Source organism: Camelus bactrianus, chromosome 35 (genome assembly GCF_048773025.1).
Source record: "Camelus bactrianus isolate YW-2024 breed Bactrian camel chromosome 35, ASM4877302v1, whole genome shotgun sequence".
Taxonomy (NCBI): Eukaryota; Metazoa; Chordata; class Mammalia; order Artiodactyla; family Camelidae; genus Camelus; species Camelus bactrianus.
Window position 1 is genome coordinate 13,856,492 of NC_133573.1, and position 71,683 is coordinate 13,928,174.

General features: G+C 44.3%; 1 protein-coding gene and 3 long non-coding RNA genes across 7 annotated transcripts in view; 1 reads left to right on the forward strand and 3 right to left on the reverse strand.

The window, feature by feature from the left end:
* Positions 1-6,633: 6,633 nt before the first annotated feature.
* On the reverse strand, positions 6,634-13,909 carry LOC105071698 (lysozyme-like protein 1). Its single transcript, XM_010958400.3, has 4 exons — positions 13,768-13,909; positions 13,144-13,302; positions 7,653-7,731; positions 6,634-6,855 (listed from the first exon to the last, which is right to left on the reverse strand). Exons 1-4 carry the CDS (start codon positions 13,904-13,906, stop codon positions 6,786-6,788), a joined length of 447 nt encoding a protein of 148 aa, XP_010956702.1. The 5' UTR covers positions 13,907-13,909; the 3' UTR covers positions 6,634-6,785.
* Positions 13,910-17,439: 3,530 nt separating this feature from the next.
* LOC141576035 (uncharacterized) lies at positions 17,440-40,782 on the reverse strand. Its single transcript, XR_012504251.1, has 6 exons — positions 40,658-40,782; positions 40,191-40,295; positions 37,209-37,669; positions 31,568-31,705; positions 20,366-20,494; positions 17,440-18,996 (listed from the first exon to the last, which is right to left on the reverse strand). It is a non-coding gene; the product is annotated as an uncharacterized LOC141576035 (long non-coding RNA).
* LOC123617950 (uncharacterized) lies at positions 39,940-42,479 on the forward strand. Of its 2 annotated transcripts, none has more exons than XR_006726282.2 (3): positions 39,940-40,229; positions 40,551-40,870; positions 41,779-42,479. It is a non-coding gene; the product is annotated as an uncharacterized LOC123617950 (long non-coding RNA). The 2 variants fall into 2 exon arrangements; XR_012504112.1 differs by having other exon boundaries at positions 41,782-42,479.
* A 16,553-nt stretch (positions 42,480-59,032) lies between these two features.
* The window catches only part of LOC105071692 (uncharacterized), an 18,259-nt gene continuing 5,608 nt past the window's right edge, over positions 59,033-71,683 (reverse strand). The window contains exons 2-6 of one of the 3 annotated variants that reach the window (XR_006726156.2): positions 69,443-69,597; positions 65,807-67,036; positions 64,769-64,905; positions 60,497-63,006; positions 59,033-60,407 (exon numbers count right to left, since the gene is read on the reverse strand). This is a non-coding gene — a long non-coding RNA (uncharacterized LOC105071692). The remainder of the gene's footprint in view (positions 60,408-60,496; positions 63,007-64,768; positions 64,906-65,806; positions 67,037-69,442; positions 69,598-71,683) is intronic. The other 2 variants (XR_012504210.1, XR_835550.3) reach the window with 2 other exon arrangements.

Genomic DNA, 71,683 nt, shown 5'->3' on the forward strand with positions numbered 1-71,683 from the left:
GGCTCTGCCAGTCCGATGACCCTCTTTCGTTGCCATTCCTAACTGCCCCACTGACCTCTCTGTCTTCTTGTATTTCTCAGATAGATCTCTCTCTCTCTCTCTTTATTTACTTATGTCTCAGAAACATCTCCCACTAATTTTATCATCTTCCTTGACTAGAAAACTTCCAGGGCCAGGACCAAGGTGAGGCCTCAGCTCAGAATTTAAGGGGGTAGGCAAAAATTCTGTGACTGAGGGTATCAGTATTCAAAAGCACTGCTTTCTAAAAATCAAAATGAATGCAAAAAAGTCCCATAATGAATGAAAATACAAAAATTTAAAGATGATGTCAAAAATCACTCATAGTGCTGTGAAGAGCTGTATTAAAGCCTGAGGCCAAAGGAAAAGAATCAGTGGTATTGATCCTGCCTGTATTTAAAAATCTGACATTCTGTTCATCACAGGGTTTTATTTCCCCATTAGTTTAGTGCGTGAAGATATTGTTGACCTTGAAGGCTGTCGGGGCGCCCCTCACTTGCCTGGCCCCAGGCCCAGCCATGAGGCCTGCATCCAATCAGTGGGGACGGTGGGGTGGGGGCAGATCAAAGCTGTTGGCCGTGATGGGGATGGGTCAAGCCACAGGGGCGGGAGCTGGGACACAAGATACAGTGCTGTGGGTGGGAAGACAGAGATACTTTATATAAAAGTGGACAGAAATATCCCTTTCCTATCAGCTGGCACCAAAGTTTTCACTAAAGGAGAGACCAGACTTCACGTAAGATGACTCATTAATCTACTGCTTAAAGAGAAGGTAAAACTCTGAGCATCTGTTATTAGTAGCCAAGATGATTTGGAAAAAAAAGATGACCACTAGTTTGTTCAGAAAGAAAAGGAGGAAAAGCATCTTTGGGGGGAGCAGGAGTTGCTAGTGTCTGAGGTGTTTGCATTTGAAACCTATTCTTTCCCACTTCCTGAGCCTCCTAGTAAAGTCTATAGACATGTCTTACGTGAGCGGGTTTAATGCAAAACACGGGGTTGTGCAAATGAGGGAAAGGGATGCATTTTCTGTCAGGGACGAGGCAGCAAGGAAATGAGAGGCTCCTTCAATGGACCAGGAGCTCAGAGCCAGAGGGGTGCACGAGCATGAAACTCTTTGGGAATTCCCAGGAATCTCGCGGGAGGCTTTACACGTTCCAATAATTGTAAAGGGTTGACTCCATCTTCCCAGAAGCTTAAGAGGCCACACTGGATGTGTGGGTGGTGCCTTAGCACGGCTACACAGCATGACGGGGCAGCACCTGGATGTTACCGGCTTGTAGTTGTGTGGACTCTGGGCCCTGTGTGACTACGTAGCTGTTTCTTCTCCAGCCTAGCAGCCCCCTCGCCTTTCTCTCACTGTGAAGAAAAATCATCAAAAACCTAGAAATAAGACAAGTAGGTGCACAGCATGTCCTTTCAATGCCACATGGGGTCCAAAGCCCACTAAGGATTATCTAATGCACTTTCTTCAACTTAGTCTCCTGCTGCTTAGCATTCTTAGATTCGGAGAAGTCACAATATTAAGTTATAGATTTTTCTTTGGTGGAGATGCAAATAATTTCTATCAGGCTGGAAAAAAAAATGATCCAAAGAACATAGTTTATTTTCCCTAAGACCTTAATCAGTTTTGTATCTAACCCATTAATCGTACCCTTTCATTCCTTTTGTTAATTATCTATCGTTATATAGCTTTTAAAATCTCATTTAACTGGTCATAATGTCTTACTGGTTCCCTCATTTATTGAGCTGAATAAAATCTTCGACACGTGTTTATTTCATATTGCATGAAGAACTATGCGTTTACCTTTCTGAAAGTTGTACTTTAGGCTTCTCTGCACCTGTACATCAGCCCGTGGGTGGTTTTCCTCCCCTCCCTGCACAGAACACTTGGAGCTCTGAGCACTGGAATCGCTTGCCACTGCTTCACTGCAACATTTGCACAGCCTAGCTCTTGCTGCGTAGTAGTTGCTTGAATATTTGTTGACTGTTGTCTGATTTCTATCCCCCTTGCCCAGTCTGCTTTTTAAAAAACTTTATAGTTTTTTAATGAGATAACACTGGTTTATAAGATTATATGTTTCCTGTGTACAATATTATATTTCTACTTCTGTATACACTGCAGCGTGCTTACCACCCCCAAAAACTTATTTTCCATTTCACCTGTTTGCTTGGATGACTGGGTTCAGTGTCTCAGATCCAGGGATTGGCTCTAAGCCTTCTGAGGGCAATGGCTTCCTGAGGACCCAGGATGCAGCCAGGAAGTGGAGGGTATTTGATGCTCTTCTCCCAATGAGGAGACTTGGGTACAAAAAAGCCTTCCTCCAGCAGGATTTCTTTAAGTCTCTTGCTTGGGGTTCATGGCCCTGACCACACATAAGAATTAGCTGGGGAGTTAAAAATAGACCCACATCAGCATCTTCAGGGAGCTTGATTTAATGCAAGTGAGCCAGGCCTGGGCATCAGCATTTAAAAATCCTTTCAGTGATGCTTCTGTGCAGCTGGGGTGGAGGACCACCGCTCTGGCGCAGTCCCTAAGCCAGCCCACGGGGCCACGGGCTGTCCTTCCCCCTGGGGCCTCCTCCTCCTCCTCACAGGCGGGTCATTTGAGCTGTGTTCAAAGGCTCCCCCCCAAGCCCCAGGAGCTGTTTTTTATGCAGAGCATCCTGTGTTAGTCCTCCTGGTAGGGCCACAAGGAGCTCCAAAGTCCACAGGAAAATCCCAATTTCTGAAAGATTCTCATCTTATCAGCAATCTCCCTACTGCCAGGACAGAACAGTATTGTCTGAGGTTTTTCTTTCTTCTTCTTTTTTTGATTCTAAGTTTCTGGCAGCCACTAAAATGTCTCAGACGCAGGAGCTGCCTTGGATAGACGATCAGTGGAGTTGAAAACTGCAATTTTCAACAATTTTTGAAAAATCTCACTTTTCTAGTCTGTCCTCTGCTCCCACTGACAGGCCTCTGGACAGCCTGCAGATCTGATTTGCACAGTGCACTTCCCTGGACTCCGCCCCAGCCGATCTCCCCTTCTCCAGCCCATACCCCCTTCTCCAGCCCCTACAAGTTACTGTAGCACTGCTGAGAGTCTGGGTTTCTCCGCACGTGCCTCTGTCTGGCCTCACTGCCATCACAGCCTGGCAGCTTCAAAGCTCTCACCATCCTGCTTCCGTTTTCCCCGAGCCCTTGTGGCCTGACTCCACCTCGCGGGTCAAAAGTGCAGCCTCAGGAGCCTGCAGTGACCAGAGGCTCCACCTGCACCGCACCGCCTGCTTCCCCTCTCTCCCCTTCACCTCCTCCTCCAAAGCCAGTCCTTCCTCTGGAAAGATAAGGCTCCTAGTCCCTGCATCCCCTTCCCCTGATTCCTGTTTCCTTTTAGTCCCGACTAAGGCGGCCCTTTGTGAAGGGACGTGTGTAGGGTTTTGCACAAATATTTAATCTTTTCCAATCTGCCCTCTGCACTGCCTGTCAGTTCCCGGGGTTGAAACCGCTCTGTTTGCTTTAGCTAGTAACAGGATACTGTTTTGAAAAGTGATGCAGAAGTCCGATTACTTATGAATCCTGGCTTTATTCTGCATGAAGGCTTTTCAAGGCAACTATAGATTTATTTTTTTTTTTCCTTGCCAAGAATTATGTTGCCAGTGGGGGCGCGCTGGCGGGTGGGTGGGAGAACCTAGACTTCCACTTTTTACCCTGTAGCCTGGAAATCTCAGCGGCACGGATCTAGCAAAACCAACTCAGCCTTGGTTTCACGGGTGGTTTCTTTTGGGCAAGATCTTCCGCTTTCCCTCCAGGAAATGTCATTATTTCACACGAAATGTAGTTCATCTTATGGGAGTGTCTGAAGTCACCTGTTAGAAAACATCCTGGAGAAAGAAAAATGTAGAAATAGATGAACAGTCACCAGTTTTTATTAAAAAAGATGTTTTGTGCCACGTACTTCTGAGAGTGATGCTAATCCTGACCTCAACTGTCTACAGCCGGCGTTATTATCCCCATTTTACGGGACGTGAAACAGCATGGTAACAGCAAGGTTTGGGTTTTTCAGGGCAGTACCAACTTTAAGTCTTTTCTCTCGATGTGGGACCAAATGGCAAATCCTAATTGTTTGGAAAATGTGATCCAATAGTCTATGTCTAGTCCCTATTGAAGTCACCCCCAAAGCAGTCAAGGAGTCTGTGGAAACAAGAACCCCATAAAATTATGGATTGAGGGCTTTTCGTGAAGTTTGGAGGCGAGCGTAAGCAGCAAGAAAAGAAAGAGCCCTTTGCAAAAATTGGCCTGGAGTCCAAGCCTAAAAAGACTCCTGGTTAACCCAAATGTGCAATCACGGGGGAAAGAGGAAATGAATTCTGGGACAGGCCGCTAACTATGGCGCTGCTCTTATGCAGCGTATATATTTCAGAAAACATTAATTGGGGGAAGTCTTGTAGGAGAGCGAGTGAAAAGAGCAGGCTACAGAATTAAAACTCCGCAATTCCAATCCTTGGTCCAGGCCTCAGGGAGCTTCCATACTGGGTGAGACCACCAGTCCTGGGTAGTCCCTCGTGGAGCACACACCGTCCTTACATAGCACACAGTTAGGCCTGGGGAAGACCGCAGGGGGGACAGCGTTGGGGGTGGGAGGGCCACAGGGACCTCAGGCAGGTGGGGCTCTAGGGAAGCGGCACCATCTTCCAGGTTTGGGGACAACCAGGAGCACAGACACCCATAAAACGCTCTAGCCCTGGAAGGAGCACGCTTCCCTGCCTTTACTGTAAGGAGTCCTGGCTCCTGTGGCCCCCAAATGGCTCCTCATTAAAAATACGACTCCCAAATCAAGGGGGGCAGCAGATGAATGAGTGTAGTTCGCTGACCTCTGGTCTGGAGCATAAATCATTCTGCCCCTGGTCATCGACACACATTCCTTCCTCAGCTCATCTCTGCCGGAGAGAATGTTCCTGCTTCCTCCAGGCAGTTTTGATGAGCATTCTAATGGGGCCAAATAGAGACGAATTTGCAGCTCTTATCCCCAGTGCTCCCCACGTTACTCCAGCATCCATTTACATTAAATCTATTAAACACAAAAACCATGCTTATATCCTCATAACAAAACTGTTTCCAGACTTAGGCCTACAGATTGCATTAGCCTGGTCAGGAAACTGACCTGACTATCTAAAGGGCATTTCATTACATGGAACGTTGGGGCTGGGCAGCTTAGATCCCAAAGAGATATTCCCAGGATGCCCTCTGCTCCACACAGGGATGCTTCTCTCCAGGGCGGCTCTGCTCTCTGAGTTTTCTCTTGTTCATTCTCTGTCCTGCTGGGGTTAGAAGTGGGTGGGGCTGCCCTTCCGTAACGTTAGGTGGATGGAGCAGGGTCACGTTGAATGCCATCTGACCCGGAGAATGCACGTAACTGAGGTTTGTTAGGAAAACGGTTATGCTTGCAGGTAAGTCGCCCCCTTAGAAGAAGGTCCATCCTGGGCAGACTGATAGTTTTGCAATAGCACCTAAGCAGCCATAAACACTCCCTAGGGGCCAGCTGCCAGGGCCTTACTGTTGGCTCATTTCACATCCACTGGTTTCCCTTGCAGACATAGGCTTTAAAAAATCTGAACTGCTCCTTGCCAAAAGAATATAAACATTTTATATATGTCTAAACAGACAGAATCCTGTGACAATTTAATAGGCATTACAAAGCAAGGGAAAAAGCTTTTGAAACATCTGATGTAAGAATCAAAACATCATTCTTTCAGGACGCTGAAGAAATTCTGAAAATTTCAGAATCCATTAAGCGCTACTAAGTCAACAATCAGCACACAGAGACGTCCATAAGTATGCATTTTCATTATTATTATCCTGCCATTCATCTACCTGGCAGCCCCCATTCTCAGCCAAACCTCCTGCTTCATTAAAACCGATGGGACCATGTTTATGACCCAGGTGGGCATGGAACCCAGTGCCAGCCATTCAAAGACTAGGAGGAAAAATTTTAGCAAAACAAAAAATCCAAATCCAAAGAACGCTTTGAAGTCCCAGGGGAAGGAAAGCTGTCTGGCCCTCTAATTTGATTGATCTTTTTGCAAAACTCATCAGAGTTCTAAGCATGCAATCCTACTGCTTCCCTCCCCAGACGTTTGCTTTAGGATTTCTGCAAATAATCATTTGAGATTAAAAAAAACCTTGTCCTGGATAATTTTCCACAATCAAGGCCCTCAGAAATTCAAGAGGAAAATATTACTCCTATTCCTGAGTTATCTTCATTCAACAAAAGTGTATTAAAATAAGCAACTAGGATTTATATTCCCTTTTACAGTTTCCAAGACCTTTGGAAATAGTTTTTCAGTTTCTTATCACAACATTATCACCGCCTTACCAGGTTCACTGAGTGGACAGTGGGACATTAGGGTGTAGAGCTGTTTATGTGGGTTCTTCATTCTTTGGGGACTCAGCTCTGCCTGACTCTTGGGGCTCCCTCCCCTAGAATCTGTCCCCTTACTTCCCAGCTGGCTCCCTGTTAGTCCTCAACATTTTCTGTCTGGTCTACCATTGGGTTCCTGATGCCTCCTGAACCCAGTATAACCTTGTGCTATTACGACATCATTGCAACGGACTCAGGTCAAAGTCAAGACACTCAAATGGAAGTATTTATTTCCTAAAAAATTATAGCTTGGTTTTCCCTCTCCAGCTCTGAGAAGGAATATTAGGGAAAGGGAGGCAAGATGACACGACCGTTGTGACATTCTTACGAATCCTAGGGAGTCACGGCATGTCCTTGGAGCAATTCCAATTCATGAAACATTGCACCCCCTTTTCCACTCAGAGAGGTCTCTGCCCTCACAGTTTTTCTTCCAGCCTTGCCTAAGGAGGAGAGGGGAGCAGGAACATTAGAAAGGAGCATGAAAAGCCAAAGATCGAGAGGTTCAAACACCATAAGCAGTTGACCCAAATAATCAGTGGTGCCCAGGGTTTAGTTCACTTGAGATCTAAGACTCCATCCTTTTGCCTTATGAAGACGTTCCCTGGTTTCCTCCCGGTCCATACTAGCCTCAGCAACAAGTAAACAACTTTTATAAGGATGTAAAATAAGTTAGTTAAATGTCCACATCTCGGAAAAGTCAGGTTCCCCAGGCAGGTGACCTGATTGGCAGTGTTCACAAGAAACACAGCCGCAGAGATGCTGGTAAGCGCCAGCTGAGCATGTCTCATGCACAAACTAGGGAGGTTTCCAGTCAGTTTCTCTTGTAACCTCTCCCCACTGCTTGCTCTTGCTCCCCACCAAATGTTACCATAGCCCTCCAAACTCTTACCCAAATCTAGAGCATTCTCAAGGTTTTTTCCCCCTCTAGTGTACTGTGTTCATTGATGCTTTCCAAATCACATGAGAAAGCACCTCTCCACTGTTTGGAACACCCTAACGTGAAAAGCAATTGTAAGTGATCATGACTCCCTACCCACCTCTCCTCCCCATGCTGAGCCCTTCTATCAGGGTCACCGCACACCCGCACACCAGCGGCAGAGGCTACAGACAAGGCCACGTGAACATCGCTGGCCCACTCTGCAGAGGTGAGCTGGTCCACTTCCCCGCAGCTGTGATGCACGGACAGACTGCAGGTTTCGCCCATGTCTGCCTGAGTCTCCCAGGGAAAGGCTCTTACCAGTAGTTCATCCCTTCTGTCTCTTTAACAATTTTCTTGGCACAGACAATCGCATCTGTGAGGTCGTCAGTGATCAAGGCTGCAAAAGAGGGAGTGAAAGGCTAGCTGAGACTTCGCTGTTCAGCGGGGGCGGGGGGGGGGGACCCAAATCGGATTTTCTTCACTGCTCTTTGGAACAGGAGGGTTGGAAGAACTGTGAGCCACATCCTGATTTTTTGTTACGCTCCTTCACAAATCAAAGGATTGTTTTTGTTTCTAGACCATCCACATCTTAGAGTTTCAGACTCTGACATTTCAGAGGAATAGACCAGTCCTGAAGGGTTTCTGGAAATGTGTTTAGGGAAAAGGCAATAGAACAATGTTTTTTATGTGCTAAAGAAACGCACAAGTACAGTGTTTTTTATCCCTTGTGTTTGTAATTTGTTTAAATTAAAGTATAATTGATTTACAATGTTGTGTTAGTTTCAGGTGTACAGCAATGTGATTCGGTTTTGTGTGTGTGTGTGTGTGTATTCTTTTTCAGATTCTTTTCCATTATAGATTATTACAAGATATTGAATATAGTTCCCTGTGCTCTACAGTAGGTCCTTGTTATTTACCTATCTTTATATACAGTAGTTTGTATCTGTTAATCCCAAACTCCTAATTTATCCCTCCCTCCTCCACAGTGTTTTCTTTATTCTTGCTAATTTTACATGTAAGGCCTCTTTATAGGTAATTAGTAAACTTTTGTAGATTATAACTTTCTGGCTTGTGCATTAAATTTTTTTTTTTTTTTTTTTTGCCCAAGATGTTTTTCACATGCAGACATTTTTAAGTTTTGTGTCAAATACATCAATCTTTGCCTTTGTTGCTTTGTGGCTCTCAGATGTAACAAATCTTTCGACTGAAAATGTGTTCATTGATATCACTTCGCCCGAAATGGCCTCAAAATCCTTCTCAGCACAAACATGACAGAAAAGGCAAAGAAACAAAGCAAAAAGTCTAGCATCACTCCTGTTGCAGGTTGTGGAAGATATGGGCAGAAGCAGGACCAGGCAGGACAAGACCCGTCAGGTCGCTGTGATACAGACCCGTCGATCCACCATCTGGCCTGGAGCCTGGGGGCGAATGTCGCTCATCGGAGCTGCCCAGGTTGGACCCCTGTGGCCTGGTCTTCATACTCCTGGCTCACTCGGTCCCTGAGTGCGGGCTGCCACACAAGAGCAGAACCTTAGAAGAGTCAGTGCTTGACACTCCTCCCACCAGTCAGCATGCGGCATCTCCGGCCAGGCAACCTCCTCTCCCCAAACACCTGCCTTGCTCTCCGCGTTTAGGCCCCTGATACACGCCAATCTGGGTATAATAGGATTGCCTCTCCCCCACCGTGTGTAATCTGTGTCCTTCCATCCCTGGAGACCCCACTGAACCCACTTCTCCTAGGAACCAGGCCCCAACCACTTTCAATCACAAACCAGAGTATCTTAGCACTTATCAAGCATTTATGCACAGAGAACAAAGTGTTTCTCAGTAATGTGAACATGCCTTAGATACCAAGCACTTACGTTTGGATAATCTCCTAATAAATAAATAACTACTTGAAAAATTAATGAAGTAGTTATAATTTTATTATCGACTTCATTAGCATACAGTGTTCTGTTAGTCAGAATCTTAGCTTAAGTGCTCTGGAAGGAAGTAGCCCTAGGTTTGAAAGCAGACTCATTTACTGGGTGTGTGACCTCAGTTTATAGGGATAATAATGGTTGGAATCATGGTAATAATATACAGGAGGCAGGTAATGCATGAAGAGACTTACTATGTGCCTGACATAGGGCACATTTTTCATAAAGGTCAGCTAACAGTAATAGCCATTATTATAAACAATTATCTCTCTAGAAACAAAGCAAAAGACTTTTATAAGCTAACAAAGCTTTACTTCTCACTGTAAACCAAGTGCCAGTGACTGTGCGTGTGCTGCCTCAGTTTGCTCTCACTCACACAGCAGGTGCGCAGCTTGTTGACTTTGCTGTGGGCGCTGCAGGCCCAGGCCGTGGAGTGGGTGTAAGGTGCTTGTCCATGTCCCGCTTTGCTGGCGTTTTGTTGCACAACTGAGATGCTGTGAATGTGCAAGCTGGGCGTGACTTCGCTTTTCCTTAGGAAAATCTGTTCAGCGAGGTTGGGGGGGGGTGGGAGAGGAATCTGGGGGAGGGCTGAGATGTGAGCAACACAGTGAAACCGCCACACGGGGACAGCAGAGGGGCAGAAATGAGTTCAGAGAGCAAGTATGTATTAGGAGCCATGCCAAGAACAGCTTCTGCTCAACTGACTTTAAATAGACGACTCCGTCTAGTCACACATGAATCAGGAAAGGGTTCTGTTCAACATCAAAGCCTTGTTCAATTGAATCGTTGGTTCTCCCACATCCCACAAAAGAAAACAGCAACAATCTACACAAAAAGAACTAGTTTTTTCCAGTTAAGTTAGTTCTATGCAAAGTCTGTCTCTGCCCAGCGTCCTCCTACCCCCAAGGAAAATGTCATGACCATGCCCGCAATTTACATCTCCTTAACTTCTCCAGAGTGACAGCAGCCAACGCAGAGACCAGGCTGATGTGAGAAACAGAGATACATGGGCAAGACTAGATGCGGGAGGCAATAATCTTTTTCGTAATCATCTCTTAGTGAGGAGTGTGTTACTGGAGGGAAATAAAGATTGCTATTATATTATTATATGTACATGTGTTTGTGTATACATAGACATGCTTATATATATGTATATATAACAAATATTTTGTCCAAATAGTTTGGGAAGGTTGGCAGCAATTTTAAGACGCTGATTTGGTATGGGAACAGGAAGGCATAGCTTCAGCAGACGAGCGCGGGGTGTGTATGGACTGTAACACATGAGATGTCACGGACCTCGCAAACACAGCCTGATGCTAACTTGTTCCCAAGTTCCCATGATGAATGCCCCTACTTCTGCAATACATCAGACAGAGTGATAATGTCCATAATTACAGTCTCTCTGGCCGGAGGCTGAGGGAGGCCAGTCATTGAGGGGTGATTAGGATATTAAAACCAACATCCTGTTTTCTATTTTAAAGCTGCCTCAAAAAATCCCATGCTTTTTATGATGAGAAAACGGAGATGAGTGCTCCTTCACCTCTAACCATGAACCATCTAACATTCGAACTTCCAAGAACCAATCCATGGTTGTCTTGCAGACAGACATTGGCCCCGGACTTCCTGAATTGGAACTACATTGGGCAATATGAAATTAGTAAATTGCATGTTAAAGTCAAGCATGGCCGCGATGGAGGAACGGATTTCCTCCCCGACTGTAAATACTAGACACAACATATGGGAACATTATTTTCAGACATCAGACATCAGGCAACGCAGGAACACGATCCTTGAGGAAGAGAAGTGAGGTAAACTTGCGATGCTCTCTGCCCTTCTGCCCAGGGGCGCTTTCCAGACCACGAAGGTACAACCCAGGCAGGACGGAAGTGGAGGAGACAGTGATCAGAGGTGGCAGCCACGCAGGACAGCACCAGGAATATGAACAGAGATGCCTGGAGTCTTTGGCCAAGCTGGGCATGTAAAGAAGAAAGCTCCACGAGGCTAGTCAGAGAGAAATTACCAGGGACCTGAGCAACTACGGGACTGGGAGACATTTAATTTCTGACTGGCCAGAGGAGAGAGACTTTGCTGAAGCCTGGGATACTCAAGAGACGCTAAAAGTTACAAGCCTTGACAATAAGGCTAAACAATTTCCCTTAAAGACAGTCTAGAACTTCCCTGACCAGAATTAACTGCTTGTCAAGATGAAATTCAACCATCTTTATAGGAAGACAACATAACGCACTCAACAACGTCACATGCATGACGTCTAGTATCCAGTGAAAAGTGATCACATGTATGAAGAGGCACGAAAATATGACCCACAACCAGGAGAAAGATCAGACCCAGAAGTCACAGCACCGACTGAATTAGCAGACGCAACATTTAAAGCAGTGCTTATTAGTATGTTTATCAATGTCAGGGACATACAGGAAAACACGAATCAAATGAGAGAAATAAAAGATTACCTAGCACTGAAAAATACATCTGAAATGAAACATTCAAGTGATGAATTTAATACATTAGGCTCTTCAGAAAAAAGGACCGGAGAACTTGAAGAAGCAGCAATGGAAATGACTGAAAACAAAACACAGAAAGGGAAGGAGGCTGGAAAAAAAATGAAGAGCCTCAGTGACCCATGGGAAATATCAAATGATCTAACACATGTGTTATTAGATTCCTAGAAGGAGAAAGAGTGAAAAATTATCCACTCAGGGATCCAAAGTGTTAGTGAATATCAAGCACGATACACACACACACACACACACACACACACATACACAAAACAGACACTGTCATCAAATTGCTGAAAATTGGTGATAAAGAGGAAACGGTAAACTGAGCTTGAAGAGAAAGGACACGTTAAGCCCTGGGAGCTCAGAGAAGAAAATCACTGACTTCTCAATAATAGAGAAGTCAAGCAGACGATAACGGACATGTTTAACAAGATAAGAGAAAAACACCTGCCAGCCCAGGGTTTTATATATAGAAAGAATATCCCTCAAAGAAGAAAATGAAATACAGACATTTTCAGATGTGCTGTGTGCTCTGTGAAAGCTCGTGTTCTCATCCTTAACACCAGAGCTCATGTCTGACGCATTCTGCCGTGCTCAACTCATATATTTCTTAAATGATTAAAGCAGAAGATTTAGAAGCAAATTCTATTATCGTTTCTACTATTTAAGAAACGCAGACACAGAAAACAAACTTATGGTTTCTGAGGGGGAAGGGGATGGAAAGGTATAAACTGGGAGTTCGAGATTTGCAAACAGTTAACTACTGTATATGTAACAGATAAACGAGTTTCTTCTGTAGAGCACAGGGAACTATATATTCAACATCCATGGTAACCTATAATGAAAAAGAACATGAAAACCAATAGATGTGTGTATATGTATGGCTGAAACATTACACTGTACACCAGAAATGGACACATTGTAAACTGACTATACTTCAAGTTAAAAAAAAAAGAAAGAAATGCTGTATGAAGTATATTTATTTGTTTCATTCTGTACAAAGAGACATAAACTGCCTCCTTTGAGTGAATTGCTTATGGAAAGCAGTTAGCAAACAGCTTCTCAGTTTTTGAACATATTTAATGCCTCTATGCATGAAAGGGTAGTAAGGTCATTTGTGAAACCCCCTATTTTTATAATAGGCAGGCCTTCATGAAACCCACCCTAAAAGGAATAAGTCACCTCCGGACCAGTTGGCTACAGGATGGTAAGTGTCGCCGCGGGTAACTGCTGAATAATTATTGGCCTGGTACAGACCTGCTTGCACATCTGGACTCCACGTATTAGTTAAAAGCAAAGGCGGGTGGCTATTCCATGATCATCTCTCCTGTCTTTGTCCTCAAGGATGGGGTGTTTGGAAAACCAAAAGCGTACCTGAGCAGGCTACATGACAGTGGTTTCTCTCTTGTAGCGTCCCACGCCGGCACCACGTGTAACTGTTTATCTGAAAAATGCCATAGTCGATGCTTCCGTCCTCCAGGTTGGTCTGAGCTGTGGTGTTGTAGCGGCTCTCATAGTACGCCATGCAGATCCCTAGAGGAGGAAAAAGCCAGAAATGCCAGGAAAAAAAAAATGCATTTTCTCCAACCTGCTATTAAGGGAGAGCTCCCTTAAACATATTACACCAATGCTCTGCTCCGGACAAGCCCCTGGGAGAGGGTCAGGGCGGGCAGTGCACCCGAGGGGCACAGGGCGGGCAGGGTGGCACACCTAGTCAGTGGCTGAGCCTAGTCTAGACTAAATGTCAGGTCCGCCCCCTACAGGGCCAGCAAGAGTGGCACTGCTTTTTCCTTCCCTTGCCGGACTCTGGGAGTGAGGACAGGAAGGACAGGGCAGAGGAGAGGAGCCCTCGACAGCAGTAGTGGATGACAAGTTGACATCTAGCAGCTGTCCCTCATGGGGTGGAACATTTACAAGCTGGATGTGAGTGTAGATGGGGCCTTTGACGTCTCTAGGGAGATCAAGGGAAGAAAGATAATAGGAAAGGAGAAATCTCACAGTTTCCAAGGGTAAAGCCCTGGTAATTGTCCAGGTTAGCCCTTGCAAATATTTTTGCCAGTTTACAGCGAGTGTAGACTTTGGGCTCAGCGGCCATGGCCAGGCAGCCAATCAGGGTCAAAATGCTGGCAGCCTTCATCCCCAGACCTGTCGAAGGCAGAACCTGTCAAAGATCAGAGAGCAGGTCAGACAACTTTGCTTCATCCAGAGAATAGAAGTGTAGATCACAAAGCCTGAAATATTTATTATCTGGCCCTTTATAGCAAAAGTCCCTGGTGTACGGCAGAGAGCTAAACCCCAGCGTCATGCCAGGCACTGAGACGGAGACCAACCAGGTTGATGATACACAGCTTACAAATTCACTTGGTTTTCATCCCTTATCTTAGACTCATACTGGTCTCAAACAAATCAAAATAAAACAAAACCCCACAGCAGTGGTGGCCCCAAGTACAACCTTCTTCATGCCAGAGGTTTCCCCTGCTGGTTCTTTGTGACAGGTGGCTTCATTAGAGTATCTGAGGTCATATTAAGAATGCAGATTCCCAACACCTGGCCCAGAGACGTCCCACAGGTGACTGTGGGGGAGAAACACAGCTCTACTTACTCAGGCAGTGATCGGCAGCTCACACCAGCTTCCCACATCCCATGAAGCCACCCCTGATTCTTACAAGGCACAGTGATCTTGGCCTCAACCAAGAAGCTTTCTTTAGAGCTTTAGAGAAAGAGGAATTCTTAACTCTTTTGTCTCCAACTGCCTAGAGATTCTAGAATTCTATTTCTTGGGACGTGGGGGAGAACTATTTTCTGGGCCTTTCTACCTCTCCTTTTTCTTCTTCCTCAACAGCCCTCCTCCCTGCTCAGCTCCTCCAAGGCCTCCCATCCAAGTGGGAGCTCTTCTCTAAATCAACAGTCTCCCAAGTTTATCACAAATCCATCAACAAAGAAAATTAAGTATGTATCCCCAGTAGGTATATGTTAAATTATAAATCACACTCACATTCTTCTATACAAACAGGTTACATAAATTTACAAACATATACAAAACTAAAATTTGAATAAGAGTGAGATAGAGGTGAAATTAACATTCAAAAGTTATATTAAATAGCACAAAATGTCTTGCTATTATTGAATTGTTATTATTAATAACATGTTTTCAGTGAGATCAAAATGATTGTAGAGGATTCATTAGTTCTGAAAACTTTAACACTTTGTGAATCAACAATTAAAGGGATAGTTTCAAGATCCATTAATTTCCACACTCAGATTTAATGGAACTTTGAAATTAATTCTCATTGTGATATGCAGATTTAAGGAAAAGAAGTTCTTGTTGGCTGCACAGAACAACCATTATATTCTTTTCTTAAATTCTATATCTCAATTAATAAAAGATTTGGTTGAAATTTAATTTGCCTAATACATTTTTACCTTTCCAGTTTTCAATCTTGACTTTTGCAGCTTAGTTAGAAATGATCACAAGTTTCTGTTTGTAATACATAGCTTTGAAACTTACCATTTTCTTTTGGAAGATTTTAAAAGGGGTTGGGAAACTATTTCTAAGATTTTAGAAGTGTATAGATATAAGACTCTATTTTTAATACCAAATCTCAAAATTCCAGAAACATAAATAGGACAATAAAAAATTCTCTTTCCCACCCGCTCAAGCAAACACTAGTGGTCATTCCCACAGGCAACCAACAATACTACTGTATCTTTCAGAGATATGATACATACACACACACAGATATTCTTTTATTTTTCTTCTTAAATTATTCCTGTACATTATTTTAAAAAACTTTATAGTGTATTTTAAGGATCTGCTTTTATGACCGTGCCACATTGCATTGTGTGATGTAACATTCCGCCAACGTGGGGATATGCACACTTAAGTTCTTTCATTCTTCTATTCATTCTACACTAAATAATTTCATACATATGTCATTTGCATATTTGCAAGAATATCTGAAGGATAAATTCCTAGAAGTGGAATTACTGAGTCCTAGAGTGTTTTTGTCATTTTGCTAGATACGGCCAAAAGTCTTCCACATGAGTTTGTATCAGGAAGATGAGGCTTTTCCCCTCTGCCTGGCCAGCAATGGTGTTACTAGCTTTTTCATTTTGCCAGTCTGAGAGATGCTTTCTTAACCAAGTTTCAGTTTTTACTTCTCTCACATCAAGCTGGTAGAGCATTTTTCACACGTTTGGGAACACTTTGTGGATCTTTTTCTGTGAACTGTCTCTAACGTGAAAATTTTTTATAAGTTTATTCTTCAAACATCTTTTCCAAATTCCTTTGAATTAAGGATTTTACTGAAAAGTGGGAAAATACAGACAGATGATATCCTTTTTTTTTTTTTTCCAAAGACACATGTTTAGCAAGTTTGAAAAATGTAATGCAAATGTAGGAAAGTCATCCATCGTCTTCTATATCAGTAATAAAAAATAGAATTTGAAATTAAAAAAGACTTTTTAAAATAGCACAAAGAACGAAGCACTCAAGTTTAACTCTAACAAAATACTTGTAGGACCTGTATGCTGACAACTGTGACAGATGAAAATACCAAGAGGATCACAAAAAAGCAAGTTAACCAATGCTCACAGCAACTTTACTCACAATCACTGAAAACTGGAGGCCACCAGATGTCCTGCAACAGGAGACTGTGTCAAGAACCTCGGCATATCCAGCCAGTGGAATACGACTCAGCGATGGGAGGAACAGCTGTTGATTCCCACAACACGGATGACCTGAAAGTACATTTCGCTAAAGTGAAAGAAGCAACCCAGAGACTACAAATTACGTGCCTCCACTTCTATGACATTATGACAAAGGCAAAACTATGGGACCGAAAAGAGATCAGTAGTTGCCAGGGGTTAGGGGAAGGGTTGACTACCAATGACTGCACAAGGCGGATTTTAGAATAGCATGGAGAAATTCTCTGTGGGACTGGGGTGGTGGATATATGACTCTATGAATTTGTTAAAACTTTGAATTTGTAAAAACTTTGTTGCATGCAAATCAAAAAAAAAAAAGTCAACCAAGATGTTCGGGGATCCTGGGATGGAATGCAGACTGTGATACAGAAAACTAACTGTATTACAAATATATGACATAACCTCATTGAAAGGGATGGAGAAATTGATCTAGGTAATTTTGGAAAACAGTGTTTTGACTGGATATTTAAGTCTAAAGATCCACATATCAACACTGCACTTTAGTTAGTAAATTAGTTTCTCACAGGGGTAAGAGTTAGCAATTCTAAAATGACTTCACATGTATGTTAGGGTTAAAGAATGAGTAAATAAAATACAGGTAATGGGAGCCAGATTTTATACTCTCAGAGGAAGAATTTACAAATAAGCGAAAGAAGAAGGCTAGAGTAAACCCTGTGGTGCTGGATTAGGATCAGATTATCTATCTATCTATCTATCTATCTATCTATCTATCTATCTTCAGACAGATACACACATGAATACATACATAGGTATATTTGTCCTGATGTTCCATACATCTATCAAATATGTGTACATATATATCTTCTATCTTTGATAGAGAAGTAAATATACGTATGTGAGTCTACATGGATCAGTATATAGACACGTGTTCCTTGACTCCATCTTTTTTTTTTTTAACATTTTTTATTGATTTATAAACATTTTACAATGTTGTGTCAAATTCCAGTGTAGAGCACAATTTTTCAGTTATACATGAACATATATATATTCATTGTCACATTTTTTTCTCTGTGAGCTACCATAAGATCTTGTATATATTTCCCTGTGCTATACAGTATAATCTTGTTTATCTATTCTGCACTTTTGAAATCCCAGTCTATCTCTTCCCACCCCCCACCCCCTTGGCAACCATAAGTTTGTATTCTATGTCTATGAGTCTATTTCTGTTTTGTATTTATGCTTTTTTTTTTTTTTTAGATTCCACAAATGAGCAATCTCATATGGTCTTTTTCTTTCTCTTTCTGGCTTACTTCATCTAGAATGACATTCTCCAGGAGCATCCATGTTGCTGCAAATGGCGTTATGTTGTCAGTTTTTATGGCTGAGTAGTATTCCATTGTATAAATATACCACATCTTCTTTATCCAGTCATCTGTTGATGGACATTTAGGCTGTTGCCATGTCTTGGCTATTGTAAATAATGCTGCTATGAACATTGGGGTGCAGGTGTCATCCTGAAGTAGAGTTCCTTCAGGATATAAGCCCAGGAGTGGGATTCCTGGGTCATACGGTAAGTCTATTCCTAGTCTTTTAGGAATCTCCGTACTGTTTTCCACAGCGGCTGCACCAAACTGCATTCCCACCAGCAGTGTAGGAGGGTCCCCTTTTCTCCACAGCCTCTCCAGCGTTTGCTTGACTCCATCTTCTGAGAGGACTTAAACAATGTAACACTCAGTAGCAAGGAGCACGCTTAGATCTTGCTTGCAGCACAATTCTCCAAGAAAGAAGACCAGGACTCCTTGGAAAATTGGTTCGTTTCAGGATGGGGCAGGGAGAATGCAAGATGAGCCTGGAGCATTTTGTTAGTGTTAAAAATTAAAGAAGTTCTCAAGGAGAGAGAGAAACAGGGAGGTATTAATATATGGAAGAGACAGGAGCCGAACTGAAAGCACTTCCAGTGGCCAAAGCTGGGATGTTTGAGTAACCAAATAAACAGCTATAGGGTTAGATTATAGCTCAGAGAATAAAATAAATATCTATGGTGCATACTGATACAAATAAATGATTGAATAAATAAATATATGGAGAGAAGGGACATCTTTCTTACAGAAGAATTCTAAATAATCTATGCCGATAATCCCTCTTCCAGGAAATGGGGCTTAATTCTCCCCACTTTGAGTGGGGGCTGGATTTAGTAGCTTGCTTCCAACAGATGGGTATGGATAGGGGCAAACAGAAACTTTAGAGTGGAGAAACCCGGTGGACCCCACCTAAGCCAGGGATGAAGGTTAACCTCACCAGTGACGTTAAGTCAGAGCCCCTGATAAGATGTGATGAGAAGGTCACTTACCCCTGTGGTCATCTCCCCAACTTCCACAGCCCAGTCTAATCAGGAGAATATGTCAGCCCCCCTCCCAAGGAAGGCATTCTACAAAATATCTGACCAGTACTTTTTAAGCATATCAAAGTCACGAAAAACTAGACTGAGAAACTGTTACAGAGCAGAAGAGATGAAGAAGATACAGTGGTGACGTCTGATGTGGCATCCCGGACTGGATCCTGAAATAGAAAAAGCACAATATTAGTAAAGCCGATGAAATCTGCATAGAGCCTGTAGTTAACGCGTTGTACCAATGCTGACGTCTTGGTTCTGACACGTGTGCCGTGGATATATCAGATGTTAGCGTTAGGGAGCTGAGCAAAGGGGATTGGAGATAAATGTAAATTTAATCCAAAATTATTCTAAATAGATAAATCTAAAAGAAAAATCTGCCAGTTTGCCTACCACTGATAGCCGCTTATAACAGAAAACTTGAGCAAATTGAAAATACTTGTGTGATATTGTGCTTATAATAGGAAATATATATTTGGCCTTCATCTCTGTTTTTGAAATTTCCTAATGGATAAGAGTGATAAAGGTATCTGGATATTCACAACAAATCCCTTTCAGCCACACCTGAGTTTATGTTCTGATGTGGCTTTTGGAAAGTGTCTAAGGATAGGAGCTTGCTGCCAAGGGAACCAACCGGGTGATTAGAGGGTTGGAACTTTCAGTCCCATCCTCCCGGCTTTCAGGGAGGAGAGGGGGCTGGAGGTTGAGTCCAATCCCCAATGGCCAATGATTTAATCAATCATGCCTATGCAATGCAGCCTCCATAAAAACCCAAAAGGAAGGGGTTCAGAGGGACTCGAGGTTGGTGAACCAGAACATATTCACATGCTGGGGGAGTGGTGCACCCTAAACTCCACATGGGCAGAAGCTCCTGTGCTTAGAACGCTTTTAGAGCTGGTCCTGTGTGTATCTCTCCATCTGATTGTTCATTTGTATCCTTTAATATCCGTTGTAATAAACCAGTCGTCTAGTAAGTAAACTGACTTGCTGAGTTCTGGGAGCCACTCTAGCAAATTAATCAAACACAAGGAGGGGACTGGCGCCTGGAGTGGAGGGCAGTCTTGTGGGACCCAGCCCTTACCCTGCAGGACTTGATGCCTTCTCCAGGGAGACTGTCTACTGAGAATTAGAGAACTGCTTGGTGGTGGTGGTGGGAAAAAGTGTGCGCACAGACGCACAGACGCACAGACACACACACACACTGTACTTCACTGCAAAACAAAAATGATTAATCTCTGAATCTGACAACACTTTTAACCACTTTGCCAGTGATAAACCTAGGAAACATGGCACCAAAGATTTGCAAAATCACATGTCTCATTACAAATTATTGCGAAGATTCTATTAGTTAAAGGCCCCATTGCTATAAAATTAACCATATTAACTACTAGCATAGTTAGCCCAACTAATATAGTCTGATCTTACTTAAGTTTTAAGAAAATGGGGCTACATTGGTGATATACTGTGCTGTCTAAACAGCCGCATATCACAATAAGCTGAAAGAAATAAATGGTGCCTTCTCCCCAGTTCACTTACCCGGGGCCACGTGAAATAAGGCGAAGGGCTCAAGCACCACATGGCTCAGGGACATGATAAGTGGTGGCTGGAACTGGAGAGGAACCCATCCTCACAGAGGGTTCTAGACTACCACCTAGACAGCTTCCCCTGAAATAATAAGGAAAAAGGATAAAACAATGAAAAAAATTTGATTCATCTTTTTTTGCTATGTGTGTTTATTTTTACACTTTTCTCTGCTATGTATAGGAGAGAAATATTTTTAAGAGGAGAAGAAACTGGAAGGTTAAGAATGCGAGGTCTGGGATCAGACTGCCAGGATCTGAACTTACACCCTTGCCAGCTACCAATGGTTATGTTAATTACTCAGTGCCTCGGTGGTGTCGTCTGGCAAATGGGATGGTAACAGTACTTCCTTTGATAGGAGCTATGAAGACCAAATGCAGGTGACACAAGTAAGCTGTTAGAACGATGCCGGATACCTAACGAGAGCTCAACATACACGGATTTATCATCCTTTGCAGAGATGACTGCTATGGTGTTCTTTACTACCATTCTTTTTATTAAATTATAGTTATATTTATTACCTTTTTCTGTTGTAGAAAACAGTCTTAGACAAAAGCAGCAGGCAGGTGTGGTAGCTATTTTGATGAAGAAACATGAGACCATTCTAAATAAAGATTCATCTATCAGCAAGTTCCAGAGATATTTTCTCATTAGAGTTTTTAGTCCAAAGCGTTGGGAGATGGGAAAATCTCCTGCAATTAATTACAGAGTGAAGATATTCACTTGCATTTTTTTTTAGGGGTAGACTCTAAATTTGACCAAATTCTCAAAAGAATCTGGGAATTCCAAAATGTTAGGACCTGCTACTTCTGAGCCTGTTCAGTTGTTAGACGGCTCTCCCCCGGAGCCCTCTGCCCTGCCTGGAGACACCTGTGTGGACAGAGTACGAAGTTCCATGTGTCTTTCATGTCACACTAATCTTGCCCTGGCTCTTTTTAATGTTTTCACTCCTTGACATCTTTGACATTTGCTGAATGCATAATGACAATTCTCCAGTGTTTCAAACATGCCAAAATCCTCCAGGCATGGTTCAGAACCATCAGATAACATCAATTACTGCATGAAACACACATTAACTAACCTTTGTGGGTGGCACTCCCAGAATTCCTCTAGTCATTCGTGTTCTAGTTCTGGGAGAATCTGTTTGTGTGTGTGTGTTAATGTTCAGTTCTTCCCATCAAATTTATGCTACTTTCCCCCACAAACGTCTACCTGTTGGTAGGTCTTTTTCTTTGCCACCATCTTTGCAAACCTTCCCCATTTTCACTCTCACATGTCAGAATGTCACGTTATCACCATTTCTAATTTTTTTTAAGGCCAAGATAAATGCAGAAAGAACTTGCCCTGTGGCTGAACCCTCCTTCACTTCTTGAAAGGAAACTGTCGGCGTGGCATGACTTTTTCCATCCTTTAATCCAACTGTGCACTCCCAGAATGAGAAAAATCAAAACCCCAGCAGGCTTACAACTGCTGGCTCCTGTCAGCAGACAAATGGTGGTAGTGGGAGCCAGATGAGTGGTGCACGAGGTCCCAACCCAACTACCTCTAGCTTTGAATCTATGCCCCCAAAGGAGGGCCCCAACTTGGCTGGAATCCCAACTACGTTACCACTTTTAAGTGGGAAAGAAGTTTTACAGGAATAATCCTAAGGATCTTGATTTCTTTGCTGTCATTTATTTATTGTATCTGAGGTTTGCAATAACTCCTAAGCTTGTGTTTAAAATTCCAGTTAACATTTATCCCCATTCTCAATGCTGGCCAGCTCCGATGGTGAGAACGGAATCATCTGGTGACCCTTCCGGTGTATGATTTAGATTCAGGAAAAAAAAAATCACAATAATGAATCCGGATTCTTGAAGTTTACAAATGAGAGACAAACTATTTATAAACAAATAATAAAACCAATCAAAATGAGATTTTATTTTTCAACCAGGAAGAAACTCTAGACATGCCATCATCTAGAACCTTCTGTTACAGATTAACAGGATGGGACCTGAAGCGTTAACCTTGTTGCATTTTAAGGTGGAGCACAAAGTTTCACTCCAAGTATGCATTCAATAAGTATGCTTGTTGAGTGAATATTTGTGATTACTCAACTTGACATAAGAAAAAGTCTCCTCGTGCCAGGCACCTAGTCAGAGCTTAATAAATCTTGACTTTTAATAGGACATATCTATGGAAGCTCCGTGTAAAAAGTAATCGAGATAAACTACTGTTCAATCCAGAGATGCAACCCCCCACTCCCCGCACACCAGCTCCTATCACTGGATGACGACAGTCAGGTCATCAACCCCCTTTCTGAACAGAACCAGCATCTAGCAGAATTCTAAGCAACAGCTATTTAATTATTGCTGCTGTGAACAGCCTTCATATGGTTCACTGGGGAGTATGCTTCTGTTCCCGGTGGTTGACTTTGATTCAGGGCGTTCTGTACCCCTTAGAAACTGTCATTTCTTGCACCATCTTTTAGAACCCTTTGCCCTCCTCCTCCCAACCCCTGCTTGCTCAGAAGGCCGGCCCCCATCTCTCCTCAACTCCCTTCAGTGGGTCAACAGCCTGATGCCAGAAGGTCCTCCCACCTGGCCAGCGCCTCACTTTATGGCCACTCCCCGTTAGGTACATGGCCCAGGATTTTACACTTTGCCTTCCACAGCTTAATGTTTTTGATGAAAAGATAACGCTGCCCGCAAATCTGGATGGTTTTTTTCAGCAGAGTTTGCGCCACGAATGAGGTTGCATAAGAAAAGTCGAAGATCCAGGCTTGCATGAAAACTCCACTTGCTAACCCAGATGTGGTCACAATATTTGGTATTAACTCAAGCGAGCATTCCACGGATGTTAAAAATCATGGGCACTTCCAGGGGGTTATTATTTCTAATTTCACTTGGGGACTTGGGGAAACTCTTGATCCTTTATGTTTTTCCTTTGACTGGTAACCTGGTGGTGGAGTCCTTGAACCTCCTGTCTCCGGTTTCTGCACACAGTCCAAGTGTTTTCCTAGTCATTCACATCTCCACCAGCTAGCGGGAGAAGGTGGGCACAGGAGCAGCCTGATCGGCCCATGTTATTGTTAAGGCAGCTCTTGTAAACGATTTCAAAGGAGGAGGTGCTAAAATGATTGGTAAAAACGAGGTTTGGGTTTCTGCGGATTTAAACTAGTTATGTCTTTCCTGTGTCCTGCTGGAAAGAATAATCGTATTTAATTTGATTTTTGGAGTTGAGAGGCCAGCAACTAGGATGATTATAGGTTCTTTGGGGAGATTAACTGAAAACTGCTTGGGCCAAGGGAGAATCAGGTCCTTTCTGTTTTAAAGACACTCTTCTTTGTATCTAATTTTACATAAAATATGAATAGGTGCTTTTATCTTAAAAAATTGTTACCATTTAATTATTTTTCCCTTTTAAAAAGTACTGTAACTGATTGGCAAAGCAATACTTCCCATATTTGATGGGTTTTGATGATGAAGATTTGTTCTTCCCCCCAAAGAATTGCTTGGAAATACATGATTTCTGTGATTATGTATATTTCAGTATAAAGCAAAGACTGAAGATATTTAAATACCAAGAATTTTGCAGTATTTAAAAGCCTGCACCTTTTAAAATGTAAGAATGTTTTGAAATGCAGAATTTCCTTGGCTTAGAAAATCCAAGGACTAAATTTGTACTTAGACATCACCCCCTCCACCTTCTGCAGCCCTGGGTCCCAGAGAAGAAACAGTGGGTGCGCATGAAAATGCTGTAGTGGGGGTGGGGGGGCGGGGCTGGCACCAGGCTGGGTTTCCATAACCCATAACCTCAGGGCCAGGTGAGCAAGGGTGGCCTCCAATTCTGCCACAGAACATGAAATGGAAAATCTAACGCAAGTTTCACCCCTGCCCCTGAGGCAAATATGCGCAGAGTGCAGAGAGCTGTTGCCCCGCGGGAATATTCCTTGCCTTGGAGACAAACTCCAAGGGTGACTTTATTTTTGTGTCTAAAAGAAGTTCACAAAGTCATACGCAAGGAAGAGGATCTGAATATAGATCTTTTGTTCATCCTCTTTGCACGGGGCGCAGGCCCAAGCGGGGAACCTCATGCACTATGGGTGTGCCATGCGTCTATTTTTTTTGACTTGCATTATTAAAGATTTGGAACATTTATAAAATGTCTTATTTTCCAAGTGCTCATAATAATCGCAAAAGAGTTTGCAGTGATTCTTTAGCATGCGCATTTCTGCTGGTGGGGAATGTATATTAATGCTAATGCGGCTTGGCTTCATTTCAGGTCCAAGCAGCATGAGACCTGTGTATGTAGCACTACTGGATGTGTCACTTTTTGTCCTCTGCTTGGGGATAAAAGGCCAAAAGGCTTGGTGTCAGGAATTGTCTTGAGAAACAATGTGGATAGTATTTTTTGCTTTAGTTTGTACCAGCCCTTGTCTTTGTAGGGGAAAAAAAATTCTATTAGCTTTCTTTTATGACCGCCAGCAGGGCTTCTTGGAGAGAAGGCGATCTTAAGAGTTTTAAGAGCTGGGGGATCCAAGAGCGTAAGTAACGGCCGGGAGCTTTGTCAGAACAAACTGCTTCCTTTGCCTCATAAAACTGCTATCTACATCAATCTCTGTTTATTTTTCTCCTGGTTTTTAATTTGCTTAATGGACTTCAGCTGACGATTTTCTTTCACGTCGGAGGAAAGTCAAGTCTAATAAACTCCTGAGGACTTAGCCGGCAGAGCTCAGCACTTTGGAGTGATTCTGTCTGACTTTCATCTTTGCTGCGGCCGAAACAATGACTGTAGAGCATCCTGGGTTGAACCCCCGGGGCTGGGGAGCCCGGGAAGCAACAACGCAGCCGAGCCAGGCCTCTCTGCTCTCCCCTCCCCTTCTCTGCTGCGCTCTGCTCTCTCTTCCGTCTCCTTTGCTCACTCAGTCTCAGCACTCTGCCTCTTTCAGCCCTTTCTTCTCCCCCCCACACCTGCTCCTCCTCCCCAGCTGACACCTGGATGGCACCCTCACAGAGAGCCCAGCTGAGCCCTGTCCAACTCCTGACCCAGAGAAACTGTAAGATTAAAAAAAATGTGTTATTGTAAGCTGCCAAGTTTACAAGTAGGACCTAGTGTGTTTGTTCTAAAGAATCAGCCTCCTTGTGATGGTTAATTTTCTATGCCAACCTGACCGAGCCACTGGGTGCCCAGATCTTTGGTCAGACATTCTGGGGGTGTCTGTGAGGGTGTCTCTGGGTGGGATTAACATTTGAATCAGTAACTAAGTAAAGCAGATGGCCCTCCCCAATGGGGGTGGGCCTCATCCAATCAGTTGAAGACCTGACTAGAAGCAGACTGAATAAGAGACCATTCTGCCTGCCTGACTGCCTTGAGCTGGGACATTGGTCTTTTCCTGCCTTCAGACTCATCAATTCTTCTTGGGTCTCAAGCCTGCCAGCCTTTGGACCAGGAGTTACACCATTACCTCTCTTGGGTCTCCAGTCTGTGGATCTTGAAACTTGTCAGCTTCCTTCACTGCACAGGCCAATTTCTTATAACAGATCTGCATGCACATCCTATTGGTTCTGTTTCTATGGGGAACACGGACTCCCACACTCTTCCTCTTCTAGCTGGTCTGTGTGCTGTAGGATGCATAAGGATGTGTCTGGCATTCACTTCAGTCTTGGGTTTTGACCCCGATGAGGTTAAAGGATGTTCACTTCAATATCTGTAGGACGGACGGAATCCTCCTGCAGACGTGGAGTTCAACACGATTACAAAGGGGTCATTTTGTGTGCGATCCACACTCTTCTGTCACCTCGTTTCAGACTGGAAGTGCGAGGGTCCTTTAACCTGAGCTATGTTTGTCAAATCCTAAAAGTAAATGTTGTTTGGGGGACGTAAAGGCTGCTCAGCGGCTGCCTCGACCTTTCCCCAAACCTGTGGGTTTATTCCGTTGCTCAATATTTATTCTTTCCAAAACACACATCTGTTTCTGTCTCTTTCACTTCTAATTTACGTTGCACCAATGATTCTTACCCTCCTTGGAATGGTCTCCTCAGAATGGGATGAAAACAGTGGCCCTGGAAGCTCGTATGTTCACACCTGCACAAGCCAGCACACACGGGGAGTTCGCCCCCAAGCTGGCCGTAGACCTGCCTCGAGAATCCTCACGTTACTTGGCTGTCAAAACACTTCTTACTCGACAAATCTCGGTTCATCTGTGCATTTCCAAGGAAGGTGGAATCATTCTCCATGTACTCTCCTGTCCCCACAGGTTATAAATAAGATCCTGAAGTGTCTATTTGAATCTGTGGAAAATGTTTCACTGCCAATTAAATACCAACTGCAGTCAGCCAGAAGGAGATTTTATGAGACTGGAAGTGTATTTGTCACCTCACTTCTCAAGGACTCTCTCACCCACTAAGAGAGAAATGTGCTGAACTTAACATGGCTCCATCGATGGGCTCTATCATTTTAAAGAGAAACCCAGACTGATTACAACATCCCCACCAAAAACATGTGAAAGGCCTCTTTCTGTGTCCTTTCCTTCTTTTCCTTCAAAAGGCCATCGTTTGGTTAATATTTGATGTTCTTTTGTCAATATTTTCTTCTAAATAGGTAGATTTTGACCTGTTGCCAGGAATATTGTTTTTCCTAGAAGCATAAAGTCGTTTTAATCTCAGATGCTTTCCTCCAAGTGTTTTACAGCAATACATATTTCTGTAGGAACTCATTATTTTGAAAAACAACTTGAGCAAAGAGCAGATGGATGGTACATCATTCCTTTCATTTCTCTTGCTCTATCATGCTATCTGGAGAGGAGGCTCAGAAAACTGACCACCGTATCTGTGATAAATGCTGGTATAAAAAAAGTGGCAGGGTCCTATTCGTCTTCTGGAGTCAGATGTCCCTGAGTCTGGAGATAGACAGTCATAATTTATAAGAATCTCAAGACAATGTCCTTATCTGGACCACAGGGACCTGCTCCCAGGTGGAATTATCTATCTAGCAGGCAGCTTTCCTGCTGTCCCACCACCCACCTCCTCCTCCAGGGCCATCCTTATTCCATCCCCCTGACCAGAAGGGTGCAGCAGCCTAGTAACACTCCTGCTGCCCCGACGGCCTTTGCTGTGGCATCCTGTCCAGCCCGCAAGCCTCAGCAGAGCAACGTCCTTGGAATCTTTGCCTTTGCTTATACTGTATTGACATCGGACTGTCCTCTGTCCTTTCCTGAAGGTCTGTTCTCTATTCCTTGTGCTCAAAGTTAATCATAGTTCACTGGTCTCGGTCCCTCTCAAATAAAGGATCTGCATTTAATTAATTTATTTATTTTGCCATTTAAACCATTTAATTTATTTTTTAAATTGAAGTATAGTTGATTTACAATGTTGTGTTAATTTCTGGTCAACAGCACAGTGATTCGGTCATATATATATATTCTTTTTCATTATAGGCTATTACAAGGTATTGAAATAGTTCCCTATGCTCTACAGTAGGACCTGCTGTTTATTTTATATGCAGATCCAAAACTCTCAATTTATCCCTCCACCCTCCTCTCCCTTTGGTAACCACAAGTTGGTTTTCTATGTCTGGTGAGTCTGTTTCTGTTTTGTAAATAAGTTCATTTGTCTCATTTTTTCAGATTCCACATACAAGTGATATCATACGGCATTTTCTTTCTCTTTATGGCTTACTTCACTTAAAGGATCTGCATTTTAAAATGAGTCTTCTGTGATTTCTGAAAGGGAAGACCAGTGCTGTGAATCACTGCTTCCGGCTGGAGGAGCCTGGAAGAGACTTTGAACACAAAGGAACTCATGTGACTCCACTTACAGAAAGAAGGCCACTCGTAGGGCTGATGGTGACCCACCCTGCTGATCCACATTTTCTTCCTCGTGATTGGAAGTCAGCCAAAAATTCCTTTTAGCTGAAAAGCAAGCTGAGTATGTGAAGCACTGGGAGACAGTGATTATAGCAGATACACAGAGTCCAGCAACTAAGGATGAAGATTCTCTTGGACATGAAGGATCTGGGGTGATGGACAGATGGTACCTACCCCTAGTGCCACAGTGAAGCTCTTCATGTGTGCAGGATCAGAGAGCTGGTGTGCCCATCATATCTAGGTTGACGAATGTGCTAGCCAGAGGTTCTGGGGAATGGGGAGAAAGATGGTCAGGTCTGGGAAGTTCCGGTCGATTCCTGATACATATCCTCTGCCGATATAACTCTTGTACCAGCTTTTTATGAAGACGATTTAGGAAGGAAGCACTGTGAAAAAGTGGTCCCCAGTATGTCTTGTGGACAAAAGGACATATCCATAGAATCATCATGTTCTGTGTCATCAAAGATACCACAACTCTGTGTATCTTACAGAAGGTTCTAGAAAATTCTATAAAGTTCTGTTACAACTCAAGAGGCTTTATATGGCATTAAAAAAAAAAGTCACTAAAGAGACTCGTAAGCCCTGCTTCTCCTATTCTTACAAATGAATCTCAGAGTCTTCTATTTCACTTTGCAAAAAAAAAAAAAAGTATTTTACTTTCTGGGAACCAGTTAATGAACATCCTTGTATCTGCTAGGAGTGAAAAGCCACTTTGTGGGAAATCTGTGAGTTTCCAGTCTCCTCAGTGTTTGTGAGGAAGGACTTTGTAGTGTTCCCAGGCAGAAACTCACCATTTGCATTTTGGAAATATAAACAAAACAAGGTCAGGAATGAAGATGTGTCCCAGGACCAGAGAACAAAACAAGCCATGCGCGCGCACACACACGCACACACACGAGGGTGAGCCAGGCTACACACTGCGCTTGGCTCACGGCAGTGGTTTACGAGTGCTGTTTCGCTGCTTTGAAAATTGGTGATTAGGAGCCGAGACTTTTCGCCATTTCTTCAGTTCGCTGGCACATGCTCCCCACTGTTGGTCATTTCAGAGACAGGGGAACAAGAAAGTAGCCTCCTCCTTGCTGCTTCAGAGATGCTTCTTCCCACATGTTTTTTCAATAAAACTTCCCCATGTAATTCACTGGGTCAATAGCAGAGCAGAAAAAAAAACAAAAAACATTTCACTTGGCAAACCAAGTGGCCAAGACTCCAGATCGCCTCCAAGGCAAAGCGAGGTGGGGGGTTCACTCCAATTAGACTACTTGTACTCTGAGCACTTTCCTTGCTTCCTTTCATTGGCTGAAATTTGCCCCTTTGTCCTCTCGTGTGTCTGTTCTCCCATCCTCGCCTGGAATATGCTTCAAATGAATCTAAATCGCATGTGTGTGGATGCAAAAATGAGGACAGACGCTTGAATGTGGCATCCGGGAGGACCCCCATCCCTGTCTTGGGTGCAAAGTTACAGATGCTTTTCACAACAGGGTGCAAAATACGTGCCCTTATGTTCCCCAGTATTTCAGCACATGACGTGGGCGGGGCAGCTCCCTCTGAGGCTGTAAGGAAGTCAGGACGACCCCACGCCTTGCCCTGGCTGCACCGAGCCCGGGTGTTCCCAGGGGAGAGCTGTGTCCTCGGCGCAAACTGTCAACCTCTCTGTCTTTACCTGTGTGGTAGACACCAGCAGGCACTCACATGGAGTCTCTGACATTTCCACACATGTATTTACACGTAATCTATTACAGTGCCTGGCACTGCAAGTCTCCTCATTTGTCTTCTGAAATGCTTTATTGGATTTTCTCATCTGTTTAGTGTTTCTCAAGCTTGCATTATGGTCAGTTTAGTTAAGTCCCCCCTGAGTAGCCTGGGAACTGTGGAAAGTAGTCTTCTCTCATGGCCTCGGATGCTGTGGGCTAAGAAACCGTTCTTGGACGCTTTCTAACTGAGCATTTTTACAGAGTTGACCCTTAAGGTGAAATTGGTGGGCTGTTTCCTGAGAAGGCTGACCTGGAGACAAATGAAAGCATCTAGGAAATGTCAATGTGTAGTTTCAGTCATCAACACATAATGAGCTTTCCCCAGAAGAGGGTTAATTCATTAATTCATTCATTTTTCTCCGACAAATTCTAAGACGCCTGACTTCACAGGCTCACAGAGAGCATGACCGGGACAGAACGGATACTGGGGGACACAAACTGATGGTCAGTACTTTCTCCCTGGGGATTCTTTTGCTTTAAGTGAGTCTCTATTTTCAGTCCAGGGCGAAGGGTATTTATAGCTCGTTTTTCAAAGATCAGACACCCCGTGCCAGGTATGCGGCTCAGACAGTAGGGAAGCCTCCTGATGAAGTGCTGTCCACCGGCAGGCCAGGGTGATTTTTGTCTAAAGACACATTCCCAGTGGCTTCCGTGCTCCATTCCGTCGCCGTGAGCCGTGTGCCAAATTCCCTGGCTTGACACATGTAAGGAGATAATTCACATGATCCAAAGCTTGTTTTTGACTCTGGTTTTTTTTTGTTTTGTTTTTTTTTAATGCAATAAAACTTTACAGTATGACCAGCATGACTCAATGTTGTTTTTGGATTTCAAAATATTGAGGTTAGATGTGCTAATGATTTGCTTCGGAGCTACTTTTACAAGGCGAGCCAGGGCCCCCGCTTTGCCAGCACATCTGAGAAAAGCCTGCCAGGAGCTCCCAGCTCTGTCCCCCACTCCCCCGGTGCAGCCATGCTGCAGCTCCAGAACCAGAGCCTGTGGCCCGATGGACTTAGGAGTTACCCGTGATGCCACAGCCACCACCTTGAGGCCGTAAATGAAACTCAAACACACTTCCACAGCATCTCGTTCTGTAGCTGCAACGCTTCTGGGAGCAGTGGAGACTGCATCTTTTTAAGAAAAGCGGCTGGACGGAAAGGAGCTCTCCACTACTATTTAAATATCTCTTCACACGTGAGCTATCTCACTCAATCTCCAGTGCCCCCTCTCATGATCTCATTTACCTGAATGGCAGGCGAGGTCAAAGAGACTGAACTTGGTTGCTAGAAAATAATCTCCTTGTTTTGACAAGAAAAGTCTTGGCTTCTCTGCGAGTTTTATTTTCTATAAATGTTGAAGCATTTATCTTCCAGAGAAAGACTATTACAGAGGCCCAGAGTTCACCTTATCTCTTAAGTAAGATGTTTTACTTATGGAGAAAGTCTTGCGGCATGTCTGGCCCCTGCTGTTGAGTTCTTTCTTTCTTTTAGAAGGCAGGACAACTTACATTAACACTAATGAAGGTTTCTTGTCTGAAACTCTCAGCAAAAATGTCTCACTTACCAACCTGAAGCTTTCTTGAAGTTGGTACTTGAGGTTGGAACTGGAATACTTGAAGAAATATTGCCTCTCCATTTGAAAATTCTTATTTATATGGCCGTCCCTCGTCCCTCGGTCTCCACAGGCCTGGTTCCAGGACCCCTGTAGGTATCATAAAACCCACAGATGCTGAAGTCCCTTGTGTAAAATAGTGCAGTATTTGCATATAAATTACTACATCCTCCCGTATACTTTAAATTATCACTGGATTACTTATAACACCTAATACAATGCAAATGCTGTGGAAATAGTTGTAAATACAAAGTAAATGTTACGTAAATAGTTACCAGTAAGACGCAAGTTCAAATTTTGCTTTTTGGAACTTTCCGGAATTATTTTCGATCTGTGGCTGGTTGAATCCACAGACGCCAAACCTTGGATCAGACCTTGGAGTTGGCTGACTCCAGTCCCCTCTGATGTGACCTTCTGTGGCATTCAGCTGTGGGGTCACGGGAGGGTGAGTAAGGGTGGTGGTCTTAGAATCAGGCTGTTTGAATGAATACCTCCCAGTGACTAATGTGAAATGTCTGAGGTTTAAAAAAAAGGAGTTGTGCTACATGCGTCCTTGAAATCTTTTCTTTAATTGAAAATTTAAAAATCCCAGGACTCACACCACCCCTCCTCCGAGTCTGATTCTGAATATCCACAGGATCCCAGCAAACTTGCATTTCAGGTAGCAAGCTCTGACTGCCCCCCAACCCCACCGCCGCCGCAGCCCCCAACCTAACACATTAAACACCACTCTGCAGCCTCACCCCCCACCCCCACTGTCTGGGCTCTCTCCCACTGCCCCCTCCATCTCCCTGGAAGAGACGACGGGTAAGGAAGTAAGGTTTGCCACAAGCCAGAATTTGACTCGAATCCCATTAACGTCAGTGTCTGAGGAAGGAAACGAGGGTCTCTGACAGGGTGGTTAATGGAATGCATATTAAACGGGGTGTCGCGGAATGAACTTCCCCGAGTGGTATGGGGGGGCATCTCATCTTTCTGGCTTCCAAATTCTCTCCTCCAAAATGCAGTAACTTCTGTCTCTCTAGACCACATAAAGATATTTGTGAACAAGTTGTCTTGTCTCCTTGAAACTGCTGTTGGATTTTAACCTGTTGCTATCAGTCTATCTATTTAGGAGAGAAGCAAATATTTGCTTGTTGAAATGCCTTGATCTGGAGAACTTGGGATTTCAATTTATTACTCAGTGATAAAATAATATCACTCTTGCTTCCCACACCAGATGTCCCAATGTTGGAATCACTGCATGTCCTCCTCTGAATATAAGAGTGTGTGTGGAACACACTGTTTGGATCACCAATGGTTCTGGCTGTATCCAGAAACAGAATCGCACTGCTGATGTAATGATACAGCAAAACTCATCTGCCTACCCAGAGCACAAGACAGCATGGTGACCGCCTTTACCCAAGGATGCTGACTGCTCCTGAGTGTTTCTAGTTACGCCAGCATCTTCGATGGCCCAGGAGTGCCTGTTACTATTCAGATACTGAAGGTTCCACTGTCTGAGCGCTTGCCAGCTGATCTGAGCCCGTTAGTGCATGAACTTTCGGTCGATGAAAAAGAAATGAGAAAACAGAGGCTCTCGGGCTGGTGACCTTATAGACCAGGCTGGAGTGAGGGTCATCCCCCCCACTTCCCATCCTGCCTCTGCAGGCTGCTCCCTGGAGCCATGATGCTATCAGCATTCTTGGCAGCGTCTGTCTGAGTGATGGATGATTAATGAGCTGTAACTACAACCATCGTTGACAAAACCCAGTGGGCTGCAAAAGCTGGCGGGGAGTGAGGGAGGAGAGGGTCAAGGGGGCGCATTTTATCTAAAAAAAGTTCCCCCATAAAAATGTCGAAGGAAGTTCCTTTCTAATTGTCTGCGTGAGTGCTCTTCTGGGATGATGCATTTTTACCATAGGCAAGCTTTGCAAAGAATTTTGAGGCAAGAAGAAGAACGTAGGTCTTTTTCGCGGTTGTGGTTCTAGGTTTCCCAAGCAGAATCGGCTTTCTCCTGGAGCACGGGAGCTGGTGTCCTGCGATTTGTAAGAAAGAGTGGACACGCACAGTTCCAGCTGTGGGATCAGAGCGGGTGTGAGAGGAGGACAGGGAAGTCTGCTTTGAAGAAGTTCATTGTCAGAATCCATTTGCTATTCAGGCTCTCCCATTGCTGGCCTGGGCGGTGTGTAATTTGTTCCAGCCAAGAGCTGCTCACTCTTTAATCAGATTGAAGCATGCTTCACTGCTATAGGTGTTCTGCTGAAAGCCAGCCTGGTTATATTTCACTGCCAACACGAGCGATTACATTAGCCTTTTAATATGTACTTTGGTCCACGAAACCACTGCTATAAAAGCTCTCACGTTAGGAACAGGTTGTAAATAATCTGCTGCCTGAGCACTGAACCTCCTATAATTTCCCCCCGAGCCACAGCCTATCTGCTTAGCCATGTGCTGGGCAGGACGTTAGGTCACCCAAGGTTTTGCAGCGGCGATGACGTCTCTCTCTGATGACAACTCCAGGTGACTTCATACACACCAGGCCAAATTCCAGCCCTTCTCCTGACACCTGGAAGTGGTCAGTTCTTTGCCATGTGAGCATTCCAGGCCTTCCCTCCTCTTCTGTTGGAGTAGCCCTTCCAGAAATCGCATCCCTCACCCCAGAAGCAGAGAGGGGTGAGGCTGGAGCCCCTGTGAAGAACCACGTGGTGGCTTCTCTCGGCCACAGGCGCAAGATCAGGACCAGGATTCTGCTGTGCCCACCTCCAGGGCGAAACCTGTCGTTCCCTGGGGAGTCTGGCTGAGAAGAGAAGAGAGCCCCGGAGATGCTGTCGACGGGGAGACTCTCGCGACCTTTGACCGCAGCGAGTAGCCATCTGCCTCTTCTGCGGCAGCAGACGGGCTAATGACCCCCCAAGGAAATTTCAGATTCACTTTCAGGATGGAAAAACCAAAGCATCACTTGAGCTCATCTCTGTTGTCTTTTAATCATCTGCCAGATCAATAAACAGCTTCTTGAGACTGGATTTTTTTAAGACAGTGTCTGGTATAGATTCTCCGCATGGTATAAAGTATGTTGGCTGAAACAGGTCCAGACTTGGAGTGGGTTTTCCAGGCCAGATGGCTGAGTCGCTGGGCCAGGCTTTCAACTCGCTTCTTCCCCAGGAGTTGGGGGCTCTGCATGAGGGTCCCAGAGGCGACACCCCAATGTGCTCACATGCAAGACATGAGGCAGCTCAGATGCTGCGGCCAAGGGCAGGGAGGATGCCTAGGGCACCGCGGTGGCCTTCTGGGTAGGGGGCCCGCCTTAGGAAGGGGGTGGGCGAGGTCAGGCTCAGCCGCCTTCTTATGCATGGTGACAACAGTCAGTGCTCACACTTAAGATTCCCTCCTCCTGAGAAGTACACAGGCTCTCCCGGGACAATGCTCACCTGGACCTCGCAGGCAGGCTGTTCTCCTCAAGAGGCGGGCTATTGACACCTGTCTCGTAAGGGGGGGGGGGGTCGGGTGATACGATGGCAACACATCCTTCACTTAGAGACATGATAGATGTCACAGCAAACAGGACAATCTCAGCCTCCCGAAAGAGACATCTGAAGGGATGGTGTTCGGCCAGGTTGTGCGGCGGGAACCCTTACCCTTTCCACTCGCCTTAGAACATGCCTCTGCCAGTTTCTAAACATGCCTTCCCTGGATCTGAGCACCTTGCTGGAATTCCACTTTCTTAATTAATTCTCTTTTCTCTGTAATGGGAAGAGAGCCAGGATGGTCCTTTACCAAAAGTTTCACTGCCCCCTGAAAATGCAACATATAAACGTTACTAACCATAAAATAAGTATCATAAAGCCCAATTAAGTTCTTGTTTTTTCAAGATAAGTAGATTTGTCTTTTTTCACATTCTTTCTTTCTGAAACTCTTCTAATGTCCCCGTTCTGTTGATAGCTGAAGGCACATCGATCAGATGCCGGGCATGACAGCCAAGTTGTGGCTGAACTTCACCGAACACAGTTCTATCCACTAATTCCAACTCTTCCCAGATGGTTTTCGCATTGGAACTTGGCACAGGTTCCTGCCTCCAGAGGCAGGTTTGGACCTTTCCTGGGGGTGTGGTGGCCTGGAATTTATTCCTGGGATCCATTCAGTGGCATAGCCGGTGTGGAAGGAAGAAAGGGCTGGGAGAAAGCTTGGTTGCAGCGGGCTGGAGGAAGGATCGAGGTGCACTTCCATTCCACTGTTGCTTTCAGGGTATCTGATGTTCACAAATTTCAGCATGGACCACAAAAGCTGGAGAACAGGAGTGGTCGCCAAGCCTCCTTGTCACCCCCTCTGAGTGACTGAAGCTGATGCCGGGCGCTGCCATCACCACGGACCGGAGCATCCCTGGTCTTGGGCTGCATCCGGCCTGGCCATGCTGGGAGTGAGGGAGGACGCGTGGTCTCCACCACTGCCCGTTCCACATCAGGCAGGGCAGGCTGAAAACCCTAACCCACAAAAAGAGCTACTAATACCCGTCTCCTAGAACGGTTGCGCGAACTGAGTGCGATCGTGACACTAACATCATATTGTTCATGACCCGGTAGGTGTCACCTCACACGGAAAAGCCGCAGCCTCAGAAACCTGAGAGCCACTCGAAGGCCTGCACTCTGCCAAGTTGTGAGGAGGGGAACATACCCCACCCCTTCCCCCGAGAGCACCCCTCCCAAACCCCGGCCGTGCCTCTGACTTGCTTCGTTTCTCACCATTCCCACCCCTCCCCTTCCTCTCTCCTACTGAAACCTGCTTTTCACCAGCTGCTCAACTGAAGTAGGTCTGCAGGCTTAATTTTCCCTTTTCTTGGGGTCTTTTGATTTTATTGGGACCACAACTTAAGTCCCCAAATAAGATGATGTTTCAAACCTGTGGCGCACATGATGGGGCCGGGGAACTGGCCTGTGGCCGGGGACATAGCACATAGCATGAGTTGGGACACGTTAGTTGAAGACCAGATGCTGCCCTGGACACACAGGGACACAAGCCGGGTTGACCCTGGATGCACTTTGCATTTTTCTTGCCTTTCTAGATCCTTGCTTAACCTTGAAGTGATGTCCATGCTCCGTTCATCCCTCCATCTTTAAAAGCCCAAGGTAGAAGGGATTTTTATGGATAAGCCATCACTACTGCTACAGACGGACACTCCCAGACACTAGGTGACTTTCCTAATTAAGGTCGATTCATGGAAATAATTAGAGCAGGGGATTCAATATTTGGGTTCCTGTGACTTTTTCTCATGGGAGCTGTCACACGCTGGCATTTGAGAGACAGATTCCCTTTTGTGACAGGCCTCCTTTGCTGACCTATTTGGGCTTGTATATTTGGAACCCAGGGTTCCCACCTACGTCAATGGAAATGTTGTGGGCAGACGGAGGGCGGGCGTCCCGCCCACACCCTCACCGGGAAGGACCTTCCGGCAGCAGGGTGGGGCCGAGAGCTGCTCCCAGAGAGGGATTTTATTGTCTGAGGCTTTGGAATTCTACTCCCCCATGGGGTGAGAATGACTAGATCTTTCTTACTCTTTATTTATATATGGACAGTAAATTTGCTTAAAAATATGCAAACTTGAAACATAAATACTTACATCTCAAAGACACAATATCCAGATGTCTGGAAGGTCAGGCAAATGGTGAGGGATCTCCTCTGCCTGGCGCATCACAAGGGCCAGGAGCATTGATTTTTAAAGGCCGGGAGGAAGGAGGAGGGAGCCCTTTTGCACTGTGCCTGAGAGCCACCTGTGTTTTGAGGCAGAGGTCTCTGAGACTCACACGTGTGTGTAAACAGAGAAGACACGTCTGAGGAAGCAGCCCGCAGCCAGCGGCCCGGCTTCTGCGGCCGCCTCCCTCGCGTGCTCCCCACCCTGTGCCGGGCTGGGCGGGCTGCTGGCCTCCAGGCAGCCCTGAGGTCTGACATAGGGGACAGCACTTCTGCTAGACTTCTCTTAGCCTCCTGGAGAGTGTCCTTATTTGTTTTATTTTTTTAAACCAATGTATCCTTTATTTAAAAGTTTAATATGAGCCAACAACTCCACTCCTGGGTATATATCTGAAAAAAACAAAAACACTCATTTGAAAACATGCATGCACCCCAGTGTTCATGGAAGCATTCTTTACAACTGCCAAGATACAGGAGCAACCTAAATGCCCATCAACAGATGCCTGGATAAAGAAGTTGTGTGTGCGCACACACACACACACACACACACACACACACACGGTGGAATACTACTCAGCCACAAAAAGGATAAACTTTTGCCATCTGCAGCAGCATGGATGGACTTGGGGGTATTATGCTAAGTGAAATAAGTCAGACAGAGGAAGACAAATACTGTATGATATCACTTATATGTGGAATGTAAAAAATACAACAAACTAGTGAATATAACAAAAAAGAAGCAGACCCACAGAGACAGAGAACAGACTAGTGGTTAGCAGTGGGGGGAGGCGAGGAGCAGTATCAGGGTAAGGGATTAAGAGGTGCAAACTATTAGGTGTAAAATAAACTACAAGGATATACTGTGCAACACGGGGAACATAGCCAATATTTTATAATAACTATAAATGGAGTATAACCTTTGCAAGTTGTGAATCACTATATTGTACACCTGTAACTTATATAATATTATAATCAACTACACTTCAATAAAAAATAAAAATAAATAAAACATTTAATTAAATGCATTCAATTTCTTTATGCCTCCATTTCCCCTGGGACTTGGAGAAAATGAAATGTCCCTCCTCTTCAGCCCCACAACTTACATGTCCTAATGACATGGTAGAGGGAGGGTTCTGTGCTCAGGTAAGGTGACTTACTTGGGAAAGCCAATTCCTGAGATCTCCCTGTGCCCTGCGGTGGGATTCCATGTGAACCTCTCGGATGGCCCTTAGCACGTCCTGCCCTGTGACCCTGTTCTGAAGAGGGACATCATCCCTCCTCCTAGACTGTAAGCTTTGGAGACTAAGCGTCACATCAGGCAGATCTTTGCTTTTTTCCTACAGCATGTTTCTCATTTCTTGTCTTATCCTTTAGTCTGAAGAAATGCTTTTTGAAAGAAAGAGCAGAAAATTGTCGTGGATTTTTAAGGTCAAATTGTTTTACATCTATATTTAAAAAAAAAAAAAAAACAAAACACAAACACACACAACTCTGCAGACATCACTGTGGGTTTCTCTAGCTACCTATGTGACTTCTTTCTCTTCAGAAGTTAAATAGCACAATATAGGGAGAGAGACAGAAATGGAAAAAATTAGAAATTGCTGCAGTCAGGATTTGAATATATTCACTGAAAAGGCAGATGGGAAAAGCAGAAAATAAAAAATGGTTTTGGAACAGTTGGTCTACCAGTAACGAGGGAAGCAGACCTCATACTCCATGCCTATAAAAAATATTAAGACATGTTCAAGAAGGTTCATACCAGATTTGTTTATAATAGCCCCAAACTGGAAATAGCTCAAATACCTATCACCAGGAAAGTGGACAGATAACTCGTGGTGTACTCACACCACAGAATATTGTTCAACAAAACAGAACAACTGATACACAAAGCAACACAGAGTCAAAATGCTGAGTGAGAGAAATTAGACACAAGAAAAGTATACACTTACAATGAAACTTCCAGAAGGTTCAAGAACAGTCCAAAAGTGTGTTTGTTGATAGACATCAGGACAAGGGGGCTGTATCATGGGGAAGGGGCAGGACCACTCCCTCTGGAGTGCTAGACATGGTCTAGATTCTGATCTGGGTGATGTTTATATATAGAGAAATTCATCGAATTCTGCATTTAAGGTCTCGCTTACATGTGGAATCTAAAGAAGTGACATAAATGAATTTATATACAGAAGAGAAAAAGATTCGCAGACACAGGAAACAAATTTATGGTTACCAAAGTGGGGGCGGGGGGCGGGATAAATTAAGGGTTTGGGATTAGCAGATTCAAACTACTATAGATAAAATAGATAAACAACAAGGTCCAACAGCACAGGGACCTATATTCAATTTCTTGTAATAACCTATAGTGGAAAAAGAATATATATACATGTAACTGAATACTATGCTGTACACCAGAAACTAACATTGTAAATCAACTATACTGCAATAAAAAGTTTTTAAAGGTTTACACAAAAATATATATATTTATGCACCATTAGATAATAACTCAAATTTTTAAAAAATTAAAGAGAATAAAGCCCTGCTCTTGATGGAGTGCTTACTACGTGTCAGGTAAAGTGCTAAGCACATAAGGCTTGAAAAATATTAAGCCATTTGCCACGAGTCACAGGCTCCCGTGAGAACCTTGACTCTGACCCGGCGCTCGCCGGCTCCACACCCCCCGCGCTCCGCCGCCCCCGCGCTCCGGCCGAGGAGCTGGTTCTCCGCGGCGCTGGGACTCGGCCCTCGGGCCCGGGGCGGCGGCCGGCCGAGCTCTGCCCGAGTGTCTATTTGATAACAATAAACCTCTGTTGCAGTGTTAACGGAGCTGTTAAAACACTTCCCTAGCTGTTGGTTATGTCAGACGCCCTGCCAAGGCTCAGGGACAGTGGCCTGATTGTTGAAGGAAGGAACTTACCGGAGGAACAGTGAATGGAGTTTTCAAGAAGGCATGGAGGTAAGAACAGAAAACGCATTATTTGTGGGATTTCTTCGTATTTGAAGTTCATTCTGGCCGGGTGCTCTTGTGGGGAGAGAAAACCTAAAATGAGGTTCCAAAACCCATCTCCCATCCATCTGCTGTCTCCTTTTGACTTAATTATCTTAGTTTCATTTGTTCAAGTTATGAAATTTAACTTACAAACCTGGAGAGTTATTATTAATACACTAATATATTAATTAAATTAATTACTAAAATATAATTATTTGTATTTATATGAATAATAATAAAATATCAATATATTAATAAATGGACACTGACCATCTTAATATTTATTAGTTGGAGTTCAAATATATGATTCACACCACTCATATGTCCTCATGAAAAGAAGGAGAGGAGAACCCACCCCTGCCTCATGGTCTGTGCAACCCTGACCCTCCTCCTACCGGTCATCCGAAGTCCTCATCTCCATGGCCAGCCATCTTGTGTGCTGGAGAGGTTCGGTCATCCTGCTCTCCGGAAATTCTGGTCCACAAAATAGCACCAATGACAGCTTACTATGACTCCACTGAGTTAAAGCAGATCCTGAAGAAACTCCATTGCCTTCCTTTCAAGTCTGGAAATCTGACTTGACATACAGGAGACCAGACAGCATGGCTGTAAGGAGTTCAGCTACTTACTTAGAGTGTTACTTTGGGCAAGGCACTTGGCTTCTGTGAGCTTCCCCAGGGTCTTTGTCTGCAAAGTGGTGCAGTATCTAGGAGTGCACGAGATAGCTGCAGAGCACTTTGCACTTGGAGGAAACTCACTAAGTAACGACTATGGTGATGGCTGATTTAATAGAAGTAGCTGGGAGCTGGAGTCTTCCCCCACCCCAGGTAAAATATGAATAAGGCTTCAATGCCACATACCAGTTTAGTGGCTTTATTTTCTTTATTTGGTATAAACTGGGGCTGCAAAGGACTAGTTTTCAAGCTCTCCCATGTTCCAAAATCAGCTGAATGGAGGATTTTTAAATGAGTCCTCGTTGGAAATGGGAAACTTTAATAAAGGTGACCAAAATCCTAATTTTCCAAACCCTGAATTGATTTGAGTTAATCATAGGTGCAAATCATCTTTTCAGACAGATATTCAGTGATGCAGGAATATATGGTAAAGCTTCATTATCTTCCCAATACCCAGATCAGGCATGACCACTGGTACCTTAAAGTGACACTCCTTCCCAGCCGGGGCCGGGAGTCATTTCCGCCACCAGCCTTCTAACTGACACTGGGACATCCTCAGCATCTCCCTCCCCAGCCTCCAGGCAGCCCAGCCAGTCCACCAGCTTGGTCCCAGAGATGAGCACTAATCTCTGGGCTAGGTCACTGGTCAGGTCCTGTACCAATGTTTTGGGTTTTTTTTTAACGCTGATCTAGGATAATTTTTAAAAATCAAAATAGAGCAAGCTATGTGACGTCTGGGCCTAAGTGAAATGTCTCGCACAGGGCTCTCACCAGAATTTGGAGTTACGAAAAGAAATCACTTTGAAAGCCAACTGTTTTTCTTCTCTTTTCCCTTCGTCCAGTAGGTGGCGCTCCTAAGCGAGGTCCTTTGGCCAAGATGGAGTCAGTCTGAACCCAGCTTCTATCTCAACAGCAGCAGGTGGATGACTGGGACTCTCTGCCCATTGTATGGGAGGGGGATGCTGCCTGTCCTTGTCCAGTCTGTCGTGGGTGAAGGCGGGAAGACCAAAGGAAACACAGCGACACCCAGTGAAACTGGATATTCCAAGAAAGAAGCTGGGGTGGCAATGAATTGTCTCCCTGGAGAACCTGGACTCTTGCTATTTCAAGGTCTAACTACCTGCTTCAGGCTCCTGTGAGTGATGTTTCTAGATCTTAAAATATGGCCATCATTAAGAAGTCTACAAATAATAAATGCTGGAGAGGTTGTAGAGAAAAAGGAACCCTCCTACACTATTGGTGGGAATGTAAATTGCTGCAACCACTATGGGGAACAGTATGGAAGGTCCCCAAAAAACTAAAAGTAGAACTACCATATGATCCAACAATCCCATTCCTGGGCATATATATGGAGAAAACTATAATTCAAAAATAGACATGAACCCCAATGTTCATAGCAGTACTGTTTACAATAGCCAAGACATGGAAAGAAACTAAATGTCCATTGACAGATGACTGGATAAAGATCTTGTGTGTGTATACACACACACACACACACACACACACACACACACACACACACACACAAAATATGGAATAATACTCAGCCATTAAAAAGAATGAAATAATGCTATTTGTAGCAACATGGATGGACCTAGAGATTATCATATTAAGTGAAGCAAGTCAGAGAAAGACAAATATCATACGATATCACTTATATGTGGAATCTAAAAAAAATACAAATTTTATTTACAAACTAGAAATAGACTCACAGACCTAGAAAACAAACTGCGGTTACCAAAGGGGAAAGGAGGAGAGGGATAAATTAGGAGTTTGGGAACAACAGATACACACTACTATATATAGAATAGGTAAACAACAAGGCCCTACTGTAAAGCACAGAGAACTACATTCAATTTCTTATAATAAGCTATAATGGAAAAGAATCCGAAAATATATGTGTGTAAATATGTATATAACTGAATCGCTTTGCTGTACACTTGAAACTAACAGTGTAAATCAACTACACTTCAATAAAAAAATTTATTACACACAACAATTTAAAAAGAAATCAAGTTTACCTAGAACTTTCCATTCTCCCATTGCTAACTAACCTTTTCTATCTAGGCCTTGCCTCCAGGGATCACCAGTCTTGTCTCACCTTTTGGTGCAGGGCAGCTTAGTATTCATGTGGGGCCTCTTCCAACTTTCCGGCGAGGCGGCGCGAGGCGGCCCCTGTGGACATGGACTCACACACTTGCTGGACAGGCTCGTGTGGGCTGGCTCGTACAGCAAGGCAACTCCTGATTTCCTTATTTCAACCATCTCTCGCTGCTTCTTTCTACAGGGAAATGGTTCCAGAGAATGGTTATCAGATATCTGCATCTTCAAGACTGAACTGTTTCAGCCTGTAAACGCATTGACCTGGTGGGTTTGGCATTGCCCCCGGTGGGGCAGCCAGCCAACAGTTCAGAGGGCTGACCCCGAGGATCTCGAAGTCAGACTCGTAAACAGATCTACTGGGGAGCCATCAGCTCCAAAAGCCCCTGAGACTGTACAAAATATTGCTTTTGACGGCATGGAAAAGCCTGAGAAACCCACCAGGATTAGGCTACATCTTTCATTTGTTCTGCCCCAGTGTAGCCCAGGGCTTCTCAACCTTGCATTACTAATGTCTTGGGTTGGATAACTCTTTGTTTCGGGGGGCTGTCCTATGCCTTGTAGGATGTAGAACAGCATCTCTGGTCTCAACCTACCAAATGCCAGGAGCACCCCAACTCCAGTAGTGACCCCACAGTTCCCCCGACATTGTCAAATATCCCCCGGACCCACTGGAGAATCCCAGGTCTAGACCCATGTCTAAGTGAGGTGCCCCTTGGCTTGAATCAATACGGTAAGGTCATGCTCATTGGCCTGTAGCCCTCAAGCACATTTCTTTTGCAAAACTTCTAACTTAAAAAATGACAGTAAGTTGGCACCGGGAAAATGTCACCTTTTGACATCACACAGCCTGAACAGGTGACTGGCGCCTTGTATGAACCTGACGGTTCTTGAATGAACATCTTCACCATGGGATCTGCCTTAACTATTCGATTATTGCTGTTGCTGCAGTGTTTTGATTGCTGGCTTTTTGTTTTCTTTATTCTGTATTCATTCTTCCCTCTCTCCCCTTTCATCTTACATTCACTGTTTTTTCCCCTGTTGTCTCTCTAGACAATTACTTCTGTTTCTAAATGCACCAAAGCTTGTCTCCCAGATCACCACAGAGCACCTCATTGGGAGAGACCAGCCTTTTTCTCGGAGTCCAGCCATCACTTTGCTGCCATGGCGGGGGGCGGGGGGGCGGTCACTAGGCTGTGTTTACACAAACCAACTGGCTTAGGGGGGAAAAGTTTAATGCAGTCAAACTCGAGGCTATTGTATAAACGACTTTAGTCAAACAGCACGCTGTTTTCAAATTCCATAAGTGGGAGGGACCTCAGAGGAAAACAGTCCGAGGAGCTCACTTTTGCAGAGAAAGCAACGGTGACCTCAAGATGGCACCGACCTAACCAACAGTTAGGGATAAGCACTCCGCGACGTGCACGTTGTTAAGGGGTTCGCAAGAAAAGCTAGCAAGTCAGGGAGAACCCAAGCTCAAGTTTCTGTGTGCTCTTTCCCATAGAACCACTGAGGAGTCAGGAAGAAGCATCCCAAGGTGTCCATCCCGGTGGAGGGGACTCCACGGGCGTCACCTTCCTCCTTCACTACCCCAGCCCCTGGGAGGGTGGGGTGGTTTCTCTGGTTGGTACATTCGGGAAGGGTGTCTGGGAGTGCTCAGCTCTGCCCCTGTTCCTGGGGACGGTGGCCCAGCACTCTGCTCAGAGCGAGAGTCACCCAGCCCAACCCCTGCAACAGCTCTGGCCCTGCCCCCACAGCGCGCATGACGCGGGACCCCTCTGCCAAAGCCTGGGCTTTTCTAAGCCCATTTAGGGCAGATACAGAAACAACCTGGCCTCTACCCCAGTCAGCCATCCTCTGAGCAAGTGTGCGCGTCTGAGCTCCCAGGCAGCCTGGCCTGCTACTTGGCACTCGTAGTTCATGGAACATTCGGTTGCCAGGCATCTCGAAGGTCAGGAGCTCAAGTTGGCAGAGGAACTACTGTTTCAGTGGTTTCTCCCTCCTCTGAATTACTTTTCTTTTAAAAATAAGTTTTTAAACATAAGCCTTCAATTCTATGCCAAGCCACAGAGTTCAATTTAGCATTCTGGGGTAGTTATTTTAATTTATTTTTACCTTGTACACTTCAGCATGCAATCAGGAGCGCAACGCCCAGAACTGTGTGTTATTCTCTCACGACAGAGGTGACTGAAGAGACATGAAATATTTCTTTTAAATCTTCCTTTTATAGATCTGATACCTATTTCTCTGTACCATAATATTTGTTTCAGGATGACGTCATCCCTCAAAATATATTTTAAAATACCTCTCGGAATTTCCACGAGCCTGTTTTTGAGCTAACACAGGGAAAACAAAATCCTTATTTTATTATCTCACTTTTTTTTAGTATCTGACATTTTAATATCTTTTTTGATTACCAAATCAAGTATTTTGATTTCCCAAATCAAGTATTTTGATTTCCCAAATCAAGGACAGCCTCAACTGCTTTAACATTTTTTTAATCATTCTTTTTTTTTTTTTTTAGAATTAAAAAAATAGCTTTCTCCTTTATTTCTTTTCTCAAAAGGGTACTAGGGACTGAACCCAGGACCTCGTGTATGCTAAGCACGTGCTCTACCCCTGAGCTATACCCTCCCCCCATTTTTAATCATCCTTGAGGTTAACAAAAAGTGAGGCAGTCTCAGAAATAATTTTCAAGGGATTCACACATATGTTCTGAGGAAACCTTAACTGTACGTGTAGGTTCAGGGATTTTTATGTTGAAATACAAGTCCCACGCCTTGTATTGTAACTTCTTAAACTTCACAGGCTCTCTTCCAATCGCAGTGCCAGAAGTGATTTCATTTGTCATGAGTTTCTAGTTCTCACTACTTTACCTAAAGAAAGATTAGGAAAGAAAGCCACAGAGGAGGTCACTTGGAAGTTAAGTGAATTAATCTTAAATAAGTTGAGAAGAAGCCCAAGGTATTTAAATCAATGCTATAGGACCCTTCTGACATTTACTACATTGCTCTATATTGTTCAGGAATGAGATGGGAGCTGGTGATTAGTAACTTAGGAATCGCATGACCATCGTTATGCTAGGCCCTGTGTACCGTTGTGCAGGTTGTGCACTGCACAACCTCATAGTGGAGGGTCTGTCCCGAAACTGTATGGACCACAATTATAGCAGCAGCCCTGGTTTGTCTGGAACTACATAATGATACGTAGTTCATGATATTATTTACATTTTGGGGGAGTTTAATCTTTGAAGTCTTACAGCACGTTTCAAGTGACTCGCGCCTACCAAAATGGACCAGGCAGTAAGAGATGAGTAAATGGAGACCTGGAGATTAAAGTTACTTCTTGCCCGACATCACGCAGCAACACTTTTCAGACAAACTTCTAGCAAGTCAGTCTGGCACGTAGGCAGATGCAGATCGTGCTTGCCCTTTATTTTTAGGCTCCTTCTGAAATAGTCTTTATCTCAGGAAGGTATTTTTTGTGTTTCAGTTTCCTAAATGTGTTTCTAGATATGCTGCACACCGGAAAGTGGTGTAGATAGGACCCAAAGTAATTGAGATTTCTCAGCTGGGAACACTGGCACCGGCGGCTGCAGCGTCCTGGTCCACTTACCTCAAGAGCCAAATGCCCTGCAGGTTTGACAGGCAGATCAGGAATTCCCTTTGGAAGCACACCAGACAGAATCTGTCTGAAAGGTACGGACCTGCAGAAACACAGGGGCACGTTCCTTGGAGTCGTTAGGCAGATACAGAGGCCATTAGCAGACTGCTGAAGAAGCTGTTAGGGTCAAGGAGGAGGAGGAGCCAGACCACCTGGACTTACACAGGTTCAGCTGTGATGCTGTTTGGGGGTGTCCTCAGAGCATCACCTTCCTTTCCATGGCGCCCACCACCCGCCTGGACACAGAACAGTGGAGCCGGAGCCTCGGGTCTTCCTCTCACTCTTCCAGGCTCAGTGCAACCCTGAAAGGCCACTCACTCTGTGCTTTAGTTTTTTTTCATTTGCAGCATGGGAATAACATTATGTGTGGTTGTGTGGGTTAATAAAAAGAACCTAAATCATTTGGTATCATCCTTGGTGAAAGAGGAGGCACAGAATAAATGTCAACAATAATAATAATAACATGGAAGCAACCTAAATGTCCATCCACAGATGACTGGATAAAGATGAACACACACACACAGACACACACACACACACTATGGAATACTACTCAGCCATAAAAAAGAGTGAAATAATGCCATTTGCAGCAACATGGATGGAACTGGAGATCATGATACTAAGTGAAGTAAGTCAGACAGAGAAAGACAAACAACATATGATATCACTTATATGTGGAATCTAAAAAAATGATACAAATGAACTTATTTACCAAACAGAAATAGACTCAGACATAGAAAACAAACTTATGGTTACTGGGGAGAAAGGAGGGGGAGTGACAAATTAGGAGTTTGGGATTTGCAGATACAAACTACTATAGGTAAAATAGGTAAACAATAAGGTCCTACTGTACAGCACAGGGAACTCAATATCTTGTAGTAACCTATAAGAAAAAGAATATGAAAAAGAATATATATATTATGTATAACTGACTCACTACGCTGCCAGAAACCAACATAGCATTGGAAATCAACTATACTTCAATAAAAACAGTAATAATAATTGTCAGTAGAAATAATAACTATCATTATTGCTGCCACTGCCACTACTTCTATTACGTTAGTCAACAACTATCACTGTGCACCTGCCCTGCATCTGATACTGCAAAGCTCCCCGCAGGTAGTAAATCTGACACACGGCACATATGAGACACGGGAGAGAAAAGTGGGAGACTTGGAGGTGGTGCTCACACACAAACTCACACAAACAAACTCTCTCACACACACAAACACACATACACACAACCTCATACACACAAACCCACACACACTAGAACACACACACACACACACATCCACACACACACACATCCACACACACTCACACGCAGACTCACACACATGGACGCAGGCTGTTGTTGCGGTCTGGGGTGTTGATGTAACGTGGTACCAGTTACCCTCCCAGGCTGGTCAGGGTGCCTGGGAGTTGGTTTTCACAGAGTAGGGAGGGGGGAAAAAAGGCAGTCTTCCTAGCAAAAGCCGATAAGCTAAAAAAATATCCTGCCTTCGTGTTCGTCGTCGGGCCCGGCGCTTGTGCTGACTCCTGGCCCAGTAACGCGCTCCCCGTCTTGCTGGCACGGACGCTGGTGAAGTCAGCCACACGAAGGTGCATAAAAAAGGCAAAATGAAACTCAAAGAGGAAATACCACAGACGTTACAACATGTGTCCTAAGATCAAAACTTCGTCTAAAAATGTCCTGCTTATTAGGATGGCTTACTGGTCCCGTTTAGACCCATGCGTCCTTAAAAAAAATTTCTCAACTGTCCCTTAGGTTTAAGGCTGGACTCAGTCGCTCAGAGCCCAGTGGAGACAAATCCACCAGATGGCTCAGTGGGCTGGGAAGCCACCTTCAGGGATCTGGGGCAGCACCGTGTGTGGCTGAAGATCACGTGTTTTGGTGTCAGTCGGATCTACTTTCATATCCTCGCTTTACCACTTCTGAGCCGTGTGACTCTGGGCAGATGGCTGACGCCTCTCAGACCCAGTTCCAGACTCAGCAGAGTGACTCAGAGGCCAAGAGCTCAGTCTCTGGGTTAGACGTGCCCTGCAGTCTTGGTTCCATGACTTATAGGTGGGTGACCTCTAAGCTTCAGCTTTCTCTCCTGTAAAATGAGCATAAGGTCCTCATGGGCCAGGACTGTGTCTGGATCCAGTGGGTCACGTGGGTAAAGCACTGGACACGGCCCCGGGCATACGGGGGGTGCTCAGCAGACGTTAGCGCTCACTGGTGCCAATAACGCATCTTACCTGTAGGCGGTACCTAAGAAGTTTAAACCTTCCCTCCCCTGTCCGCGCTCTATCCCGGTGTGACCAGCATATCTCGTTCCAGGCCAAGCTGGAGGGTCATCTGTCCCACACATCGTTTTATCACTGAGTCCTCTTCCTCCTTCCTCACCCAGCAGCTAAGAATTGGCCTGATGATGTGCTCCAAAGGGCGATCTTCTCCCACAGAGGTCTTTCTGGAAGCCACTGGAAACTTGAAATGCTACACTCTCTGTTCTGCTAAAGGGACTGGAGACAAAGGATCTCAGACTTAGACCCCTGGGAGGAATGGACATCAGGGACCATCTCCAAGGAGGAGGGAACCGAAGCCCTGGGTGGAGCCACGTGTCCAGAGTTGGTCCAACCAGCAAGGCGCTGCTGCCTCCGGACAGGATCCACAGTTAGTCAGCGACTCCTTCCTGCTGCCTGGGAAATCTGAGGGGACCGTGTCATGCTGCTGTTGTTAAAACAAACCCCAAACCAAAAACGTTTGTTATGGAGTCTAAGGAGAAATAGCTCGAGTCATTTATTTATTATAAAATAACTAGTCCCACATGCTAAGCATTACTTTTAAGATTGTGAAACTAGGCAAGACCTGGTAATAGATCTCCTTCATTATCAACATGAATGGAAGGTTTATTATTTCAAATCAAGTTGTGTTTTGTTTGGGAAGTCCCGTCTAGCGTGCACAGAATATTTACACGAGTAAACCCGGTGTTGTCTGTCCCTGGCAGGGAGGGTTTGTATTTCAGCGTGTTTGGGAAGCCAGAACAGACAGGGAACAGGTCAACCTGTTCATCAATAGTCCTTAGGGCCTTCCTAGCCTTGAGTGGAACTTCAGCTTTTTAGGTAATGTTCTGGGCTGGCTCATGACCTTGGACTCATGGGTGTGTCCTGTGACCTGCAAGGTAGGCAGCACTGTTCCCAGAGCCTGGGTTCCTTCCGTCCTCCCTGGCCTTGAGCCAAAGATGGTGACGCTTCTTCTCTTGCAGAACGAATTCACCGTAGTGGCCTGCCTGAATCTCAGCTGCTGGTGGAGCCATGATGACTGACAGAATGTTCTGCAAAAGCAGGTTCAGGAAGAGGCTCTCCTGTGTCCTGCCCTCCCTCCGGGGCTCGGGAGGTGCCCTTTCACGGACCTGGCAAAGTTCTGATGTCAAAATTTACTGCTTTATTTCCCCCAATGAGAAATACTCAGACAGTGTGGGAAAATACTGTTCAAAAAAGATTTAGCATTCAATTTCCCAGTAAAATGTTAACTTTTTTTTTCATATAATTGAAGTATAGTCAATTTACAGAGTTGTGTTAATTGCTGGTGTACAGCAGAGTGATTCATATACACAGACACACACACACATATTCCACTGTTAACACTTTGAATATTCTTATGGGCTGTTGAAAATGCGTGCACACAATGTAACAAAAGGGAAATTTGACATATATTTAGTAATCATTCTCTTACATCATGAGAGTCTTTGCATAACAATGTCATTACTTTTAATGACTGCCTGGAATTCCTTTGCTGTTTCTTTTGACTGATAACCTCTTTAGGTTGTTTCCAGATTTCTTGTTTTCATAAAAAATGCAATAATTGATGACTATCCTTTTAGACACATTCCTGTCATTTCTCTTGGGTCAAAGGGCAAGACATTTAAACTTTTCATACATTGCCAAATTACCCTCTGAAGTGGCTACAGAAATTTCTGTTCTCACCAACAATTTATGGGATCACAATCATAGGATTCTTTTTTTTAAATTTATTTTTTCATAAGATTCTTTTTAAATGACACAATAACTGGTTAAAAGGAGCAGGTGGTACCCACCAACAGGGAGGTGAAGGCTCTTCTCCAGCTCCGTAATTCTTCATCTGAGTCTTCCTTTAACCCTCACCTTTGACTTAGACATCTGGCAAGACTTGGCAGAATCAAGATAAAAAGAATGACAGTAATTTGAGCGATGAATACATAATTCCTCTCCCTGAGGAAAATAAATGGGGAAATAGTATCAGAATGAGAAAAACAACCAAATCAAGGAAACAAAAAGGGGCGAAGACAGATGCCATACAAATGATGGTTCTCTTTGTTTTATTTTAAAATTAGGTCAGAGGGCAGAAGCGTCATGGCAGCCCTAACACTCATGTCCAGTCATCACTCTTAGTGTCTTATCTTGCAGGTTCTGGATAATATTGTGATAACGCAGTCAGTTGTACACAATTAGAGTTTTCTAACGTACCACAAAAATTTGGCCTTGTGAGCGATACCAGGGCATTCCTTTGAGAATTTTAATAATGATCAGAAAATCGGAATTCCAGAAAAAGGGTTCAGTCCATCAAGAAAGAGAATAATAACCCAAAGAAGTTTCTTTTCTTAAAAGTAATCAGGTCCCAGCAGGTCTGTTGTGATGGTCTGCCTGTGAGCATGGAAGCTTCAGCTGACAGTAACGAATACGCCGCCTGAGATCTGTCTACAATTTTAACTTCCCAAATCATACTCACACGGATTCAAGAGGAACACACCAGGACCCTGGGAGGCTCTCTACACTTAGATAAGTGGGGGAATGCCGCTCATGTGATAAAGGACTCAGGACTTCCTTTTAGGGACAAAGCTGCTGGTCTTGATGGGACCTTTGGGAGCCTAAGTATGTGCAGAGATAGAGGTGGCATCTTCTCTCTGCCAGAAGTGTCGTGGGGAGGTTGCAGAGGTGCTTCCCAGCTGGGGAAAGGGTCTTCAGATTTTGTGGGAGGATTCCATTACAAGGCAGCTCATGATTCCCTGAATGCAGACCCTCCTTGAGCTTCATCGTGTTCCCTGAATACTAACACCTACATGGGAAACAGATCAGCTCCAGCCTACAAAAAGAACAGTCTGTTCTCCCAGTGACAGGCACATGCAGGGAGGAAGATTTTATTTGTTTCTTTGGCACTTGATATTTTTTAGAGACAGAGATGAGATTGATTTAAACAATTTTATAAGCCAGGGGGCTACTAGGTGAGGTTGGAAAGAGGAAGAGAAGAACGAAATGGAAACTACAAATGAGATGAAGGTTGATCAGGTCCAGCAGGAGGCTTGGGGTCCAGGGGTCAGGTGACCTTGAACAGGACGAGACAGGTCTCCTGTTCTGATTCTGGAAGGAGGCCAGGCTGATGTGGTGGTGGGCAAGTCTATAGATGAAGAAGGACCAGAAGCCAAGGGGACTCACACCCAGAGGCCCATCTGCCCCAAAGGCAGGAGGTGATGGCCTGGGGGAGAGAGGAGGGAACCAGAGGTGTGTTGTTCTGCCCTGAGGGGTGGACACTCAGGACGTTGGCTTAGTGCTTGGTGCCGCCATCCCACGGAAGTGAGTATCAACTCCTAGAAATGTGGAGAACCAAGAAGACGTGGAGGAGACCTGAAGGGAACTGGGAAACAGCTGAACAAGGATGAGCCCCACAACGGAGCATCAGCGACAGACCAAGTCTGTGCCCAGCCGGCCGCCCAGAGGTAACAAGGACGTGATCCGAGCTCCAGGCTGGGAAATTGGTGGATGAGCCCATCAAAAAAAGAAGCAAGACAATTCAGAGCGCTGGCGAAGGCCTGTGTGCAAAGAAGCCAAGAAGGAACAAAACAGGATGAAGTGTCCCGGCCACTAGGGAGCTTGCTTATAATATCGTCGGGGGAGGAGCAGAAACAGTCAGGATGTCCGTGTTTGTTTTGGTTTGGTTTTGTTCTGTTCGTGCTAGTCGGGCAGAGCTGAAATCCGTTCTCCGAGGCTATTGGAATTCGAGAGTGGAGAGGGACCTAAAATTCGTCTGTCTCTCCTCTTCTGAAGGACCCGCGTTAAAGGACATTCAATGCCCTCCTCTGTGATGCCTTCAGATGTCTCATTGCCCTGCAGGAATTCCCCTCCGAACGCCAGACTTCAAAAGGACACTGTTGAAAAAATTGTATTACGGAGTTCAGAAAGCAAAAGGGAGAAGGAGGAGGCTTCGTTTCTTTCTCGGGGGCGTCCACATCCTCCCCGAGACCCCAGCTGGACACGCAGGCCTCCAGCGCCCGCAGGCACGGCGGAAGGTCCTCGGGCGGTTCTGATGTGCTCAGTCCAGCGTCTGCTGTGTTCCTCCCCAGACGCAGCCCCATTCGGGAGGCCAGCATGGTTAGCCTTCCTTCCCCGCAAATCTGGGTGAACATGGGGCAGGATATGTACTCCACGTGCTAGCCCACTTTGATCTTTGTGACATGATTGCAGAACTTGAAGGAGGACTAGCATTACAAAAGCCCAGTTTCCACAGACAGCATCGGGGTCGCCGACGAGCAGTCCAGCTCCGTGACTCAGTTCTAGTGACCACGTTTCCGTAACAGTGGCTGAGTTTTGTGCTCTTTGCGGCTGTAGGTGTTACTCTCTGCTTCAATCTAGGAAGACTCTGAATTTCATTTATCTTCACAGCGCCCCCAGCCCTTCTCCACAGTATCCACCGCTTAAGTCAAGAAACTGACACAACACTGTAAATCAACTATACTTCAGTGAAAAAAAGAGATGGTGTTTTACAGACCCAGGGGAGTAATACAGAGATCCGAGGTCGAGGTTTTTCATGTGGATGTCTCCAGTGGGAGATGCTTTGGCTTCTGGTTGGTCTAGTCAATGAGGGAAAACCAGGCATCTTTGGGGAGCTGTGTTGTTGGCTCTTGTAGCTGAAACTTTTGTCCCTTTCTTATTTTCTGTGTTATTAACACAAAGAAGAATGAATTTCACTCTGGATAAACACAGAACAAGAGAGCAGTTGTCTGTAGGCACCAGAGCTGCAGAAACTCCCCAGAGAAGGTCATGCTGTTCCCTACTAATTTGTCCTGGCCTGGGGCATATACCAACTATTTATAGACAGTTCTAAGGTCGTCTGATGTCTTTGCAGTGGAAATTTCCTACAGTTCACTGTGATTTCTTTAGTTCTCTAGACGCCACCTTCCATCCCTCATTATTAACAGGACAAGGGAGGGAAGCTAGCCTTCTAATTGCATTTCTAACCAGTCAAACTTGGCAGAATCCGTGGACCTCCTAATGGTCAACATGATCAACTATAAAATTGCTATTTTCTTGGTTCCCCAAGGTGTTGCCCGGGGAGGCAGGTCTAGTGTCCTGCTCAATGACTAGTTCTCCAGCATCTCAGTGGCCGTAGTTTCTCTATGGCCTGAAGATTCCATAGGAACTGGGTACAGCAACCCCTCCAGGGGTCCTCAGTATCAGCCACTCATTCACTTCACACGTGTTCCTTGAGCACCTGCTATGTACTACAGAAAACGAAACAAGATAGAGACTTTCCTCTTGAGATCATCTCACTTTAAGTATTTTCAGGGTTGAAGTTCACATCCAGTGGCACTCATTTGCTGAGCGCCAACTCTGTGTGTGATGCATCATAAAGCATTCGATGTGCAAAAATGAATCATTCCATCTAGACCTTCCAGGAGCTTACAAAGAGCTTCCTAATTTCCCAGTGGTTTTTACATTTCAGTATCTCTTTAGAAGGAAAATGGTTCATAGTGGTCTACTGGTAGACCACTATGTAAAATGTAATTTTATCGTTTCATCTTCATACCTTCTAATAGGTCTCCATGAGAGTAGCGAGAGAGAGTCTGGGGATCTGATCATTTAATTTTTTATTTAGGCTAGTGAGAATACATATCTGATGATTCAAGTTTGGATTTGGGACTAAAATGTTCATTTTGAAGACAGCCCTAGCATGACTCATTATTAGATTAAACCGACTTTAATTAGATCAGGCATCTCTTGACATAAAGAAGGAAAATCCATTTTCTTTAAAAATGTGGCAATTTCTAGGAAACTGGCCCTATAATCCTAAATTAAAAGCAGGTTTCCACAAGTTGGATTCATGCCTCCTTTAGCCCCTGGTATTGTATTTGGTCTGTTTAGTTAGTTTAAGGAATGGTAACAAAAGAAGGCAGGATGGATGATGTTAAATGAGGGAAATTTAAGAAAGTCATTATGGCATTAGGCTGGGCCAGAAGGTGAGGGCTGTAAGTAATGAGATATCCACTTTTTAAACTAAGTGCTATGTCTCCATTTGGCGTGACCCTCCCTGGATAAACTGTATATTTTATCCTATTCCCATGGGCAAGAGAAAGTTAACTCAAAGGGGAGTGTTGGGCGAGACATTTATAGGTTCTAAAATGTCTTGTGTGAAGTTGCTTAACTTCTTGTTTTAAATGAAGGTGTTAAAATTCCAATGAAACCGAGGATTACAGTAAGTGACCCAGGTGTGGGGAGGTACGAAGAACACGGACGTTCTAAGAGCCCAGTGCGTGAACAGACCATCTGACTATTCACTGGGCACTTTGGATGAAAAATACCACAGGAAAAACCTTAAAGCAAATGAGCCCTGGGAACTTCTCATTTTATTTAAAAGCCATGAGTAATAGAACTCCGTTGGCGATGCTGGAAGGGCTCCTTCAACAATGAGTGACATGATTAGTCCCGGAGAGAGCCTGCCCCAAACTTCAGCCTAGGAAGGCATCGCTCCCCAGAATGTTGATGAAGAGAGAAAGAGAGGGACGGGTTCTACTTAGAATTTTCCAATTGAATGGTATTTTCCAGCTCCTCTCGAGAGGGCATTTATCCCGACTCTTCACTCAACAGGAAGACTCAGGCAAAGAGATCCGGCTCTATTTTATCTTGATTTAGTCCATGTTCTAAGTCATAGAGTGATGCCTTGATATCTTGGATCTCTTGAGTCCGTGATTGCCCCTAGTCACAAGGCTTTCGTCTGTAGCAATGCGTGACACAGCGTCAAGTCCCAGGTTAGGGACCACTATTTATTTATTCATAATAGAACCAAATTATTAGGTGCCAGAATTGGATCCAAGTCCTGAACAAATATTCTTATTTAACCTTTAAACATTAAGCCCACGAAGTATATGCTGTTATTATCCCTGTTTTCAGACCTGAGGAAATGGACTTACGAAGGTTAAATAATTTGTCCGAGTTTACAAAGTGAGTAGCAGGGTGAGTTACGAGCAAAACATGGACAAACTGGCTCTAAAAGCCTCTATGAATTTCTGCGTTTAAAGCCTCCAGGATGTTCCCAAAGCCAAAATTTAATTGATCTCATTCATAATTCTGGAGAAGCCAGTGAGGCAGCTGAGAAAAAGCCATCAAGAGACGAAGCGATAAAGTTGGCGGGAGCCCACACTTAATTTGAGGCAATTCTGAGACTGGAATGCAAGCCTCTTCAGGGTATTTACTGCTTTGTCTCCTCAAGCTGTGTGTTGCTGGACTGGACTCTTGGTCTGTATACTGCAAAGCTGGAGTCACTACTGATCAGGAGTGAAAGCAGTGTCCATGAGTCCTGAAGCTGCTTCTCTGCTCTTTTCAGAACAGATCAAGCCAGTTTTCTCCATGTTCCCTTCTGCCTTCTAAGAAAGGTGCTCCTCTGTTGACAGGTCTGTGGAGCCCTCCACCTGAGAGGAACTCCTCTGGCCTCATATCTCCCTGACCAAACTCCACCCATCTTATAAATTCCCTTGCAAATATCACCTCTTACAAAGAATTTTCCAACTTACTTCCTGTCCCCTTTTAGCCATTTCTTACCTCAACCAGGTAAAACAAGGTCTATCTTCCCCAGACTTTCCTAACATCTCACCTGTAACTTTCTTGTGGCTTTTCCACATGTGTTCCATGCACGTTCTTCTCTCCTGTGCTTAGTGAGTTTCTTGAAGACAGGAACTGTGTCTCCATCATCACAGAATTCCCCCTGGCATCTGGTCCAGTCCCCTTCACCCTCATTGGAGGTCCAGTCATTATCTGATGGGTGAATGAATTAATGCACAGCATCAAGGAGTAACTCACACGCTGATGTCAGTCTCCCTGCCTTGGTGACCCAGTTCCCCCCGACCCCAGTTCTCCAGATGACAGCGATGCCTGTTTAGATGAACTGGCTTCCTCTGACGTTTCAGTTTGCTCATGTGCTGGGACTCCCTGCGGACACAGACAGGTCTCCTCAATAAGATCTCCTGCACCCCAAGACCAATCCTGGTCTTTTCAGGGTGGTACAGAAATATCTCATGTGGAGGATCTTTTTTTTTCCTCAATTAGGAGCAGAAAACCTCATTTCACCTCTCTTCTTTGAAGAAAGCAAGCTTTAATTTTTTTATTGAAAAAAAAATCTCTTTTCCCTATGAAACATGAATTTGTTTTGCTTTGTGGTCCCAAATGCCAAATACCAACCCCCCTCCCCCATCCATCAATAGATCAGTACCTAAATTTCTTGCTGAAGCAGGAAATATTTAATCCAGTCGAGCTGGCTGATCCTACCGTCAAGATGTTAGCGCCAACTAGCATTTTGTACCTCAGCTGAACCTACAAACCTGAGTTGATTGGAGCCGGTCCTCCTCCGCACTGGCACGAAACTTGCCTGTCTTTGCCATGCGTTTCCGCTGGCATGTGGCTTAGGAGCTTACAAGTGGCTGATTACTATACATATAAAGAAATCAAATCTGGCAACAATGAGAGAGAGTGGGGAGAGAGATCTTTATTTTCCAGGCAGTTTTAGGTGAAAGCCAACATCCTGACCACGGTAACCATGCAAGGTTCAACGGCATTTTCCAATGTTGAGGTTTTGAACTCAGTATGTTGATGGATTTTTAAAATCATCAACAATATTCTGCCAGTCTGCGGACCCCTGTGTGCTGTAGCCATTCACACTTTTCTCCTGCATTTTCTGAGCAGTTGCAGAGTGTAGTAAGGGCAGCTATCTTGCTTATTCCATTTTGGGAGCTGTTTTTCAGCCACATGAATGTTCGTTTAGTCATTCATCCAATCGATAAATATTTACCGAGGTCATGACTGTGCCAAGTGCCCCAGGTGCTAGGGACAGAAGGAACTCGTGTTCATCAGGGTGATTTTATAGCCAGGGAGAAGACATAAACAAATAAACAGTAAATGGCTATAGGCCAACAAGATAAACGCTTTGAAATTCTTCAGAAGTGTATGAACAAAATAAAACAGGATGACTTGGTAGCTACTTGTTGGGGAGGGGTGGAGAGGGGTGAGAAAGGAGGCAATTAGATTGCCAGAGAAAGTCTCTCTGAAGAGATGTTTCCAGAGCTGAGACCATACATGAATCACAGGGGCCATGAGTTGCTGCTGGGAATGGATTTCAGAAGGATAAGAACGGAAAGAGAGGGAGGAGCTAAGAGGCTTGTTGGAGGTGGTGAGGTGAGAGGGGCTGGTGCTTTAGTTAAAGGTGGAAGAAATGGAGGTGCGGGAAAGAGACAAAGACCAAAAGATGGTTTTAATGTCCTGAGAATATTTCCATGAGGGTCCAGAGGTGCCAAATGATTAGACACATTTTCATGACAGATCTCCATCTCCGAGACAATATGGAAGCTATTACCTATTTTTCAAGGTTAGTAAACCAAGTCACTGACACATGAAAATATCCTTATTTTAGTTCTTTTGAGATATCATTTCCACCCACGAATACTAGTTGGTCATGCAGATCACTTTCTTGGAGAGCAGGATACTTGAAAGATGAGGTGGAAAGAGGCTCTGAGTAAAAAAAGCCAGTTTCAAAAGGTGTGACATAATTACAGAGATAGAAGACAGATGAGTGGTTGCCAGGGATTAAGCTCCCAGCTGGGAGGACATGACTATGCAAGGACAGCATGAAGGACTTTCTCTGTCACAACAGAACAGTTCTGCATCCTGATTATGGTGGTGGGTACATGCATCTATAAACATACATTTGACTAAATAAAGAAGTTGTGGTATATATACAATGGAATACTACTCAGCCATAAAAAGGATAAAATAATCCCATTTGCAGCAACATGGATGGACCTAGAGATTATCATACTAAGTGAAGCCAGAAAGAGAAAGATAAATACCATATGATATCACTCATACGTGGAATCTAAAAAAATGACAGCAATGAACTTATTTACAAAACAGAAACAGACTCATGTAGAAATCAAACTTATGGTTACCAGGGAGGAAAGTGGGTAGGAAGAGATAAATTAGGAGTTTGAGACTTGTGGGTACTACTATATATAAAGTAAATAAACAGCAAGTTTTTTCTGTAGAGCACAGGGAAGTATATTCAATATCTTGTGGTAACCTATAATGGAAAAGCTTATGAAAAGGAATACATTCTTGAAAAATGTTTTAGTCATACATATACATATACATATATATATATATATATGTATTTTCCTTTTCATAGCTTGAATATAGTTCCCTGTGCTATACAGAAGAAATTTGCTGTTTATATATTTTACACATAGCAGTTAGTAAAACAGATTTGTTAACTGTCCTCTGAGCACAGAATCCCAACTGTCCAGAAATGAACTCTTGGGACATGGAAGGAAATTCCCTCCCATTCTAGAGCAAAGATGCTACAAACGGGATGGAAGAAGCACTCACCACTTTATTCTCTCCCATTAATTTTTAAATAACTAAATCTCATGCCACTTCTGTGTAGCTTCCTTGTTACTAACATTTTCCTATGTCACAAAATATCCACTAATGGCTGCATAGTATTTCAAGTTTTGGACATGCTATAATTTAGTTTACCAATAATATATTGTTGGATATTTAGTTTCAAATAAATTTAATCTGTTTGTGTATCTCTGACCATGACTTTAGGACAATTTCCTAGAAGCAGAATTTTGGGGTTAGAGGACAAGAACATTTTAAGTACTCACGAAAACATTGTCAAGAGAATATAAATTGTGTGATGGATAATTTATTTGGGTATTTCTGTTTTGTCCATCCTGCTATTAAAATGGTTTTGCCTTCTGTGGGTCCTCAGCCTGGCCTCTTTGATTAGGAAGAGGAAAATAGTCTTTGTAAAGTTAAAAGCCTGTGGCTTTCAGTCTCCAGCCAGCCTTGAACTTGGTTAAGACTGTGGCCATCCTGTCTCCCAATGGAAAGGAAAGAAAGATGATGACACTGCTTGGATAATACCAATGTTTCCTTCCGAAACAGTAGGATGAAGTAAGTGGACACAAAATAGAAACATATGGATAATATTTTCCTGGAAATACTCAAGGATTTATCAAATGAAAGGAAATATATTTGGACAGGGATCTTGAGTTTCTGTGGCAGTACACACTACTGAGGGTAGTCTTGGAGAGTTTCTAGAGATGTACAGCGCTCATTAACACATCAAGAATGACCAACAAAGACGCATCTTCAGGTCTAGCTTTGCAAGGGAGGGGATGATGACAGACTGTCGGCAAGTTTACAGAGTCTCCCCTGTGACTCATGCTGCGTCACGACAGGGCCGGTCTAACCAGCCAGCTGAGCAGAGACCCACAGTGGGGAGCTGGGGCAAATCCACCTTCCTTTAGAGGCCGAGTGCCTCTTCTTCTCCAATCAATACCATCATGGTGACACTGGCGAGAACGGGGAGCTCCAGTAGAAGTCTTGGACCTTGCGAGCCAAGCGTCTTAAATTCTGTCTGTAAAAAAGGGAGGTTGAATTTATTCCTTTGTTCCACTTTCCCATTAGATCTTCTGCCTCTGCCCCACCCCAGGGAGCACCACTTACCTTGAAATGATGAGTGTGATCCATCAATTATTTCTGTTTCTATTGAATCTTCAGTTGCTGGCTCAACCAGAAAATGTTTTTGTCGTTAAACACTGTCACAGACTTGGAAAGCCAAAAACAAAATATAGCCAAACAAACTACCTCCCTCCCACATTTCCCAATGTTGACTCAATTATTTTTCAAAAGCCCCAGAAATTTCCACCAAGCTAGGCTACTTGGCAGAATGCTTGAGATCAGCTCAGAGAGGTTTTGAGAATGAAACGAGTTCATTCGTGTAAGTTTCTTCTCACCATCCTGACCTGTGGTGAGTGTGGGGTGCAGTGTCAGCTCTGTTAGGGAAAGGCTCTTTCACTGTTGTTCACTGAACAGTAACAGTGCCCGATCGTGTAGGTGCCCAATACATATTTGTTGTTTACTTTTATTATCGTAGTTTTCATCAGCAAGCTCGTAGCAGCATGCATACTAATGTTAATAATAACAAATATATATTGAGTTTTGCTATGGCCAAGGCATCGTGTTATATCTCCTTTATTCCTCAAAATGACCCTGTTAGATAGCTATTACTATTATGCCCCAGTTATTGGTGTGGATACTGAGATCAGGTGAGAGAGAGTAACTTGCCCAAAGCCACACAGCTAGTAAATTAACAGCCGGGATTAAAACCAGGGCAATCTGGCCTCCAGGGCTGCAGTATGAAATAGAGGAGTATGCACTCAGGAAAACCAGCATGTGAAAGATGAAGATGTCGTGGGAACCCCATTTTATGAGCAAAATGTAGAGTGTCTTAGAGAAACGGCATGTCAGTGAGGAAGATACTGGCTGGTGTGGACCTTCTGATCTCCTCTAGAAGCCAGGCTGTTGTCAAGCCTTGGGCATTCCTCCAGGGACCCTGTCAACTGAGCTGTCCCCCCTCACCTGTATTTTAAAAACCATTTTAGCACATTTGCAGTCTCCATCTGACTCTCTGAAGACACGCATGTATATAAGATTTTGTGTGTATAAATACACACATATGTATATATATTTGCTTAACCATTTAAAAATAAGTTGCAGGCGTTATGACAATTCACCCCTAAATGCTTCAGCATGTGTCTCCTAAGAAAAAGGACATTTTCCTACACAGTCACATAGCGTTATCATCCCCAAAATTAAACACTGAGTCAATAACATCGTCGAATCTATAGTTAAGCTTCATAATTTTTTTTTTGGATCCAGGATCCAATCAAAGATACCACATACCACTTAGTTGCCACGTTTCTTTATTTTCCTTTAATCCAGGAAATCCCTTTGCATTTCTTTTTCTTTCATGATGTTGACAATTTTGAAGAATCCAGGCCAGTTGGTTTGTGGCATGTCATAGAATTTGGATACATGCAATGATGGAGAATTTGGTTACATCTGATTGTTTCCTCTTGACTGGATTCAATTTATGTATTTGGGAGGAAGAATACCACATGGGAGATGTCGAATCTTTCTCAGTGCATCACACCAGAAAGTACCCAAAGAGTGTTCCATGATAACTTGCTAAGTTGATTTCTTATCTAATGGATTTCTCCATTATGAAGGTAACTTTTCTTCTCTGTAAATAATCATCAGAGGGATAGTGTTTCAGACCCTGTGACTATTCCCTCCCGGACAACTTTCATCCAGTGACCTTACTATCCATCCTTTGGTGCTCCTTTTCTGAGTCAGTTATGGCACTTGTAACTGTAAAATCCCTCACCTGCATTTGACTTTTAAGGAGAAGGATTATTGGGGAATAAAGCTCCCATGTATCCCAGCCCTCTTCTAGCCTGGTCTGGACAGCCTTCTACTACCTTGTGCATCTTTAGGGAAATAGAGCTGGAACCTTAAAAAAAAAAATCCACTAAGATGTCAAACCACAGTCATATTCAGCCATTTTACAACCAAATGAACTCCGGAGTTCCATGCCTTGGAGAGCTACCACGAGATTTTCAATACAAAAACGCATTCTTATGTATCTACCAGTTTAAAAAAATTATCTGTGGGATATTTCAAACAAGAAGGTGCTAGTGACCGACCAAAGAAGGCAGCTGCTCTAACATAAATAGGCTGTTATCCCAACTCATCTGTACAGTCCATTTGGAGTTTAAGATTAATAACCACAGATAAGGTAAAAAGTAGTCACAGATTAATGTAAAATCATTTAGCAAAATACACTCTCTTCTCATTGCTCCAGTCCCATAAGAAGGCACGACTTCAGTCACAGAATGTTCCTTACTACTCGCAGCTGAGATAAAACACTGAGGGTGAGGATGGCAACCCGGTTCTCAGGTTATAAATGTAACGGTAGTGGAGTCTCAGCTTTTTCTTTTTGGTTGAAAGAGTATAGAAAATATAAATCTTCAAAGTAATTCAGAGTTATTTCCCCACACAATTAGATTGATCTCTGGGGAGCAATCTTCTGGTTGTAAGTCCTAAGAGTCCATCTTCAGTTGAATTCTTTTCAGAGTTCTTCTCTGGTCCAACTGACTTTTTTCTGCATCATTCTAAAAAAAAAAAAAAAAAAAAAAAGTCCAGGTCTAGAAAGTTTTAAGAAGAGCATTTTCAGTTGGATGTCAGTTTCTTCTCCAGAGTTCTCAAATTAAACAATTCCATTCCTTTAATTTCATTCTGTGTTCGTAGTGTGCCAATCATGAGGCTTGGTGTTGTGTGTACAAGTAGAGTAAGAAGGGATCAAAAGAGGTTATTCAAGCAAAAACTGACAGAAGTGCCTTCTGGGGAAACTGCCTAATTCCAATCCAGAATCTAAGAGTCCTTAGATTTGGGAAAACACTTGATGAGACCTGACGGGCCCTGATGGGTAGGAAAGAGGGGTGCCCTCCTTTGGCCCAGCCCCCTCACGGGGAGTCTGAGCCCACAGCTGCCCCGAAAGCAGCTGCCACGGGGAAGTGTGGCTGGAACCTCAGGAGACGCAACTCTGTGAGCTGCTACCGCTCCGGGCCCCCCAGTTTTCTGTTTTCCTCATGCAAAGTGCCTTGAAGGTCTGTGGAGAGGCAGAGCTCGTCTAGTTTTCTGTAAGTTCTGCAGGAAGACAGCAGTATCCTAGCAGGCCTCATGCTCAGATTGGAGCCTCTGAAGCTCCATGCCTTGACAGCTTAATCTCACAGCAGGGACCCTGGGCACTGGGAAGGAAACAGACATGTCAAGGTTGCTGTGGCTTCGAGCGACTCTGTCCCTGGAGCTACTGCAGGAAGACTCAGTAAGGCTAGAGACCAGAGGGACACAGGGACCTTCCCAAGCACCAAAAGCTTGAGCCATCAGGTTAAGAATACTGATGAGCAATTGTAAATATATACAGATACACATGCATATGTATATATCACGCAACGAGATATATGCTACACCCAAATATATATGTGCGTGTTTATTTTAACCATACGAATGAATGTGCATAAGGTTTATCACATTTTCAGTGTCTATTCTTTTGTTTACTTGTATGTATTTTTTTATTCCTTAGGGACAATATTCAAAACGTTGCCCATGGAGGCTACAAAAGTTTGCAACAAACATAAGCTAGCTACGAGCCAGGAATTACACTATACTCTTTGGAAAGAGAATAAAGAAATGGCTAGATAGTAATTAGTTCAAACATGCCACTCAGAAGGAACTGTCAGTAATGAATGCAGGCAAGGAAAGAGATGCCAATTAAGTGTATTCATTTAAAGATGTTTATTGGACACTTACTCTGTGCTAGACACTCTGCTGGTGGGAGGTTACAAAGGTGAATAGGTGCTTTACATAGATGATTTAATCTTCTCTAAGATTCCATGTGGTATATTACACTCTTCTGTATATAAAAAAATGAGGTTCAGAAAGTCTAAGTAACTCTTCCAACGTCACCTGGCTAATAAGTGGACAAGCCAGTATTCAAAATTAAATGTGCTGATTGTTCCCTGGCTACGTCTCTCATCATTTGGGGTCACCATGAAGAGTGAGATGAATTGCTGTCGAAAAAGCCCCCCACTTGGAATCAGAAAATCTGGCTTTGACACTAGTGATGCCACTTGCTAGGCGGTCGGCTTGAGTGTACCAACTCCGTCTGTCTGTTTTGTAAGAGATAATCACAGATGTCTGGTCTACCTCTTTAGATAGTTGGGGGATTAAAATGACAATGGCAAGTATTTTGAGGCAACAGTAAGGTCCTATTATTTATAGTTTGCTTTACTAACAGGTGATGATAGAGAAAAATGATAATGAAAGAACTGGCAAATGAGATGTATTCCAGCAGCCCTTGGCAATCTTACGTACTTTCTAAAGCCGAGAGGATGTCTCTGGTCTCTGGAGTTTATGAAAAAGCAATTCTCGAGGTGCCATTTCTGGGGCTGGTCTGCAATGCTCTAGATTGTCTGTTACACAGGTAACCACATAGAATCACTTCAAACAAGCTGTAGGAAAGTTATGCCCATAAAAACAGTAATTGTTATAATCTAACATTATGAATAATTATACTAAAGTATAAGTATGTATTGAGTGCTTGCTGCCACAGGAAAGAACAAGAACTCTTTTTCAATTCTGAAATTATATTTAACGTCACTCTAGATGACTCAGCTGATTTCCAGTGAAATGAGTAGATTTTCCTTATGACGTGTCTGGTCTCAACATACTACCCTTCTAACCACGGGGGTCTAAGCAAATCAAAATGCTGCTTGCTTTTAAAAAGTTAGAACAAGTATAATTTCCCTGGCAAAAGACTAAGTACTTGTGAGATTAAAGCCTTGTCATTCAGCAAAAATACTTGCTCATATGCCCAAAGATCCCAGTCATGCTGGGAGCCATTAGTATTGCAACAAAAATATTGGTCCAGATAAATCTACTAATTACTGATCATTGTTGGATGTGAGCTGAAACACAAGTCAAAATATCCTTCTAAGGAAGGAGGGTGTAGCTCAGTGGCAGAACGCATGCTTAGTATGCATGAGGTCCTGGGTTCAATCCCCAGTACCTCCTTTAAACAACAAATAAATAAATAAATAAATAAATAAATAAATAAATAAATAAATAAATAAATAAATAAAATATCCTTCTAAAGTCAGTATTTGAGGCTTTTGTTTTTGTTCTTTCCAAAGGGATCATGGAACTGAGAGGATTTCCTAAAACCTGAATAATGATAATGATTATGAAAATAAACACTTATTTAGAATATATACAGAACTAGGAACAGTTATAAACATCTTACAAATACTAATCTTTCAAACTTCTCAATAAGCTTATAGGATACTGTGTATCAATTAGCATTTATTGCATAACAAAATACCTCAAAATATAATGGTATAAAACAACACTCACGTTTTTAGCTCACAATTCTGCTGCTGAGTCATTTGGGCTGGACTCAGCTGGGTGGTTCTTCTAGTCTTGACTGGGCTCTTTCTTGTCTACGTGGTCAGAGGCATTTGACAAGGGGCTGACTGGTCTAGGACAGCCTCAAAGGGGATGCTTGTCTCTGCCCCGCCATCTCTCATTCCTCAGCAGACTTACTGGGGCTTGTTCCCATGGTGGCTGGACAGGGTTCTGAGTGACAGTGGAAGCAGCCAGGGCCTCTCAAGGCTTAGGCTTAGAGTCGGCATCCTCTCACTTCTGTCACACTTCATTGTCCAAAGCAAGTCACAAGTTCAGATCAGATTAACAGGGGTAGGAAATAAACTTCATTACTTGGTGCAAGGAGCTGCAAGGTCACACTGCAAAGGGTTTGGGTGAAAAGGAGTGAACGGTTGTGGACATTTCTGCAATCTTCCACCAGTAGGTACCCTTATTGTCCCCATATACCAATGAGGAAACTGAGGCTCAGAGAGGTTATAAAACCCACTAAAGGTCACACAGCACCCTGCTATCCATTTCTCTCTTCAGTCATAGTTATTTTGCTTCTTTGTATTTTTACAAAAAGATATATATTGAGTGATATTCAGCTCTGAGTTATTCACAACATGTACCTAAGAGATATTCAATTCTGAGTGAAAAAGAATTCAAACAAGATTGAAGCTAAACTCTAACAGAATTTTCAAGGCTAATTCCAAATTTGAGCCCCAGCCACAGAGAGCACATTAGCACACTAGTACATAGGAAAACGCTATTCCTCTTCGGAGAAGAAAGTTCATACAGCAATTTCTCATGCTTTCAAAGGAATGTGGTTGGTTTCTCTTTCAGTTTTGAGAAAGAAGACAGTTCTGCCTTCTGCTTTTCCTCATATATCACAAGAGAAATCTCATGACTCTTTCCTTTGAGATAGAAAGCAGGGTTCTTCCAGATACTCTGAAGAGTTGGTAACATTTAGCCTATCTAACCTGGGATGGGATGCCATGACCCTTCCATAATTCAAAGCCTGGCATCAGTAACTATGGAAGAGTGGTCACAAAGTCCTGCAGACAAAGCACAGACTGGATCCAAAGGGAATCAAGTTTGTAAACCAGGTCACCTTGCCCAAATGCTCTATTCCTTCTGGGGTTGGACTTGGCTAGTCAGTCGGCCATTACTCGGATGAAAGACTCATGATTTGTGTAGGGTAATTTTTGACCCTGAATTCTGAAAATACAGAATGAGGAGGTCCAGTCATTAGAAGAAAATCTTCTGTAGGTTATTTATCATGAGACTTAAAACATACAGACACTTCGCCACAACATTTGACTTAATCAGTGGTAATCAGGCAAATATCCAAAATGTTTACTTGGTCATCTAAGTAATGTTATGGGTGATTTTGATTTTTTTGCTTTACATTTTTATCCAATCAACTAAAATTTCTATGATCAAGATGTTATTTTTATCATCAGAAAAAAACTGAGAAAATCTGTTGGTAATTGAGGTGATGAATAAAGATGGAGTTTGAAGCCTGCACCGAATATCATCATCTCTAATTCACACAGGTGAGGATAAAATAATTTTTTCTTAAAATTGTCCTTGAAATGCACATGAAATACACCAGCATGTGAAATCCCGTGTCTTCTCAGCCCGCCAGCAGCCAGCCCACAGCAGTGTGAGGCCTGGGTGATAGAGTGGGTGCCCTGGCTCCACCCCCAGCCTGACCTGGAGCCCTGGGGCTGGCCTGCAGCTGCTGGAATGACTCTGAGGCTGAGGGTCAAAGCTTGTGTTTCTTAAAGAAAAGCATCCGATGGGCTATCACAGGATGGAGTTAGGATCCCAGAGTACCTCTTATTTAAAGCACTGGGTCAAGCCTTGACCACCGAGTGTTTCCACGTTCCTCCTTTTCTTGCCCACTTCCCTTCTTTATCTATGAAATATTGCAACTGGTTGGTGGGAAAGACACTAAATAAACAGCTGAAAATTTATACCTCATGTCTTTAGATGACATCATTGTTTCTGGAGTGCTGCAGAAGCCTTTGCTAACACATCCTCTCCATCCCAGGCTGGGGTGGGTGCCCCTCCTTAGCTCTGTAACACGCTGCCCTGTACTGTCTGTGATATCTGTCCTATCAGTGCTGTGCTTACTGCCCTTTCCGGAATGGTCTACATATTGCCATGATCTTCTCTGCTAGGACGTGAGTCCTTCAAGGGCAGGAACTGAGCGTTGTTCACAGGTGGATGCCCAACAGGGGGACGATGCCCACTGTCACACAGCGATGCCCGCTGAACAGCTGGTCAATGAGGGAGTGACTGAATGGGACGATTTACTGAATTTCCAGTGGAGCTGGACCCTCCCTAGAGGCACAACACAGAGGGCCATATAAAGAAAACTGGCGTCCCTTCTTGCCACCTGGCGTAATCACACCAGCCTGCAGTGCTGGGCAGGGGACTGTTTGCAAGGCCGTTCTCACCACTCAAGGCACAGCCTCTAGCCTTTCTGGCTCCTGGTCCCATTAAGCACACAGTTTCATGGTACAAAGGGGGAGAAGGGCTTCAGAGACTCATCAGGCTTCTGAGACATCAAAAAGCTCTTGCACAATAATATTTTGATGGATGAAGGGTAAATTGGTAGGAAACATGTGGATTAGGAGTCCCCTGGAGCACAAATAGCTTGAGAAAACCAACGGGCCAAACATCTGCCTTTCTAGGGTCGGAGTTTCTCAAACAGGCTCGTTGGAGTCTCCCTCCAGACACTCCAAGGGTTTCCTTCCACACCACCAGGCAGGCCAGGGGGGTTTTCGGTGATCACCACACCAGAGCATGGCACCCAGCGAGCCCAGGCCCAAATGACTGTGATAGGACCCAGTTCTCCAGGAAATTTCCTTAACTCATGGTCTCACCAGTGGCCCCTGCTGGGGTCTGCTCCTGGTGGGATCAGAGCACAGAGCATTCTCTGGGACCCAGGTGGAGAAAATGTTTCTGGTTCTGCCAGGCAAGAGATCTGAGAAGCTAAAGTGAATTCAAAGATGTGACCAGAAGGGTGTAGACATCAACCCGGTGGAGCTGAACTTGCAGGAGGAGAGCGCCGGGGCCAGGCCGTCTTGTCTGAGCTTCAGGCCTCCGTGTCTGGGCCGCCGAGCTCGTTACTGCCCTCTCCTGGCTTGTCTGCCCGTGTACTCCCTGGTGCTCTTGAAACCCTACTGGAGAAGGCCACAGCCTAGCACTGCAAGAGAAGTACTGCTTCCAACCTGTGACTGCAAGTTACCTAGTTTTTGCTTGAAATTTCTCATGGATGAGATCACTCCTTTACAAGGCAGATCATTCCTCTTTTGAACAATTCTAATGATTAGAAATCTGACTCCCTAGAACATTGACCTGTGGTCGTGCTCCCACACCCTGGAGAAAGTTGGGTTAGGTCTCAAGGATGTATCCACACGACAGACCTTTGACACCTCTGGGACCCGGCATCCTCACTGCCCTCCGAGTGATTTCCAGTCCCTTCACCCTTCTGGACTTTGATTTCACTTTAGTTTACCAAAAGCTCTCAAAATTAGAATACCCCAAGCCAACTCCTGCTCTCGTGAAACAGCTGTGTTCAAAAATTACATCACATGATTCTTTTTTACTCACGAGCTACATGGATCACATCCATGAGAAAAAGTTGGTAGTGGAGACATGAGAGTGGCTGGGAGCTCGAGTCTCAGGCTGCCAGCTCGAAGTTACTTGTCTTCAGCAGGAAGTTCATCCACAAAGACATCTTTGAAAGCTGATTTTGTTTTGACCACCTTAAAGTAATAAACAGCTTTATCAATAAGGGAGTGGCAAACAAGAAAACTCCACATGGAGCAGATCCTGAACGGCATGGAAGCTCCGATGAGAATCAGCAGGTTTCGAGGCCAGAGAAGTAAATCGCAGCAGCGTGGACAACCCCCAGCAGGAAAGGGAAGGAAAACAAAGGAAAACGATGCCTCTTGAGCATTGTGTAAACTTGCCCAGTAGAAGCAAAGTTTAGTCCTGACGCTGTGATTTGACCATCGAGAGACAAGGAACCCACCGTCTTTCCCATTTTCTATCAATGAAGCCTACTTTCTTTGACGTATGCCTGCTACCTCGCTGTGTGAAGGGCAGAGCTTCAGATGCACCGAGCAGTGCGTGCACCTCCCAGGCATTCATCACCCTGGTCCACCTGTAGGCACAGCCTGTCTCCCTGCGGGTAAGCCTTTCGGCACCGTGTGTTGATAACCAGGAAAATTATGGGCAAACTGCACTTTCGTGTAAGGTTAAGTAGTGCCCTAATTGGAAGTTATTTCTCTGAATACATAGGTTCTACATACAATTTACCAAGTTGAGTTTGGGGCTCTAACTGCAAACAGAAATAGGAAGAGCCACGCCTAGTACCCAGTTCGAGGTTTCCTCCCTAACTGCACATCGTCTCTCCACTGGCACTGAAAAACAGCTGAGGTGGCCCTTTGCCGCCTATCCCCGTACTTGGAAAATTAATGTTGTAGTCTTCAAAACCGCCTAGATTGGCTACTTCAGAAATCAGGGATGTCGAAGGCAAGTTATAACTCGAAGGAGTAACACCAGGATGTGAACGGCAGCAAACAGCACCCCTCCCTTTGCTGGAGAGGCTCTGCCCACATCCTGACTCCTGCCTCGCTGGGATCACTTCGGAGGCTGCTGCTTTCCCTCTGGGATGGTCATTTCATGGCTAAAAGATGATGAAGATGAAAATGCTCTGAAATTAAGTGTGGTTGTAATCCTTCCAGACTGCCCAATTCACCCTCCCCCCAACAGAAAAAGCATTGCCACCTCTCAGTGTTTGGATGTGAACTGCATCCCACACCCCCCACCCACCACCATGCTGCTCTCATGGGACCAAAAGCAGAGATGGGAGGGAGGATTCATTTCAAAGAAGGAGTGAAAGACGGAGCTCTTAACCGGTGTCACTTAGTCTGTGACGGCATAAAGCAGGCTCTTGTCTGTTTACTGGACACTGATCAGAGATAGGATGACAGCCAGGCGCTAGGGAAGGGGAATCGTGAGAACCAAGCGCGGGGGCTTCTCTCCCAGGCCAAGATGATTATGCTTCCCTCCTATAAGTCATGGGAGTGATGAAAGCTGCCCTTCTCGCTTCAAAGCAAGTCCTGGCAACACTGCACAGATGACGCAGGGGAGCCAGGTTCGAACCCAGGCAGGTCCTTCTTGGAGAGCTGACCTACTGGAAGTGGGGGCCCTGCTCCAGAGGCCCCATGGAGACTCAGGCCTTCAGCTTTTCTTTGTGTGATTGCGCCTGGGTAGGCTGCGGTCTCTATGCCTGAGCTCCTTCATCTAGAAAAATCACGGCGTTGGTTGGAACCCTCCATGACCTCTAGTGACAGCTCCAGCCCTGTGGCTCAGTTCCCTCGTTCATTCACGAATTCACTGATCCATGCGTCGTTCACTGGGCTTGGGGGCCCATGAAACGGAGAGACGAACCAGATTTCCTTCCCATGGCATTCTGATTATTCCCTTTTTTTCATATTGTCCTGTGAGTCTCTTTTCCAGCTACAAATTCCAGGGCAGACAGCTCTGAACACTCAGTTTCAAAACTCACCACCTTTTGGGGTCAAACCATTTGTGAAAATGAAAATCACGCATGGGGAGAAGGGCACCCCACAAAGTAATGACCCTCTACCACGGTGGGAATTCTTTCCTAATTTTAATTTCAAAGACAATCACGTCAAACAATGGGGCAAAGCTAAGGAGGTGGAGTGGGTGGGGGAGCGGGGAGGGGTGGGCCCAGGCAGCGCCCAGGCTGCATGGGGCTCCTGGCTTGGGTGCTGGGAGGTGCAGAGTCCGGAAGACAATTGCACTGGGGCCTCAGCCGGG

Bases quoted from the DNA above. Each gene is read 5' to 3' on its own strand.
- LOC105071698 (XM_010958400.3), bottom strand. From the start codon at position 13,906: ATGAAGGCTGCCAGCATTTTGACCCTGATTGGCTGCCTGGCCATGGCC. The intron at 13,303-13,767 runs GTGAGATTTCTC...TTCCTCCTCTAG, and splicing joins GGGCTTTACCCTTGGAAACT to GGATCTGCATGGCGTACTAT. The intron at 7,732-13,143 runs GTACGCTTTTGG...CCTCTTTTGCAG, and splicing joins CTGTCATGTAGCCTGCTCAG to CCTTGATCACTGACGACCTC.